We start from the raw sequence: 72,089 nt of genomic DNA, 5'->3' as shown, positions 1-72,089 counted from the left end.
AATAAATAAATATTAAAATTTAAAAAAAGAAAACTATGTAGGCTATGGCGTTCTACTATAGTAACACAACAGAACTAAGGCAGGACGTAAATGGAGTTTTACACTGTTTCTGTGTGATAAACTACCCAAAAATGTTGATCACAAGTTAATGCTGATAAGTTTGGATAGCTGAGCGGTTCTGCTGAGCTGGGCCACAGGCAGAACACCCTCATTCAACTGTGATCATCCAGTGCTCAGTGGACTGCCTTAGTTTAAATTAATTTCTTGTGTCCAAAGACTACTGGTTGGCTATTATTTGGAGCAACAAGATTAACAGAGCCATAATGTTAGAAGACTAGCTCGATCTCATAAAGTCACAAGAGATTGATTTTGAAGGAATCCAGAAGCAGAATGGAAGGCCAACTGAGGCATAGTTAAAACTGATGACACAAGGCTCCTTCTGCTTTGTTTTCCTAGCTAAAGCAAGCTAAAGGCCATGCCAGGTTAGAGGAGTAAATAACTGGCTTGAAGAAAGGGATCTGAGGCTGGGCGTCTTTAAGAGCACAGTGCTTACTGTTCTTATAGAGGACCCAAGGTTAGTAACCAGCGCTCCTGTAGGGTGGCTCACCACCACCTGTAACTCCAGCTCCAGGATCTGATATCCTCTTCTGACTCTGTGAACATCTGTACTCATTGCACATACCCACATAAAGAAAAGGTAAGATAAACCTAAAGGACAAAGAGAAGGAACTCGGGGGTCCAAGGCAGAAACAAGTGTAGGGCAGACCAAAAGTTGGTATTTTCATGACCATTCTCCTTTTATTCTTTAGTATAGTTTTTAAAGTTAAACATATGCTTCTATCGTATTGTTATGTAAGTTTCTCAAGAGTTGGTTTTCCCTGAAAAATCACTTGAGTCCTAACAGTCTCTAAGTATACCACAATCTCTAAGGCAACATTGTAGATGAGCAGGTTTCCTGTATTCAAAAATGATGGGCATTCTGCTGAAGACCTATCAAATCCTTTAATATGTGACTGTGCCTATCAGTGGCTTTTTCATTGCTCACACATAACTGAACACTTCTTTTCTTTTTTCCCAGTTTTTTATTTTTATTGAAAATAAATTTTTCTCTCATATAATACATCCCAACCACAGCTTCCTTATCCTCCCTCTGATGGAGGGTTCCCATTGGCTAATAAAGAAACTGCCTGGCCCATTTGATTGGCCAGCTCTTAGGTGGGCAGAGTAGACAGAACAGGAAGAAGGAAGTGAGGTAGATGGCTCAGTCAGATGCTACGCCTCTCTTAAATTAGTCAGACCGCCGTGCCTCTCCTCAGAGAGATGCCAGATGCGATGAAGCTCCAGCCCAAGATGGACATATGCTAGAAACTAAATGGTAAGGCACCACTTTGTGGTGTTACACAGATTATTAGATATGGGTTAGTCAAGACGTGAGTAAGAGGCTGGAATTAATGGGCCAGGCAGTATTTAAAAGAATACAATTTGTGTGTTGTTATTTCGGGGCATAAGCTAGCTGGTGGCCGGGAGCCGGGCAGGATGAAAAGCAGGCTGGCCCGCAGCTCCTCACAACAGAATGGCGCCCAGTGGATAACTGAATCCACAGAAAGCTTGAGAAAGCTTGGGAAAGAATAGAGTAAAGCATGTTTTCTCCGTAGCAGCACTTTCTCGGGTTTGGCTTTGCTTGCTAGAGGCTTCCTGACTCAGCTTTAGCTACAAAACCCTCCATCTCTTAAGAGGTCCTGCTACAAAACACTTAAATGGCGTTGATAAAAGCTGACTGCATGCTTGTTTGTTTTCAGTGGTAGCAGGAAAAAAGCTGTGCTGTTTTAAAATGCTGGCGTTCTGGTCCGTCTTGCTATGGCAAACTCTGACTCTTTCAAGCAGGCGGTCCTAACTATGGAGCTTTTGATTGTTGTTTAACACTGTTGCAGCTTGCTTGCTGGCAGGGACCTTGAACCGCCACAGAGCTGTGGTGATAAACATGGCTACAACCAGTGCCTCTGCCATGAGGCTGGAAAGCTAAGGAATGGGCTGGATCCAGCTGCCAAAGTCACGGCTTTATTCCTACCGATATTGTTTGGTAAATTAAAGACTCATGTCGTCAGAAAAAGAGAGATATACAGTAAAAGAAAGATTCAAAGTCGAAGAAAATGTCTAAATGATTTATGATGTGTTAAAAATATATGCAGGCTAAAGGTTAAAGTTCTTAAAAAAAAGGAAGCAGTTTGTTGTGGTGGTACACACCTTTAATCCCAACACTTGGGAGGCAGAGGTAGATTGACCTCTGTGACTTCAAGGTGTGGCAGCACACACCTTTAATCCCAAGGCCTGGGAGGCAGAGACAGACAGATCTCTATGAGTTCAAGGTGTGGTAGCATATGCCTTTAATCCCAGCACTTGGGAAGCAAAGACAGTGGATCTCTGTGAGTTCAAGGACAGCCCGGTCTAAAGAGTTATTCCAGGACAAAGATATAAAGAGAACCTGTCTCAAAAAATACAAGTAAAAATAAACGAAATAGAGGTTAAAATAAAGCTGCACAAAGATGGAAAATAAACAGAGAATCTTGATACTATATGCTATTGTGCTCTCTTTGAATTGTTTGAATGCTGAGGAAGGAGCAACAGCTGCTAAAAGATATTTGTTTATAAATGCTGCTGAACTAATCCAAGATAGATATTTTGAAAATACTTTGACTTCAGAATTTGGATCTAAGGATATGATACTTTGGAAAAGAGATTCTTCTTTTATTTTTACAGAAAATGAGACCCTATGGATTGCATCTATCCCAATATGGTATGATAGACCACGGCCTCCTGAAAGGTTGCTGTGAACAACTTCAGAAAATTACTTCACTCAACTGATGACTGAGATGAACCTGGCACACAGGTTATACCATGAAAGATTTGATTAACAGCATCCCCATTCAGCAGGAAGCAGTTTGGAGAGAAATAACTGCGCCCATATTCCCAAATATTGTTTATAAGTGTTCTTTTGCATTTAAAGGGGGATATGATATAGATATGAATAATTTACATTGATATGGATTTTGCTTTAGTGATTTAAATTTAAGGTCAATTTTGTTTTATGTATATGTATTTCTGATACTGATTAAGGTATTGTGATTGTGTAGTTCATTTTAAAAATGTAATGTATATAGGTTGTTAATGGATAGTCAATAATAGTAAAGCTTATAGTCATGTTAGTTAGATTTTCTAGATATATAGAGATATATTTAAGTTACATAGGCATTCTTCATATCTTCCAAAGACTACAGAATATAGCATTTAAATGTTTTAATAACTTAGGGCTTTTCATGACAATGAAACTTGTCTGCTCCTGGCAGCACCATTTATTTCAAGAAGATGATGGGCATCAAAGAGGCTACTTATGGAGTTTGATAGCCATTTGGGCAAGAAATTGCTCTTGCCTGGACTATTGCATAAACTGGACACAGAGAACCCTCAGAGAGAGGACTGCTGAACTTGCCTATAGGTGAGATGATCTCTCTGGGTTCCTGATTCATGAAAGAGTCTGCGAGACATTCTGCAGGACACAGCAGAAAGTGACTGAACTGTCTTTGGAATTTCCTGCTTCATAAAAAAGTCTGCTGGACACTATGGGCCTGAAGGCTGAAGATGGAAGCCCCAACGGTACAGAGGAACTTTGGGTGACTGTCCAGGCAGCAAGATGTCTCTATCATTTCTAGAGTTTGGAAATTGCATATTTCTTTTTTACTTAGGTAATATTATATCCTTCTGGAGTCTTTGATGGAGTTGAAGAATAGATAGTTATAGTTTTCCTTAGTTATGATAAAAGATAAAGTAGATGTAAATATTATAACTAATTCTTACTTGATAACTGTTTTGTTATATGTAATTTTACTATGTTAAAGTTAAAGCCTTTCTTTTTTTTTTAAACAGAAAAAGGGGAAATGATGGAGGGTTCCCATTGGCTAATAAAGAAACTGCCTGGCCCATTTGATTGGCCAGCTCTTAGGTGGGCAGAGTAGACAGAACAGGAAGAAGGAAGTGAGGTAGATGGCTCAGTCAGATGCTACGCCTCTCTTAAATTAGTCAGACCGCCGTGCCTCTCCTCAGAGAGATGCCAGATGCGATGAAGCTCCAGCCCAAGATGGACATATGCTAGAAACTAAATGGTAAGGCACCACTTTGTGGTGTTACACAGATTATTAGATATGGGTTAGTCAAGACGTGAGTAAGAGGCTGGAATTAATGGGCCAGGCAGTATTTAAAAGAATACAATTTGTGTGTTGTTATTTCGGGGCATAAGCTAGCTGGTGGCCGGGAGCCGGGCAGGATGAAAAGCAGGCTGGCCCGCAGCTCCTCACAACACTCCCTCCACTCCTTCTAGCTCCCTACCACTTCCCCTGTCTCCCCTACCCTCTCCCCCTCCATTGTCTCTTCTTTTCTTAAAGGATCACATGTGTTCCAAGACATGGTTTGTGTGAAATGCTGTTTTAAGACGTGTTAACAGCCTTCCATGTTCACCTGTGCAGGCTGTGACAATGACCAACCTTCTAGAACAAACGGATAGGAAGAAAAAAGGATGAAGTACGGCGGGGCCATTTTCACTCTTCAAAGCTTCTCAAGTTTTCCTTGTGAGGAGGGGTCCCAGAATCTAGTGTCTCTGTATATATGACATCTTTATAGTTATCAAGATCTTCAGGGATCCCCTAATAAGAAGTCTCAGACCATGCAGTCTCACATGGCTTGCCCAATACTACACTGCCAGCAAATGTCACCACTAGGTATTATGACTTAAACTAATTTACAGAGTGGGCACTAAATAGGTTAAGGAATTTCTTCTCTTTCATAGGACCAAAGTGCTTCTATCTTCATTTTAGTAATTAGAGTAACTCAGTGATGGTGATGTTTGTGACACTGGCAAAGTATTTTCCCATTCTGCCTTTGGTTCCCTTATTAGCAGGACACTTACACTGATGAAATCATCATTATAACAGAAACATATTCATCACTTACTGCAGGTTGAGTAGGTTACCAACCCCTTTCAGTCATGAGATCATTCAGCAAATATTGCTTCCCTGAAGATGGAGCAGCAGTTTTGTTCAGGAGCTAGTTCACAGGGAAGGTCTCTATTCCTACAGAACAGCCATTTTTTTTTAAAAGCATGGGCAATGTCTAAGAATAAAGAAATAACAAAGAAAATGTGAATAGCCATGGATACAATCATGAGCTTGATAATCTTCATACAGATAGAAAGTTACCTGACACAGCCCTACATTTTATTGAATTATAGATTAGTACATTGAATCAGCAAACATGGCTGTGATCCAGAGCTACTTATAGATAAGAAGGCTGGAAAAAGCCACAAGAAAGTGATGGTTAAATGGACTTTTGAATGCAGAGAAGCCAGCAGGAGAGCATAGAGATGTCGCAGGGAAATGAGTCTGCTAAGATAATGGCCCCAAACACACATGAGAAATTGAGAGTGGGTGAACAGTGCCCAGTTAGTTAAGTGGTGTTCAGATGACGTTGGAAGGAAGGCCCAGGGACTGATCATATGGGACTTTGAAAAACAAGAAAAGTTTCTATCTTTTATTCTGACTTCCTGGAAAGCTGTCCTACAGGTTTTAGGCAGCGTGATGGTAGAATCTAATTTACATTTGAGTGTATTGATGCTTTTATGGTAGAATAAATCGATACACACAGAGGGAAATAAAGCTGAGAGATTAGGTCCTGAATGACTGCAGTAGTTTAGGTAAGAGATGCTGCTGGGGGGCAGCAGAGACGCAAAACACATGTGGTAAAAGTTGTTTGGGAAGCAGAATCGAAAGGTTCTGGTTAGGATGCCTTAGCTATGTGGAGTGAAAGCTCGAAAGAAAGCAACAATCCCAAGATATGAGACAATTAGGGAAAGGAAACAATGTATTTGTGGAAGTAGGTAGACGAGAAACTAGAGTGCCTGCTTTAGGGGTGTTAGGATTACTTAGAAGATTGTAGGTGGCACCGCAGCCACCATGCCCCTTGAAAATGGGACCTTGCTGTCATCCATGAAGATTTGCAGCCTAATTCCTTTTCAATAATATAGGGTATCTAGAGAGGCTCACTCATAATTCAAGAAGGCTGTGAAAGTGGTACTGGATGACTTCCAAGGCTGTGTTGAGGAGCCTGAAGAAGAAAGAGTATACACTGGATGAACTCTCTTGCAGCCCATTTGCTAAACTTTAAGAAGTTCAAGTCGTTTGGCCTTGTGTAAGTGTCCTGGTTAACATCTCTAGCCAAGCAGACTATATTAGACATTCAGCCCAGACACTAATCATGAGATAAAGATGTGTTCAGATACAACAAGCCCCAGGTATTCAAGACACTCTTATCAACCAAGGCTTCAGAACCTAAATACCTAATTTTTTCATGGAACATTATTATATTTTTACTCAAAATAATGAGTGGCATATACACTTATTTATATTTGTGTTATGTATGCATTTTTAAAATATATTAAATGAAACAGTCACATGAAGGTGACCTACTGAATTGTATCTGTTTCTGCTTTCATATTCAATTTTTGGAAATTTCAGATTTAGATAACTTGCAATACTTAAAAACTTTAAGGGGCTGGAGAGACAATGAAAAGGCCTTTTTGATGAGATTAGTGGTAATATATATAGTTGGGATTTGCTTTTGGCTGTAAAAAATATATTTCAACATTTGGAAGATCTGTATACTTCATTTTCCTTCTGACCAATGAGTGAAGCTATGAAATCATGCCTGGGTAATATATCTACTCAATAGATTTCAATGACACAGAATCATTTTATTTACTTGGCTTCAGATTTCCTATTGTAACTCAAAAATTTTAAACTACCTCATCATGTTTTGATGTAGTACCAAGCGGAATGTTCATAATTCTTGCACCCCCATATTAAACAGCCTCTGCTCTTTCTAGCTCTATTTGTGTGAGTTTGAATACTTTTTAAAAAGATTTATTTATTTATTATGTATACAATGTTCTGCCTGCATGTATGTCCGCAGGCCAGAAGAGGACACCAGATCTCATTACAGATGGTTGTGAGCCACCATGTGGTTGCTGGGAATTGAACTCAGGACCTTTAGGAAGAGCAGGCAATGCTCTTAACCTCTGAGCCATCTCTCCAGCCCCGCCTACATAGTTTTCAATGGCAGAAAGGTACTGCTGACAGTTCTGAAAGCTGAGATGTCAAAGACACCAGCAAGTTTTGCAACTCTGATTTCAAGATGGTAAATTGGATGTTGGGCCCATTGGAGATGGGTGTGGTCTATGTTCAATGACAGAAGATGGGGGTTGGGGGGCAAGGAGGTAGAAGGGGGATGAGCTCCTACTTTTTTAAGTGAATAAATCAGGACCTCTGGAAGAACAGCCAGTGCTGTTAGCCTCTAAGCCACATCTCTAGCCCCCAAGTTTGATTTTTTTATATGCTTCAATCAAACAAGCAATCAATAAAAGGTCAAATGCAGAAACAAACATAGAAACCCAGTTTTATTTCATTAGGCCCAATATAAAAGAAAGTTATAAAAGTGCAAACACTTGGGCCACTCCTTCAGTAATAGTTAAAAGTTTTAAAATGTGCTGAGGCAGAATGTTGAAGAATCCTTAAGGGTTAACACCAAGTTAGACTCAGGAGGCTTATGCCTTATTTGATTCTCAAGAATGTTAAGAGTTAGAACACTCAGTAGATTAAGGTAAGAGTTGTAAGGACATCATAATATATCCATAATGTTTGTGATTTGAAGTTTCTCATAGCAACATCCCTCCCTCCCAGAGTGTATGTTAAAGCCCAGTAGATGTCATCAGGGATAGTGACAACAGAAAAGCACAATTTCTGTGTCACTTTGGTTATGTGTCACTTTGGCTTTTCTGCTGTCTTATTTATGACTCTAAGAAATGTACTGAACAAAAGTTAAGTAACCTATTAGACAAAAGGCCCAACCTTTCTGGCTCTTAGGAATCTGAAATTGGCTGAGGAACAGCTCATCTTTTCCTGCTTGTTGCAGTCAGGAGCTCAGAGCAGTGTCCCACCAAAGGAGTTGGAGGGCTAATTTGGTCCGTAGGCCTCCTCTTTCCTCAACCCTAGCTCCATCTTTCTCCGCTCAGAGGCTTCATCTTATGACTAAGCTATTGCCCTCCCCATCCTTGGCAGCACATCTATGACTCTCAGATCAACTTTATCTTTGGGGGATCTCTCTCCCAGTTTCTACTTTATCCATGTCTTCCCCAACTTCTGGGAAAATTCACTTAATATTACTTTATGTTAACATTAAATTTGGAGTACCAAATAATGCTACTGGCTGTGTGAATCCTTTATTTGAATCAGATGAAAATTGTGGATATTTGGAACAAATCCATGCCTTAAAGATGTGGTATATTTCTGGATTTTGTGACATTTCTGTGCTGCTGTTTAAGTCCCTCCCATACCAGCTCACCTGTCCTCCAAGAATGAAACCCTCATGGGTGATGATGCTCCTCAGTAGGAAATCCCTTTCTGAAATCTTTGGAATAGCCAGGGATAGAAATCTCCTCTGACTGTGATGACAACTCACAGATTTGGCTGGGTCGGGTAAAGTATGTTTTTCCCTTCGGAGGAGAGTGTTCTCAGGTAGACTTCTGGCTTAGTTAGGGTTTCTGCTGCTGTGAAAAGTCACTGTGACAACAGCAACTCTTAAAAATGAAAACATTTAATTGGAGGGGGGCTGGTTTGCAGTCTCAGAGGTTCAGTCCATTATCATCATGGCATGGAGCATAGTGATACACAGGCAGTGTGCAGGCTACACTTTGATCAGAAGGCAGCAGGAAGTTGAGACACTGGGTGGCATCCTGAGCATAGGAAACCTCAAAGCCTGCCCCCATAGTGACATACTCCCTCCAACAAGGTCATACCCACTCCAACAAAGCCACACCTCCTAATAGTACCCATGAGATTATGGGGTTCAAACTATCACAGCTACCCACGAAGGAAGAAGACCAGAGACCTGATGTGGGTGTGCTTAGCTGCCTGACACAGTTCTTAGTGGAAGCTCTTTCACATGGCTGTCTTCATTTTCCTAAGGGTCAGAGCTGGGCCTTCACTAAGAACCTGGCCAACCCTAAGACATAAGATCAGCATGACAAAATCACTTGGTATGATTCCATGTTTATATGTATTGACATGTGTTTCTGTGTGTTAACTATGAGTGCTCAGCATCACTGCCAGAGCATCAGGCAAAACACAAACAAAATTATCTCATCTTTGAAGTTTTCTCCATTATTCACAAACTTATGTGCATATCCGCTAATTCTTCACATCTGAAACCTGGGCAATAATCCTAGGGTCTTCCACAGTGGAAATATCATTATTAACTCGAGACAGATTATGCTTCCAAAATACCATCATTTGTCTCTCATTTAGCCTCTTCTCTTTGCATTATGATTAGAATAGATAACCTGTCCTGGGAGCTGCCGCAGAGCACCAGGCTTCGCTCCTTCCATTCAGAGGGGGTAGTGTGCGCCTTCAGAGCAAAGTCTGAAATGAATGACAGGCAGTTTTCAACAGGAGTAAAAATCACCAGCTAAATCACAAAGCTCCAGCCAAGGGCCTTGATGACAAGTGAACTTAAATAAAACACGAACAGTGTGTAACACTATAATATGTTTACAGCGAGCTAGCCCAGACGGCTGACAATTAGCTGTTGTTCAAAGCTATAACCAAGAGAGAATAGTCCAAGTTAAAAGTACTAGTCCACCCTTGGATCTTTTGGAGAAGCTTTCCAGTAGAGAGGGAAAGATAAAGGAAGACCCTGGGCCTTGGCGTCTTTGGGCTGCCTGTAGGCCTGGATTTTGACCCCTTGTTGATTTTTGCTTTCACATTCTTCCTTGCCATGGTAATCTTGTTTACACTGTACAGTCCCAAAACAAATGTCTGTGTGCTTCTTCCCGGCCTACCACCCACGGAACCTACAAAAGCTGAAAACAAATAAATGCAGATGTGCACTACTCGGGTAAGTTAAAAAATATGTTTTTATTATCTGCCTAGATTCTTACACTTAAAATAGCTTTGGTTTGAGTCCTCTTCAGGCCTCTGCTTTTCCCTGAATTGGAAAGCAATCTTGCAGAGAAGAAAGACAAGGATTATATAAGAAAACAAATTCTTCAAATGAACTTAAATAAAATTCCCATATTAAAAAAAATAAGAAACTGAGAAGAGAGAGCTTGAAGATGCCTTGACTTGCTGGTGTCTGTTTCTTTACCTGGAAAACAAGATTGAACCAGATACTGTAAAGATAGCAAAATATAGTCAAATTGCTTCTGGCCTCTATCTATACAATAGTTGTGTGTGCATGTGTGTGTGCGCACGCGCATGTGTGCATGCACACATGTATGTGTACATGTGTGTGATGGATTCTGATCACTGCAGAGTATTATTTTTAATTTATTTTTATTTTTATTAATTCTTCTCTCATACAATACATCCTGACTTGCAGCCCTCTTCTCTCCCCTCCTCCCAGCTCCCTCTCATCTCCCCTCTTCCCCAGATCCACTTCTCTTATATTTCCCTTGAGAAAAGATCAGTCCTCCCAGTGATATCAAAAGAACATGGCATAAAAATGCAATAAAATTAGGGAGAAACCCTCATATCAAGGCTGGACAAGGCAACACAATATGAAGAAAAAGTTCTCACAAACAAGCAAAAAAAGAGTCTGAGACATCCCCACTCCCATTATTAGGAGTCTAACAAAACCTCCAAGCTAAAGAATCAAAGCACATATGCAGAGGGCCTGTCGCAGACCCATGCAGGCTATGAGGCTGCCCTCTAGTCTCCGTGAACCCCTGTGATTCCTGCTCCGTTGATTCTGTGGGCCGAGTTCCCCTGGTGTTCTCAATCCCCCTGGTTCCTGCAATCCTTCCTTTCCCTCTTCTGCAGCACCCCCACCCCCAAGCTCCACCTAATGTTTGTCTGTGGATCTCTGTATCTGCCCCTATCAACTGCAGGAGGAAGCCTCTGCAGTGATGAATGGGCTAGGCTCTGATCTGTGGTAATAGCAGAATACCATTACGAATCATTTCATTGACTTTTTTTCTTGGTTAATTTTACTTCTCTGAGCCAATCAGCTCTGGACCCTGGCCATCCAGGCACTGTCAGGCAAGGACTCCCTCTTAAAATGTGGGTCTCAGGTTAGATCAGTCATTGGTTGGCTGCTGCCACAAGCTCTGAGCCACCATTGCCCCAGCACATCCTGGAGGCGGGATGGGTTGGGGTTGTAGCTGGGTTGGTGTTCCAGTCTCACCTAGCCTGATTACAGAGAATGACTGGTTGGGGATCCATATCTTCCATTACTAGGAGTCCTCACTAGGGTCACCCTCATGGTTTCCAGGAAGTATCCACTGCACTAGGTTTTTGCATCACCCCTTAAATGCACATCTATTTCAGTCATGGTGCCCCAAACTCCATCTGTGCCTCTCTCCCTCTCTCCCTCACCTGATCCTTCTGTTCCCAACCTCATCCACCCCAGTCCACCCACGGAATCTCTTCTATTTCCCCTTCCCAGGGAGATCCATGCATCCCCCAGATCTCTCCTCTTTATCTAACTTCTTTGGGTCTACAGATTGTAGTGTGATTATCCTTTACTTAGCAGCTAATATCTGTTTATAAGTGATACATATCATGTTTGTCTCTCTGGGTCTGGGTTACCTCTCCCAGGATGAATTTTTCTGTTTCCATCCATTTGCCTGCAAATTTCCTGATGTCTTTTTTCCCCCCTAACAGCTAAGTAATACTCTATTGTACAAATAAAACACATTTTCTTTATCCGTTTTTTGGCTGAGGAACATTTAAGTTGCTTTCTGTTTCTATTATGAATGAAGTCACAATGATTATAGTTGAGCATGTGTTCTTGTTTATAAGATGGAGCATTCTTTGGTTATGTGCCCAAGAGTGGTATAGATGGATCTTGAGGTAGATTGAGTCACAATTTTCTGACAAACCACCATATTGATTTCCATAGTGTCTGTACAAGTTTGCACTCCCACTAGCATTGGAGGAGTGTCTCACTTGCTCCACATCCTTGCTAGTATGAACTGTCATTTGTGTTGCTTATCTAAGCCATTCTGACAGATGTAAGATGGAATCTCAAAGTAATTTTAATTTACTAAGAATCTTGAACATTTCTATAACTGTTCTCAGCCATTTGAGATTCCTCTACTGAGAATTCTCTGTTTAGGTCTGTACCCCATTTTTAAATTGGATTATTTGGTTTATTGATGTCTAGTTTCTTGAGTTCTTTGTATATTTTGAATATTAGCCACCTACCAGATGTGGAGTTGGTGAAAATCTTTTCACATTTTGTCGGCTGCTATTTTGTAATATTAACAGTGTCCTTTGCCTTATAAAAGCTTTCCAGTTTCATGAGGTCTCATTTATTAATTGTTGATCTTATTGTCTATGCTGTTAGTGTTCCATTTAGGAAATTGTCTTCTGTGCCAATGCATTCAAGACTATTTTCCACTTTCTATTCTATCAGGTTCAGCATGTCTGGTTTTACATTGAGGATTTTCAAACAGTTAAAGGGAAATAATAAAAGTGTTCAAGGCTTTCAAGTGTTCAAGTATTTCAAATGGGAATAGTAGCAATAAAGAAAATGCAAAGTATTCTTTTGGTTGCACATGAGATTCATTTTGCTTATTCATATTCTTAGTCATTGACAACTTGGTTTTCTTTCATTAATCTAGAAAACATCCTCAGAAATGTCTCCTTGAATGTCTTCATGAGAGTTACCATAGAGCATGGGTTCAGGAGCAGAATTAATGAATCTTTTGAGGGCATGAGTGTTCACATGCACCTCCTGCTATGTGATTGCTCACCAACATGTGTTCAGACATCCACTCTTAACCTGTGATGGTTCTTATTTCTATGCACATTGATATTATTTGCTTTCCTCTTTATTGACATTTTGATGGCAAAATAGTATTGACTGTTTTAATTTGCATTATTCTGACCTCCCTTTGGGCTGATTATCTTGTGAACAGTTCACAGAGACTATACACACGAGAAGACTGTAGACTTCATACCATGTCTTGCTGTTTGGATGAAGTCATGCAAGTGAATGGAATGTGTGTGGGAGTATAATCCCATGTGAACATTTGTAATATCTAGGAAATCTTGAAACTGATTGTTGCAGTTATTTTCATTTGCTCACTTCCCTTTGCCTCCTACACAGTGAGGTGAGCTATGCTTTGGGGCAGCGGAAATTTATTTTTTATCCTGACTTAAGTGTGTTATTAGTAAACATCACACTCACTGAAGCTGAAGGACCCTTGTGTTCTTTGTTGGGGTTTCCATTGCTGTCAGAAACACCAGGACCATAAGCAACTTGGGGAGGAGGAAGTTTATTTCATCTTACAGTTTATAATTCATCACCCAAGTAAGTCAGGACAGGAACCTGGAAGCAGGAACTGATACAGAGGCCCTGGAGGAGTGCTGCTTGCTTGTTGTCTTGTTCCATCATGGCTTCGTTATCTCATTTTCTCAAACTATCCAGTACCAGGATCCCAGGGTAGCACCACCTAGCGGGATCTGGACCCTTCCACATCAGCCACCAATCAAGAAAATGTTCCCAAAGACTTGTGTGCAGGTCAGTCTGGTGGGAGCATTTTTTCTCAACTGAGGTTACTTTGTCTTTTCAAATGTCTAACTTGTGTCAAGTTGACACAAAACTACCCAGCACAACCCCAAACTCTAACAACATGGTATTCTTGCCTTTTGAAACCTTAGCCAAAAAAGTTGACCTTTTAAGTTTATGTGAAAATGTCTTTCTTGTGAAAAATTTTTATAGCACGGGGGTCTTATCAAACTGTTTCTAGATTCAGAAAGGAACAGAAGTGAACTCCTGCTCTCAGGGCAGATTTTCTGAAATTGTTATTGTTGTGTAAACAGACTTATAGTTTTCAGACTTCAGTAGAAGTTAGCAAACAGAATCTTTTGGTCCTAACACAAATATCCTATTTATAGTAACCCTACACAGCTATGAACTGTTTCAAGAAGGTGTCTTTATTCTGCCAATCACAAAAATATTAGTGTATTTGATACTGTGCAAGCAATTGTTCCACTTACTATGATGTTGTTTATATAACCTGAAAAAAAATGTCTAAATAGAATTAGCTACATTATAAAATATATTATATCTGCCTATATTCTGCAAGGAGGCTATCTATAGCAGACATTCCCATAACCATGATCCAACATCAGGTACTGGCCCTTGTTCTCCTGGTTTATGCCGCAGCACACAGCCTTCAACTGCCAAGTTTGCATATATGTCAGCCATTTTTCTGTAGTCCTCAGTCTAACGCTAGGTATGCGCAATATTAGTGGAATGAATATGGTATTTATTAGTGATTTAAAAATAAAACGATGGCACAATTTTAGTGCTTTACAAAAGGTCTTTCTTACTCCACCTTGCTTTGTCCCCATTTCACATGAAAAACAAAAAAAGTCTCTTGCATTCTTGAAGCTGAGTTTTTGTCAATTCCTAAAATGGTCACACTGTTAGATTAATTTTGTCTCAGATGGAATCTCCACAACCTAATGTAATTTGCTGGCAGGTTTTAAAACATTCATGGAGAGTAGAAAATGTTAGAGTTCCTATTCATCTGTCTTTAATATTTTGCATATCCATTTTAAATCCTGTCTATATATATATCTGTAAGAGTGTGGGTTTGTCCACAGAGGCCACATGAGGTCTTTGGATCTCTGTGAAATTGGAGTTACCTGGTGGGTATGAATTATTGAACCTGTATCCTCTTCAAAAGCAGTATGTACTCTTAACCACATTGCTCCAGCCCCATTATTTATCTGTTCTTTTAATTTAAACATTTAGAAAGAAATGGAGTATTTCCAGTATTGAATGTGTTCATTGGCATTGGTCTTTGCTCACACTGCTGTGCTGTCATAAGAAGAATTAACTATCTCATTTATTATAAAGTTTGAACCAAACCTTACCACTAAGTGAGCAAGGTACCTTAAAATTTTTCCAAAGTATTGATGAAGATAATATTAGTAGTGCAAACAGACTCAGACTGCAGGAAGACAATGGGGTTGCCCATAAAAACATGCCCAGTGCCTGACACCCGTCACAAAGAGCTCTTAGTTAACCAAACATGAAAATGTCTATTAAAATCTAAAATTAATTTAAAAAGACTATTTTAAAAGACATTTGAATTCCTGATGATCCTTCCTATGACCAAATATTTTGCCCTGAGATATCGGCACAGGATGGCACAAAGCCATAATTCAAAAGGTATGTTGATTGATTTTGGTTTTTCACAGTATATAAGACCTTATATACCTTGTTGAGGGCTAGACCTCACTAAGGCCCTGATGTGTGAAGAATGAAATAACTTCTCTTCTTCAGGAACGTGCACGGAAAAGCTAGTAATAGCCTAGGGCTGAGTCTTGGGAGCTTTCCCTAGGAATATGCTTGGCAAGCCCAATAATGGTCTTCAGATGAATAGTTGGAGAACAATAGAAGACACCTAGTACCCTCATAGGCTCACTCACCCCCATGGTGAGTGTACACACCTATACACACACACACATACACACACACACACACACACACACACACACACACAGAGAGAGAGAGAGAGAGAGAGAGAGAGAGAGAGAGAGAGAGAGAGAGACAGAAAAACAGATACACACAAACAAGTACACATAGACACACAAATAAAATTATAAACCTTTGAATACACATGCAGAATAATTTTCTCCCTTGGAGCCTCTCTTATTCCCAGGAGTTCTTTTCTACTTTTTCCTTATTGAACTTATACTTGCTTTGCTCAAAATACAAAATAAAACAACTTTTCAGGAATATCCAAATTGTAACCATACAGAAAGACCATGCCTGTGTCACTGAAGAGGCTTTCATCCTCAGAAGAACATAAAATGACAGAAAATCTTAAAATAAGCAACCCTCCTACATCATGTTTTCAGTCACCTTCAGGAGGAAGAAGCAGAAACAAAAGCCTTAAAAGTTGCACCACTTTCTTGCAGAAGTTGCCTTGAAGTCTCTTGGGAACTTCAGTGCCAAAGGCATCCTTAGCACTCAGTTATTGTTTCTCAGATTGAAGTACTAGATTCTTTTTTCTATTATATAGTAGCATTCTCTTCATAGTTCTTTGACTCTCATTCTCTTCCTCAACACCCATCATGGTGGGTAAAACTGCACTGTGAATATCAGCACTATAATAAGAAAACTATGCATAACACTTGTCTCATTGAGAAATCAGAGTGGACAACTGACATACCACCCATGCCCCACTAAATAAGAGTGGCTGTTTGCCAAAGCCCTAGGGTTGAAGTCCCTAGGATAACCTTGTATATCAGCTTTTAAAAAATATGGCATACAAATAAGAAACAGATATGTATCAAATTATCACAATTCTCTTAAGAGTTAACAAACATTGATGCCTCCAACGTTCAAGGTCATCAAAAAGGCAAGGCAAGGCTCAAAACAGCATGCCTTCCATCACACCTCTGCTTCTACTACCTGTCTTCACCTTCATTCTTCAGTGGGTGAGCGTAAGTATGAACTCTGGCTTTTGTAAAATGATTACTGATGTAAAGCAAAGTTAGGTGTGAGTCAGGCTGAGGTTTCAATCCTGTGGCTGCCTTCACCATGCCCCGAGTAAGACCTTCCAGGTAGAAAGAAGCTGGGGCTATATAGCTTCATGGTTCTTGTCTAGAAGAAGCTCCCATCCTGACTATATACAACAAAGCAACATGGCAGATACACAGAATCACACATGACACTCCAGGACTACAGCCACATATTTCCATTTTTCTTTCTTTAATATGGTTTTATTTTCTATCCACAGGGGAAGAAGGACACCAATTCGGATACTACATGACTTTTCACACCCTTCATTGCTATGGTCCTCTTCTTCCACAGTCTTTTAGGAAATGGCAGAGCACATTTATGGGCTTTGTTTGAACTTTCTCTCCCACATGCTTTTATCCACTCCCCAAACCCCTGCCTCTCTCCATCCATTTCTTTCTTTTCCTGAACAGCTTTTGCCATAAACCTGTATTTCTTTTTAGCTATCCCTGGAAAGTTAAACACATGGGGCAAGCCCTGTCCTCTGAATTTCTAAAGCTTTTGTTGTTACTCATGTGGTCAGGTCATGTGACAAACAGCCCTTCTCACGTTGGCTAAAACTGGGTACTAGCTGAAAACGATAACCCTGCCACCTAATCTCTTAAATGGCTTCTTCTCTCTGTACGTCGTTCCTGTTTCTAAAAACCAGTTCATTTATTTCTTTTCTTGGGATGTTTTGACACTGAGAATAAACATGTTTATGATTTGTGGCCATTGGCCTTTGGTGAACTAAGCTTAAAGAAAGAACTAGGCTGAATGTTCCTAGAAGCGAAGAGAATGCCCCAGGCTAGGAAGAGAGGCAAGAGGAAGATTTCCCTTGCTTATGAAAGGTCCTTACTTAGGCACTCAGTTCCTTAGTTGGGAGTTCCATAATTCCCTGATGAACCAGAAGAACCTCAGAGAGTGTCTTATCTAGCATTCCTGTGCCCTCCGCATGGCTTGCCAGTAAATTACCCCTGGGATTTAGACAGACTTGGATAGTGAGGATGTCCATGAAGACCACATTGGATTGAAGAAGACATACCCTCCCCTACCTTTGAGTTTTTTTGAGGCCCCTGGATTCTCATGGGTCCACAAAGGAAGGAGAAGAAGAACCAACAATGACTGACACCCTAATCCCCATGTACTTGGCCAAATGGAGACTTTATATTGCTAGGGTAAAAGCAAAGAAACACAACATTTCTTGGCACATTTTTGAATCAGGATAAAATACTACCTGTTTTAAATATATTCGTGTAATCATATAAATTCTTAGTATGAGGCTTTGAATCACAGAAACTATGATCTATGTAGTATGCCTATTAAGAACATTATTTTTTCTGTTTGGGATTAATTGTTCTAATCTACCCAACTCTCATGACCTGAATGACACACATCCAACAGCTAACATGACAAATATTCCTCAAGGAAAGATTTCTGTTGTTTACTTGGATAGTGAAATTGAGGCACATTGTTAAATTTGCAATGATGTAATTTTGGAAGGTAACATCTGCCAAAAGATATAAATCCAAATTTTATTATCACCATGATAAACTGGGGAAGGGTGCTAAATCCTTGAAAGCAACTTTATGTAGAAGTTAATATGCCTAGAAAAGATGGGGAAAAGAGAGAGAGAAACAAATTGATTTTTTTTGGTTTTTTGAGACAGGGTTTCCCTGTAGTTTCTAGAGCCTGTCCTGGATCTAGCTCTTGTAGACCAGGCTGGCCTCGAACTCACAAATTGATTTTTGAAGAAAGCACAGACTTGTCAAAGAAAATGGGTGATTCATCCTGGTGTTCAAAGCAGTATTCCATAGCAAGTTCACCATGAAAATCTGCTGTTTAAAAAGTGGTTGTAGTACATGCGTCTGAACACCATTTAGTGATGCCTTCACAAATGTACCCAGGATACCCTATAGAGAGTAGCCAGAAGCTAAAGTAACCAGAGTCTTACACACTGCCAGGTTTGGATCCTGTACTTAGGTTATCTTTGGCTGGTTGCTTAACCTTTTTGTAACTTGATTTCCCCATTCATGAAATGAGCCTGAAAATGATATGTAGGCTACTGAAATGTTATAAGATTTAATGGGAGCCGACAGTGATGGAAGCACATTCACAGTCCCAGCTCCTCAGAAACCAAGGTGGGAGAACTGCCTTAGCCTATAAGCTGGAGAACAGTCTGGGTAGTATAGAGGGTCCCTAGACCAAAACAAATAAAGTTAGTGTTTGTAAAACGTACAGAGTTATTACCACTAGACTGCAATCTATGGAAGAACGTGTTAAATACATTTATTTAATATGACCTTGTTAATATAGAGTTCAAACAATTCTTAGGATACATATAAAGATTTCAAAATGTATATGACATCGTTTTTGCCCTAAAAACGTTTGACTTTATAGAAGAAAACCTGAAGTATTTACACAAATATAGGATCACTTCTGATTTATATTATAATATTTTTGTTAGTTCTTTGAAATTTTCTTATATTGTATTTTTATCATATTAACCCCTACTTGACTGCAACCAAGCTACTTACCATTTTAAAAGCTCTCCAGGACAGAAAAGGATTACAGATACACAATAGGACATATTTAGACATAAAAGAACTCTAAATGAGTCACAGTGTGTTTAAAAATATACATAGTCATAGATTAAAGGAGTAAACATAATAAAATAAATATTAAACTTCTAGAAAAAGTAAAAGAGTAAGAAAAATAAGCCACGTAAAGATGGATTATACATAGAGTCTGGATTATGTATACTATTGTGTTTTCTTTGAAATTATTATTGACTGCAGAGAGACATTTGATTCTGGGGATTGCTAAGCTAAATCAACATATATGTTTTAAAGGTTGCTTGACTTTAAGATTTGAGTCTAAGGAAAAGAGGTTCTTCTTTTGTTTACACAAAGGATGAGAACCTGTGGAATTCTTCCAGACTAATGTGGTTTGATGGGCCAAGACCCTATGAAATGATCACACACCCACCCAATATGTCACCCAACAAAAAGCAGGAGGCAATTTGGGTAGAACTATGCCAGAGTTCCCAAATATTGTTTATAAATGCTTGTTTACATTTAAAGACAGATACGATATAGATAGGAATACTTTGCATTGGTATGGATCTTGGTTTATTGATGCAAATTTAAGGTCTATTTTGTTCTATGTATATTTCTGCTCTTGATCAAGGTATTGTGTTTGTGTAGCTCATTTAAAAATGTAATGTATAATTAAGAAATACAAGTTAATAGTCATAATAGTCAAGCTTATAGTCGTGTTAGGTTTTCTAGATATGTAGAGATATATTTCAGTTAGATAGGTATTCTTCAAATTTTTGAGAGACCTTCAGAATAGGGCATTTAAAATGTTTTAAGAGCTTAAGACTTTTTATGACAATGAGACACATCTGCTTTTGGCAGCACCGATAACTTCAAGAGGATGATGGGCACTGAAGAGGCTCCTTATGGAGTTTGTTAGCCACGTGGGCAAGAAACTACTCTCGCCTAGATTACTTGATGTTATGTTGTATGAACTGGACATTCAGGACCCACAGATAAATGACTGCTGAACTTGTCTAAAGGTGAGACAGTCCTTCGGGGTTCATACTTCATCAAAGAGCCTGCCAGACATTTTGCAGGACACAGAAGAAAGTGACTGACAAACTGCCAATATAGGCAGACTGTCTTTGAAATTTCCTGCTTCATGGAAAAGTCTGCCAGATCCTATGGGCCTGTAGGCTGAAGATGGATGCCCCAACATTATAGAAGAACTTTGGGTGACTGTCTAAGCAGTGAAAGGTCTCTGTCAATTCTAGAGTTTTGGAAGTTGCTTACAATGTACTTCCTGTTTGCTTAAATATTATATTCTTCTGGAGTCTTTGATGGAGTTGAAGAATTGATAGTTATAGTTTTCCTTAGTTATGATTAAAGATAAAATATATATAAATATTGTAACTGTAATTCTGTTTTGTTATATGTAATTTTTCTGTGTTAAAGTTAAAACCTTCCTTTTTATTTAAACAGAAAAGGGGAGATGATGTAGAAAGTCCTTCTGTATATGTGTTGCCTTTATTGGTTAATGAATAAGGAATCTACATTGGCCTGTGATAGGACAAAGTAGAGCTAGGCAGGGAAAACTAAACTGAATGCTGGGAGAAAGAAGGTGGAGTCGAAGAGATGCCATATAGCCCTGCCAGAGACAGACACTCGGAATGAAACTTTGCCCTGTAAGCCACAGCCACATGGCAATACAGAGATTAATCAAGATGGGCTAGTTTAGGATATAAGAGTTAGCCAGAAATACGCTTAAGCTATTGGCCAAACAGTATTGCAAATAATATGTTTTCTGTGTGATTATTTTGGGGCTGAGAAGCCAAGAACTAACTAGCAACTCCCTACAACACCTACTCCTCTTTGTAATATCTCCTAGATCCACACCTCCACCTTCCCATCCCCTTCCACTTTATGTATTCTTTTCATTGTTAATAACCCACCAAGTCTAATTTCTATTGCCCACAAGTTCTTGAATGTGGCCTGTCACTGCAATGTAATCTTCTTACTAGGGCCATGCCCTTAAAGAAAACTAACTTTCCCTCCTATAAAAGCTATCAACTGTCAATTGCTTCTCAGTTAGGGATAGGAACCCTGGATCCCCTTCCCTCATGCTACAAGTCCATAGGTGTCTGTCCAATGTACAGTACTCTGTCTACCAGCTGACCTATGTAGGGTACACTAGACTTACTTTTCTAAAAGAGCTGGGAAAGGAACTCAGCAGAGATACACGAACATTAAGGGATAAGGGTTGGACCATGGGCCCTTTAGCTTAGCAGTGGGAAAGGAGTTCTGATAAAGGCTGCATTTTAAGAAAAACAAGTTTTCCTTACTATTTGGGTCACACCCATTTCCATAGAAGGTGGAAGTGTAACAAAACGGACCAACATTGTATCATGATTTGTGAATTTCTTTTCAGAAGCTATTGTTAAAGATGAGAATGGACCACTATTTATAGGCTCCCTAAAGGAGAAGAGGTTGCCTCTGCCATGACTACTGCTTGCTGCCATGTTTCCCCATTATAGCAGAGTCTTACCCTTTTGACCTGTAAATACAAATGCAATCTTCTTTCTATAAATTGTCTCATTATGATGCTTTATCACAGCAACAAAAAGTAACTAACACAAAGTACTTCTCCTCTGGCTGTGGGTACATGCATAAAATGAGATTAATATCCAATGGCATAAGGAAGTCTTTCTCAATCACTGACCACTTTAATTTTTGACATAGAGTATATCAGTGAACCCAGAGCTCACCATTTTAATTGAATTGATTATCTATGACACCCTGGGAATCCTGTCTGTACTCTCCAGCATGAGGGTTATGGGTGCTCTGGGGATTCAAACTAAGTCCTCATGCTTTAGCAACAAGTACTTTGCCCACTGAGCATCTCCCTAGGCCACAAAACATATTTTCAGTGAAATATACATATTTTTCACTTGTGAGAGGTTTTGCATAAGACTTAAATTGACAAACTCAGGTCAGTGAATGCCATGTAATGAGTGACTGATCATCCATTTTTATTATTGTTATTATTTATCTGAGAGTTCATAAATACCCTCTTATCCTCTAAATATCCTGAAACAGTAAATTAGCCTATGTCCTTATTAAATAAAGTTCTATTTTAGCAAAGCCCGCCAAATCCTTTTGTGTTTAGGTAATTATATTTCTTCACTTCTTGACATAGTCACTCATTAAGTCTGGCTAGATGCAATAGAAGAAGGAAAAGAAGCATAATGACCAATGGACTCTAAATGGTACCCATGAATTCTCTGAAGACACACATCCATGGAGAACAGAGAGAAGGCAGCACATATAAGGCTGGAGTTTGGGCAAATGACTCACAACAGTAGCAATCCAGAAGCTGGGGGTCTTGTAGAGGGCCGGAGGAGCACTAAGGGGACAGAAAGAGGCCTGGCCAGGGAAGCAGCCTGAGGAGGGGCAGCTAGTGTAGGATGTTTAGTTAGAACATGGTACAGTTAGTTAAGTGTCATATGAAGAAAGCACTTCTGGTGTTTGGTTCAGATAAAGAAAAGATGGGGCAAAGGCTGCCTTATTTACCTGTAACTACCTTAGGTGTGTCCCCCCTTCAACAGGGAAGAAAGTGTGTACTCAATGTCCTTGGAGAAAAGTGAAGCAGGATTTCCAGCTGCAACGCCATTCCTGGAGTCAGAGAAGGCTGGAAGGAGGTGTTAGGGACATCTGTGGGTAGAATGTACAGGGCACGACTAGATAGTAGAAAAAAGGGTGCTCGGGGGCCAAAGATGATGTGACCATGTTCAGTGTGGCTACTGGGGAAGGTGCTACTATTCAAACAGAATAGAAGATTAGAAAGGAATGTTGGCTGGAGAGGAGAGTGAATGCCCTAAATTTGGTCTAGTAGGATTTATACTGTTGGAGAAAGCCAGGACAAGCATTGAGATAGTAAATTCTTGATCTATTAATTTTAGAAGGTAATTCTTTGTATTTTCTTTGGATCCTTGTTTTGTCTCTCAGCTTTTCCTCTCTCAATTTGCCTTAATTTTTATGACCTTGATTTTATGGTTTATAAAAGTATAAAACCCAGCAGACTTACTTCCTACTCTTTCTTAACACACACACCCTTCTCTGCATCTTTAAATTGTTAGCAGTAGAAGCCATTGTGGTTTTCTAGGACACAAAACCATTCTGCAGAAAAAATTTCAAAACCTTGTTCTTAAATAAATATGGATAATTTTCACTCCAGTTAATATTTCTAAGTCATCCTTAGTATAAATAGACAGTTGCTTTCTTAACCATGTAAATATGTTTGTCAAGAATGTCATTCTCCAATCAAGTTTTTCGGTAACAACATCATGTCTGATATTGCGTGTATTGTTGTCTCTTGTGCTAAAAAATCATTGTTGATCTGTCCGTGACACTGAATTAGTTCTGTGCTCTTGACATTGGTGGACACTGAGAAGAACTGACTCATTTTAAACATTCCATACGATTAACCGCACATGGATGAGGGGCAAAGGCAGGGAAGCAATGAAGTACATAAAGTTCCAACTTGGCATTAGAAAAAGTGGAAAACAGTGATGGATTGGATGTGGCACAGCCTCCTTGGGTTTATTCTGCCAAGAAAAGGGGAATCGCCTCAAATTTTCCAACTTCAACCAAAAAACTACTGGCCACAGGTCCATCAAAATAGGGAAGAAATCGTTTTCTCTATGTGGAAAGTTTCTTTTTGCATTTTAGGTCACCAGTGTCCTCTTGTCCTCTGTATGCGTCGTCCTATCTTCTTTCTCTTTGTTTCTGCAGCTTTTTACCCAATCATTCCCTGCTATTCATATGCTTTATTTCTGTTCCCAGGTGCACGCCATCTGATCCCACAGCTCTTTGCCCCAGCTCAATACACTCCCGAGTGTCCCCTCTTTCTCACAGTGAGTCAGCCTCTCTAACTCTGGATTACTGTCCAATTTGATCTGGTCAGTTCTGAAGATATTAGGTAATTTTAGACCCATCTCTGGCCCCATGGAATTGCATTTAATATCTCTCCTCTGTTTTCCACCATGCCAAAAATCAATGTATAATAAAGATGAATAAATCATTTTCCAACTGTAATAAGATCATTGTATTTTAATTACTGAGCTAGGGAAAAAAAGAACTATCCTCAGAGCAGATGTTGAACCAAGGCCATTTGGGAGAACACCAGGCAAGCTCCCTAATATGAGATGGCCAGGAAATAGTCTGTAAGAGGAGACTCATCCATGTATTTAAAGCAGAAATCTTTTAATTAAAAGACTACTTGATTTTGTTTGTGCGTTTATTTACTCATCAATATTTATGATGATTTAGTATATTTAAGACTACATCAGGAGTTGGAATGATTTAAAAGATTGCTGATCTTAGTTCTATCCTTGTGCCACCCTCATCCTCAGTAATGTTTAGGCTTTGGTTCTATGTATGCAATTATGGACGGGCTGATTTCCAACTCTGAATTATCCATTAGCTGATTACAGCATAAAGGAAAATTTTCCCTAATGTCAAGGATTGGATAAACCTTTATAAATATTAAGCCTATGCATACCCCAAACCATTTTACTGCTACAGAGCTAATATTTATTACCATTCTATTTATTATCCAGTTTTTATTCAGATATTAACTCAGTTCATTCAAAGTCTATAACTCAGAAAAACTTTTTAAAGTATATTCCACTTAAATATCTAGGTGCTCACTATACTTAATTCAGCAGACAGTTTTGTTCTGATGTCATCAAGGTGACTTTAGAGATATTTCATATGTGACATTATTAAACACTGTAATGTCCTATGGTGGTTTGAATAAGAATGTGTAGAAGGAGACTGCTCTTTTATTCCCGGCTGCCCAGACCCAAATAATCACACAGAAACTATATTAATTACAGCACTGCTTGATCAGTAGTTTAGGCATATAGCAAGGTCTTACATCTTAAATTAGCCCATTTCTATTATTACTTTATATTTTACCATGAGGCTCATGGTTTGTTACCTCTTGCTTCTTGGGGAGCTACATGGCATCTGCCTTCTTTGCAGCTACATGGCCTCTTCTTGACTCAGTCTACTCTCTTTCTTTCTCTGTTCTGATTTCCCACCTGGCTTTACTCTGCAAAGTCATTGGCCGAAACAACTTTATTTCTTATCCAATAAAAGCAACACATATACAGAAGGACATTCCACATCATCTCCCTTTTCTATCTAAATAAAAAGGAGAGTTTTAACTTCAACACAATAAAATTACATATAACAAAACAGTTAACAAGAAAGAATTATAGATACAATATTTAGTCCATTTATATTTAGTAATTAAGGAAAATAATATCCTATCTTTGTGAGTCTAAAGTTTTCTATCTAATTTATCTTTTTTCATAACTAAAGAAAACTATAATTAACTGCCTTCAACTCTTCAAAGACCCCAGATGGATATAATATTACCTAAGCAAACAAGAAGTGCATTGCAAGCAATTTACAAAACTCTAGAATTGACAGAGACATTTTGCTGCCTGGACAGCCACTCAAAGTTCTTCTGTAATGTTGGGGCATCCATCTTCAACCTACAGGCCCATAATATCTGGCAGGTTTTTTTAGTGAAGCAGGAAATTTGAAGATCTGTTCTGCCTTGTACTGACAAAGTTTGTCAGTTGCTTAATTCTGTATCTTGCAAAATGTCTGGCAGATTATTTCATGAAGCAGGAACCCTGAAGGACTGTTTCACCTTCTTTTGTCAAGTTCAGCAGTTATTTTTCTGTGGGTCCTGAATGTCCAGTTTATACAGCATACCATTGAGCAGTCCAGGCAAGAACAGTTTCTTACCCAAATGACTAGCCTTGTCACATTGAAGGCAAATTCCATAATGAGTTTCTTCAATGCCTATCAACCTCTCTGAAGTAATTGGTGCTGTCAGAAACAGACATATCTCACTGTGGAGAAAAGTCTAAGTTTTTAAAACATTTTAAATGCCGCCATATTTTGTAGGGTTTTGAAAGGTTTGAAGAATATCTAACTGAAATATATCTCTGTATATCTAGAAAACCCAATTAACATGACTACAGTTTGACTATTATAGATGACTATCTATTAATCCATGATTTTTCATTATACATTACATTTTTAAATGAACTGCACAAACACATAATCCCTTAAGCAAGAGAAGAAATATACATATAACAAAATTGACCTTGGTTGGTGAGACTACAGAATTGGAGAAAGAAAGCCACAGGGACAAGATGGCAAGGCGCATTAGGAAAGATGGGGTAATGGAGAAAAGGTTGTAAAGAACAGAGAAGAGATGGGAACAAGCCATGAAAATGTGAAAGGGGGGGGGAGAGGGAGGGACATAGAGAGGGGAAGAGAGAGAGTATAAAAATAACAAGTTGGAAGCTGAAAAATAACAAGCACACAAGGACATAGAGCAGAAAAATTATTGAATAAAATGATATCTGGCAAAAATGCTGGTGAGAAATTAAAAAACCCTCAGAACCATAGGTTTATTTTTTTTTGGCTGCATTAATATTTTAATTATGATCTCTATTTGACCCTCAAGTAAATAGCTATAAAGATACTTGTTTTCACTTTAATTTCTCACTCATTAAAACATATTTCTTTATAGGAGACTTGCTGATTATTTATCATCTATTAACTTTACACTCTCCACATTATACCTCCCATTTTGTTGCTATAAATATTCTTTTTTTTTCTTTTTTTTTTCTTTTTTTATTTTAAAAGCTAAAGATTAGCCGGGCAGTGGTGGCGCACGCCTTTAATCCCAGCACTCGGGAGGCAGAGGCAGGCGGATCTCTGAGTTTGAGGCCAGCCTGGTCTAAAAGAGCTAGATCCAGGACAGGCTCTAGAAACTACAGGGAAACCCTGTCTCGAAAAACCAAAAAAAAAAAAAAAAAAAAAAAAAAAAAAAAAAAAAAAAAAAAAAGCTAAAGATTGTGTGTCGGTGAGAGGAATGGGTAAACTATGGCACCTTTGGAAGAAAGTGAAGATGTGCAGAGCACCAGGCTGGAGGTTGAAGGTCTGATGTGAATAAGACCAACAATGACAGCTGTACTTTACTTGGCAGTTGGTTTTCTCATTCATAAAACTAAAGAAGTATTATACTTTTAATGTTATTTTAACAGAAAAGTCTAAGTAAAACAGAATGCAGGAATGATGTAGAAAATTTAAAAACGGAAAATGTATAGTTGGATCTCTTTGAATTTGTCTTTTTTTTAATTGAAAATAGATTTTTTTTTCATACAATGTATTTTTACCATGGTTTCCTTTCCCTCATTTCCTCTCAGGTCCTTCCCACCTCCCCACCAGCTAACTCCATGTCTTCTTTCTCTTTCTCTCTCTTAAGAAAACAAACAGGAAAAAATGAATAAAACAAGACAAAGAAACAACAACAAAACAAAGAAAAAGCACAAGAAGCACATATATACTCAGAGATACAACACACACACACACACACACACACATACACACACACACACACCATAAAAATAAAACATCAGAAACCGTGATCTGTTAGCAGACGACCAGTACAGTAAAAATGCCTAAACAACACATTATGAGACAAAAGCTACATCTTTAAAAATATCATGGGGTTTATTTTGTGCTGGTCAACTACTACTCGGCATGGGGCATGCCCTTAAGTGTGTTTTATATGTCTAGTGATACTCCTTTGGAAAAAACTAGTTTTTTTTCTGTGAGTGGTTATTAATTGGAGCTAGCTGAAGGGCTAGTGATGGAGTTTGTGTCCACTCAGCGCTGGAGTCCTCTCTGGCCAGGACCTGCGCAGACTCTATGCATGCTCCTGCAGTCTCGTTGAGTTCATATGTGCACCAGTCTTGCTGTCTGGAACACATTGCTTTCTCGGTGTCATCCATCCCTTCTAGCTCTGACAATCTTTCTGCTTCCTCCTCGGTATAGCTCTCTGAACCTTGAGGGGGGCAGTGGTTGAAAACATCCCATTTAGGTCTTTGTATTTGTTCCCATCTCCTGCAGAAGGAAGCTTCTTTGATGGTGGCTGAATGAAACACTGATCTATGGATATAGCAGACTGCTGTTATGAGTCATTTTATTGCTATAATGCTTTAAGAGAAAAATAGTATTTGATTTTTCCCTAGGTCCACAGCTTACCTAGTCTCGGGTTCTTGGTCACCTGAGCAGTGCTAGGCATTGATTCCATCTCTTGGAGTGGGTCTTAAATCAAATAAGATAGTGTTTGGCTTTTCCACTATTGATTATGCAAGCAGATCACCATTGTAGGTTGAAGGATTTGTAGCTAGATAGTGTTTATCTTTCCCCTCCAGTAGCATGCAAAGTACCTTCCAGTTCCATGATCACTAGTCAGTAGAGAGGCTCTAGTTAGACATCAGCATGACTTCTCATGTTCGGTGAGCAATAGGGCCTTATCATCAGTTTGTAGAGCGCAAACAATAGCCTTGGGAATCACCTGAATTGTTGGAGGGTTTCCGTGGTGCCCCTTTGGCTATTGACTCAATTAGACATAACACATTTTACTTACGGGCGGTCTCACCTAGTGGCGAGAGATGTTTTGATGGGTCTTGTCTCCCCTGTCATTTGATAATCTCATTAAACTTCTTTTATATATGTATGCGTTTTAAGAAGCTTCAACTGTAGCAGGTTTCTGTATGACCCCTCAAATGGTCCTTTGTTGTTGTGGCCCCTCCATGGACTCCCTTCCTTACCCCTTTCTTGTACCCCCTCTTTGTTTTATCTTCCTATTCCTGTCCTCCCCTTTCCTCATTCATCAGTTACTATATATTCTATTTCTCCTTCTTCAGGAGATGCTTCCCTCTCCAAGCCCCTTACTCTATACCTAACCTCTGTGATAATACAGATTGCAGCATACAATTGAAAGTTTAAAAGCAAACACTTACATATAAGAAACTACATACTACATTTGTCTTTTGGGGCCTGGGTTACCTAAGTTAGGATGATTTTTTTTTTCTAGCTCCAATCATTTACCTGCAAATTTAATGAAATTTTTTTAAAAGTTGAGTAATATTCCATTGTGTAAATGCACCACATTGTCATTATCCTTTAACCTGAAGGTGTTACACAGGAAACACAACGCATAGCTCTGCTGCACAAAATTCAGTGGGGTTAGGGAAGAATTCTCAGGTTGGGGAAGCTGGGCAGGCTTGCCAGCACCCAGCTAGATTAGAGGGAATCTCAGTATCTGGCTTACTTATTTTTATCCAGTGTGCAAGACGCTTCTGTAGGAAATAAGACTCTAAGTTCCAACACGTAATTGGAGCTGACAAAATGTGTGTTGTGAGCACACTTCATCAGGCCTCTGGGCGCCTCTCAGACCTAAGCATGTGTGGAGTTTCGATCAGCAATGTGCCCCAGCTCATCAACACCAGAGGTGTGAATCAGGACATTCAATCTTTTTGACCTTGAGTTGACCTAGCTCAGAAACATTCAAGTTAGTGGTTTCAAATATGTACTCATTTTGATGGACTAAAAATGCTGTTTATGGATTTTGAAGAATTTGAAAATTGTCTGGAAAAAAATAAAAGCCCAAGGGCTCATGACTGAAATTAAAACTGGAGTCCAAAAGGAAAAGGAACGTTCAAGTATATTGTGGGAATGAGTTAGGTGTAGAGGGACAGGATAAAGCAGCAGAGAATTACGGTGGTTTTTTAGAGAAACTCGGAGTGTGATTTGTTAAAAAAAGAGTCTTTTTAAAGTGAGTCCCAAGCGGTCTTCCAACCATTCTCTTTCTTTTCCTCTATTTCAGCTCACAGATTGAGCATATGTTCCTGACTTGACTGTTTTCTGTACCATCCCCTCTGATTACATGTTGCCAACTCTGGGGTACTTGTAATTCTCTAGGAAAAACAACCTGCAGGAGACTAGGGTTCTTTCCTTCCAATACCATTGTAATGGTATATTTTTCATCTTTCAGTATCTGTTTCAACAGGTGGTGGCATGAGAAGGAATGAGATGGCATATGGAACTCGACGTGACAACAGGCACATCGTGGAGACTGAAAAATCTATAACATGCAGTATGGTTAGCATTATAATTACAGGTCTTTTCTCGACTTGATCAGTCTAAGATTATGTAATAGCCACAAGAAGGGATTTACTTCCCTAAGTTGATCTCAAGAACTTTGGCATTCCTTGAGCCCAGTAATTTCCCATCTTTCCCAATAGGCTTACTTGGCTTTCTCAGAGGCTGATTCCCTTGTGAGCCTTACAACATCTAAGGGCTGTCTCCACGTAGATTTTCAGTTTTCCTCTTCAGGGAAATGAAGGGGCACCCAGCCATTGGGTGTCCCCTACCTTGAAAAGCTTGCTTCTTCCTTCAGCAAGAGGGACCAAACATACAAGGTTAAATGTAATATTGTTTGCAGGTAGAAGAGAAAAGCAATGCTTGCTTTTAACTGTATTTCATTATTTAGTGCTAAGAATTAAACATTTTTTGGCCTTGTCTATGCATGCTTCCTAGGGAAAAGTCTCCTAAATGAGCTTTGAATGTAGCCTATTTCTGGCATAAAAGCCATCCTAAGACAGGAAGCTAAGGGATTCAGAATGAGAAAACACATGGTACTATGTGGCCCCATCCTGGAGATCCTTACTTAGGGGTGTCCCATGGGGCTCAGGGCCTTAATGTGTGTTTTTACCAAGTATCTCAGGTGGTTCTTCAAAGGGAGTCTAAGGATGTATTGGAAGAGAGCAGTCAGGACAGGGGAGGAGACAAAGAGGCCATCCAGGACTTTGAAGACAAGAGCCAGAAATTTAAATATGTTGTTGTGGGCAATGGAGGAAATCCTTAAATTATAACCAGCAGGGTCATGAATCCGCTCACTGTCAATGTGTCAGCTTACTTTGTGGGCAGAAGGAGGTCATTTAAAACGCTTCATGAAATGCAAACGCAAGCAACGAAGTACAATTATCTGCATGTTAAATTTGCAAACATTTAAAGGTTAATACTAGATGCTGGCAAAGATACATTCTTACATGTCAGGGTCCAGCCTCGATGGAGTTTGAACGTTCCAGGGTAGGGGTGTGTGGATTATAAAGATTAGGAAGGAGGAACAGAGATACTAAAGAAATGTAGAGACATAGACTAGAACCCAGAGGGCAATCAAGTGAATATGGAATACACCCATGTTTATTTTCATATGCTTAATATCCTAATCCAAAAAGGGGGGAAGAAGGCTAAAGAATGCTTTAATATGACACAACAAACAGAGCAATTACTTGCTTCAATATTTGAAACATCAAACCACTATATTCTGAGTTAAGCATACTATTTTAGGCAGAACATATGGCAACTACACCTTAGACTAAAGTATTCTGGGTCAAACCTCCTGTCATATACTTGAAGAAGCAGGTATAGGCTTGAATTCTCTGACTTGGGTCAGGGTGAAACAGATCTACCTCTGTGGGTCATCTCAACACCCCAAACACCAAGTAACCACACCCTAGGCGAAGATGTCTTGTTTGTAGCCACATCTAAAGTCAGGCCTCTTGTCAACAGCCTTGAAAGAGCAAGAGAGGCTTAAGCTTTTTGGCCTTCAGTCAAGGTGGAAGGGACCTACTTCTGTGAATTCCCACATACACAGAGCCACTGAAACTTCACACTGTTTAACCTAGCAATTTTACTTCTAGCAATTCAATCCAAAGTGTAAAACAAGTCTCAGAGTTGAATTTATCGTGATCCTTATTGCAACAGCAAAAGCTGTGCAATCGTTAATACGTTAAATATGCAGACACAGAAAAACATCTAATATATAACATTGAGTGAAATAATTAGGACCAAAACTTCATCTTACAGCAAAGAAAACTAGGAAAATATTAATATTATAAGCACTATATTTATTGGGAGAGATAAGGAGTTGATTATTTTTCTTTATTTTCTCTTTTTTTCCCTGAACTTTAGGCTATAAGGTTGCCTTGCTTTCTAGATGAAAATAAGATTATAAAATCAGTTTCTTTTATAATAAGCTTCTATGACTCATTCACTCATTCAATACAGTGTGTCTTCTAAGTCCCATATAAGTCCGTGCCCCATCATAGGGCTCAACTGAAAATGAAAATGAAATTAAAGAAACATAAAAAATTTTGGTGATTCAGCTATGGAGATAACTTAGTAGACAGAATTCAGCTTTACTTTCTTTCTATTCAGATCTAAGCTTTCTTATAAAGTAACTCAGCATATCCACTTGCAATGAAAATGTTGATAGGATGTTTGGGGCAGAGGATTCAGCCATATTCACAGACTTTATAACATTGGTCTGGAGCTTATTCCATTTCTGGTATTTTGTTTTACTTGCTATTCTCTCTTTGTAATTTTTATTATCATTTTATTAGGAAAAAAATGAACATGAAGAAAAAATTGCAATTAGTCCCATGCCTCTAAAATGTAGTTTCTACTTAGTTGATCATACCTCATAGTCCCTCTAACACTTCAGTTTGATAGAAAAAAATATATTTCTTATATACAGTTGTATATGCACATGCACATGCCTGCATATGTGGTATGGTGTATGTACAGCTATAGAGGTCAGAGGAGGACATCGCTGTTCTGCTCTGTCATTCTTTGCCTTTTTTGAGACAAAGTTTCCGATGAACTTGAAGCTATGCTAGTAGCCAACAAGTATCACATATTCTGTCTTTTCTCTCCACAGCACAGGGGAAGTCGCACTCACCATCTTCACAGGTGCTGTCATCTGGATTCCTGCTTGTGTAGCCAGCACTAGGGTCCCTCTCCAGCATCCTCTATGCGTAAGCTTTAAGGTCTAAAATACAGTTTGTTCTCAGCGCTATTCTGCGAGTCAAGGAGTACTAGGCACCTGCAATCCACTAGGAGGATAAACAGACCCAGAAAATACCTGTCAGGTAGAGGCAGGGGCTCAGGAGGTCTCTCCAGGCCAGCATTTTTGTACCAAGTGTTCCTTTGGAAGTGTCTTTAGAAGCTAGTTTTCTTCCTTTTCTTACCTGCGGGGACTCACTCCTATTGTGGAGTTCACCAATTCCTCCAGTCCCACAATTACATTATGGACTTCTGCGGTGAATGTTTTATTACAAAGCTATTTTGCTTTTAACATTCACCTTCTTCCCAACTAGCTATATTTAAGACGTGTTTTCCCATGTGGAGAAACCAAAGAAGAAAATACGTTTTTACAACAGAATTTGTGTGTATGGTTTCAAGAATGCATATTGCTTTTTTATGAATTTAAAAAGTGCTGTTTTGTTTGAAAAATATAAACGACTCCTGAGACAGTAGAAGGAGCACAACAGGGTGCTCATGAGACTTGAGCTCAAAACCCTCATTCACTCCTTAGGTGTGTGAGCCTGCGAAAGTTGTCAGGGTTCTCTGGGTCTCCCTTAAACCAAACGAATAAAATCTGCTTTGCAACCTTCTCATGTGAAGTGACTTCTTAAGCATAACACTTGACATGTAATTAATAGTCTCAAAATTTCCTAAAAATCTTTTAGGATCATCTTTATAATGAAATATGTACAACAGACACTTCCTCTATTTGCCTTTGGGGGTCAAAAATTCCAACTTGGGAGTTAACTTCCCTTCGTTTTCCCTATCTACAAGGCATGATCGCCTCTCCATAGTAAGACAGGAGCATGAAATGAGATGTATATAAATGTCAATTGTAAATTAATGAAATTGCATTGACTTGATGGTTGTTTTTATCATTGTAGTAGAGTAATGTCTAACTTCCATCCACACTTGATTTTGTCAAGGCCATCAATATCAGCTTTGCCACATACAAAGGTTTCTTTTGCAGGTGTCATCTTATGTGGCCCTCTGCTGTATGCCTCTCCTGGCGTCCCGAAGTCCTCTTCTCTTGCTTCTGAGGCCCTCTGGTATCTTGCCCTCTACCTTGCCTGTCCGGATGCTTCCTTTTAGTCCATCCGTGACTTTGCCTTCACCGAGGCCTTGAGGTGCCCTCCTTCATTTTCTTCTAATTCTACTCACACCACACCAAGCTTTCCTTCATTTCCTTGGTGCTAATGGGTCCTGACCTTATGTCCAGCCTAGCCTCCCTCTGAGCTTCCAGGCAAGGGCTGACTCACTCATTGGTGTGTTCCACCTAGACGTCTTACACACGCCTCAGGGCCTGTGTGTTAAAGCACACACTGCCATCTTCTTCTACATTCCCACTCCATCTGAGTTTTGAGAAAAGCGTCTCCAGTCACAAAGTTGCCAAGGCCAGAAACCTCAGATTGGTTCCAGAATTCTCCTTCCCCTTATCTTTCTAGCCAATGAGTCATTAAGACTCATCACAAAAATCTTTCAAATATTTCATCTTAAGAACAGACTAACAAAACATTCATCTCTTCTTCCTCTGAAACAGCCATGGGAGCCCACACTGCCACTCATTGAATTTAAGTCCCAGCTATATTATATGTGGTTCAAACAATCTTTAATTGTTTGCTGTCCTAAATCTTCTCAGTGATCCTTTCCTTACTTTTGGCCAGAATAATAGTATCTGAAATGAAGCCTCTGACTATATGTAATTACAAAAAAACCCTGAAGGGCTTACAAAAAACCATGAAGGGCTTTCCATTGCCTCCAAGATACAAAGTCATGCGTGGGCTGGTACTTCCTTCTCATCTCTTAGCTCTTTCTCCTTCACCATAGTAGGGTAGATGTGGCCGACAGGTCCATGTTTTACAATCGCCCTTAGGAAAATGTAATGTAGTAATATATAACTTCCTTGGGAATGTCTGTGTAGAAAGAGCCATCACAGGTTTAAGATGAAAGTGCTGGGCAATATTAAAAGTAGGGAAACAAAAGCTCATGAAGAACACTAGGTAGTCGTGGAGATGGCTTAGTGGGTAAGGACATTGGCTGCAAGCTTGAAGGCCTGCGTGAGAATCCCCAGACACACTAAAAAGAGGAGTAGCTTCACCCATGGACTTGTAACCACAGTGCTGTTGGGGGTGGGGACAGAACTGTTGGGGTTTCTGGCCAGCAGTCTAGTTTCAGGTTCAGTGAGAAACTTTGTCTCAAAGGGATAACTCTAATGTTCATTTGATAGCATAGGGTGATAGCATAGGAATCTGACATCTTCCTCTGAGCACTCAGCACACACATGCACATCCTCAAACAGATTGTGTTTCCCCACCCTGGGGCAGGGTTCTTCTGTGTAGCCCTGGCTGTCCTGAAAATTTCTCTGTAGTCCAAGCTGGCCTCAAACTCATAGAGATTGGTCTGCCTCTGCTTCCCAAGTGCTGGGATTAAAGGCATTGGCCACCACCCAGCAGATGAAGTCATTTAAAAAATACAATCATCAAGTTGCATCCCTTGTATATGTAGGCATAAGAATAGCTGAAACGGGCAGCAGGTTGTAATGTGTGAACTGCACGTGGTAGTGCCGTATAAAAAAATATGGCTGGGACCTAACCTGGAAAAAAAATAGGTGTGAATCAAAGTGGCTACAGAATCTAAATGGGAAACACAGCCAGTGCTTTCTACTGCTCCTTTAGAGCAGCAATGGATTAGCGCAGGCTTCTCCGATTCCACTTGGCTGATGCTCACACTTGCAAATGAGAATAACACACACTGCATCCCGAAGAGAATGGCCAGAATAGTGAGAAGGTCTTTTATTCCATCAACCCTAGGCTCATGGTCTCCATTATTCAGCCTTTTATTGTTCCTTGCAAAGAGATTTTATCCAGAGTACCCAGCCTATAAATACAGAGAGCAGGGGACCTTCAGTATGAAAAAAAAAAAAAAAAAAAATCACACACCAAGTGTCCTAATGCACTCGAATCCTTGAGACAGTCAGCATCAGTGTCTAATTAATGTTTTTTAAAGCAGGAAAGAAAATTATGTTTGGCTTAAAAAAATCCCCCAAAGTCTACACTTTATGTTCAGGGTAAAGTCAAGGACGTACTTTTGACCTTTCACCTCCTGACTCGGCTGTGTAAGGGCCAGGTCAGCTTCCAAGCAGGAACACTTCCAAGTGGCTGGTACTTTTTATTGGTCTTCGGTATACGAGGTTGAAGCATTTTATTGTCCAAAAGTAATTATATTTACTTAAGGCTGTTACTGGAGGAGGGAAAATAAAGATCCAGTGGGCCTTTATAAAGTTTCAATATAACTTTCCATAAAATATTAAAAAGCATGCTTATCTCTGCTTTTCATACTCTCTTTTTTGACTCCCCAGCCACATAAAATATACTTTTTCTTGCTGTTTTGTTCATAGTAAAAGTCCTTGTGTTTAAAAACGGCAACAAGCTTTAATACTTTTCCTTTAAATGGAATAATTTTAAGGACTTATAAGAATTCAATCTTCCATTAATCACTAATAACTCTACTCTTCTTTATGTATATCAGGCCTGGACTCAGCTAGGCGATACCTTTATTTTAATAAGGACAAAGCATACATGCGTGCTGTTTCAGCCTGTCTGGTCATCTCGTGCAGTGACCTCTCTGTTGTCTTGGTTTCCTAGTCTATCAGGTAAACATCACAGCGGTGCTTCCTGGGGTTGAAGGGGAAACTGAACTGAGCATGCTCAGGTATCCAGACCCCAAACCTTTCGCGCTTCAAAGTGAGCCCTCTGCATCCAGCCTGTTGCAATTATTGCAGTTTTTCCACGAGGCACTGGTTGTCTTGCGCTCTATTCTGTAGCAGTGCTGAGCTTATAGATCCCTGTAGGGGCCACACTGTTGCTTTCACCATTGCTTCTCCCTCGGCCTGGAGTGGTCTTCTTCAGTCTGTGTGTCTGTACAAATCTGACTTCTTCTGGAAAACTACCTTCAACCTGCTCTGAGAAGGCTTCTGTCATCCTCTTCTACCCACCTGGAAGCGGATTCTCTCTCTCACTGGGCTGTCTGAGCTCGCTTCCACTGTTTGTTCCCAGTCTCCCTTCCTGAAACTGGAGGCTAAGCCTTCCTCTTTCTATATCCCACTTGCCCAGGACCATGACGGCCTAAAGTGTTTTGGTCAATGCCTTTGGGACTGAAGTATTGAGTAGTTCATTGTTCCCATGAAAGAAACAGGCAAATCAGAAGCTACATCGAAGCAAGTATTGGGATTCGAATTGACTAAAATTTCTGGTCAGCATGAGGAAAGCCAGACAATATGAGAACTAGTACAGCCCCTCCTCTTTCACGCCGTCTCGCTCCATCAGCAACATTCATCAGGCCTGTTTGCTGCTAGCCCTTGCTCAAGGTCCTTGGATTCCATCGGTGGGGAAAGAAGTGAAGGAAATCGCTGGTGGTGTGGCCTCATGTTCTAGACAGCGTGAGTCACATATAATCAATGACAGCAACGAGAAAGCTAAATTACAGTGCGACATAGAAAAAGTGTTATGGAAAAAGAAAAGGTAGGTAAAAAAGTTACAACTGCAGGAAGGGCAGTTTCAAGGACTGGCAAAGTTGGTGAGTGTAGCCTGACAGGAGGTGAGACTTGAGAGATGGGAAGGGAGGAGGGCGGGAAGGCAGCTGGTGGCTGGAGAAACAGCAAGAGCAACTGCCAGGACGTGAGAATGTGCCTGGAATACTCAGAGAGGGTCCCCAAATGGAGTGGAGGAAGAACAAGGAAGAGGAGATGACATCACAGGCAACGGGGACCAGACTGTCCAGTCAACATCTTGCAACTTTAGAGAATTTCAAGTTCCTGGAGTTTCAGAGTGTTGTAGTGAACGACATTACACCATGTTAGAAAAGCTGCTCTCAGCAGTAGGGATCCCAGAGAATTCGAAGAAGAACGCAGACAATCCTGAAGGAAATAGGCTGTGAACAGAGACGTTTAATGTGCTTTGCTTCTGTTGTCTTGTAGAGCTGCAGGAAGCCTTTGTTCCCAGGGAACCCTGCGCCATTGGCCGCAGATACAGTTCTTGTGCTTGCTGGAGGTCTAAGGGCTTGAAAAACAGAGGGAGAAAGCCAAAAATAAACCGAAGGATCATACAGTTATATTTCAACTTAGCTAGGCCAAGGAAAACGTCTGCAAGCCTGGAGATATTTCTGATGTTCATCACAGGCCTGTCAGCAGTGGATAAATAATTTCTCTTTAAGTCTGGACTGTATCTACATTATGGAGACAGGCAGTTCTAATAATATCTTATGACGACTGACTGTATTTATTCTTTCTATAATGTTTGCTAGGGCCCTACTATGTGTCGTACACAAGGAGTACACATCAGTGGCAGAAATAGCCCACTGCCTCTCATTATGGAATGAACGAATATTCAGAGTAAATATCAGATAGTGGCAAAGGGAAATGGAGAGAAAGAAAGCAAATCAAGTTCCTATTACAACAGGAACGGAGGTTAGGAAGATGCCATGCTACACAGGGATGATCTAACAGAAGGAAATTTGGCAGACACTTGGAGAAAAGGAAGCGCATCTTTAGGATCTCTGTGGAGAAGAGTTATAGGCAGAGGCTAGTGCCAAGAGTCTGGAGGCAGGAGAGTGGGTGAGCAATGCCCCATGGTCTTTGCCCACTTTCCTAGTCTTTCTCTTACTCCTTCTTCCTCAGACCGCTGGGAAACAGCAGAACAAGTACTGCTTTCTTCCTTCTAACAGTGAATAGGGAGAAGAGTTCATTTTGGTCAAGGGATGCTAATAAGTAGTGTCAAGTCATTCTTTGGTTAATGGTCTGCCAATCATTGTCCTCACAGTGCCCCAAGGAGGCCACACATCCTGCAAGGTTTCTCAGGATCCCATAGGAACACAGAGTTACAAGTAAAATGTGTACATGGCGAAGTGTGCACTATAGGAACCCTGCAAGGGCAGGTCCGCCAGATTCACAGAACATTCATGGTGCTTCTGACAGAGTATAACAATGCTAACAGGCCAGGGCTCATCTCTGATTTCAAGAGATACCTTATTTAAGGCTCAATTTTTTTGTTCTGGGATACAACTCTCACAATGGAGTAAAACTCTCAACTTGAGAGTAAAACTCTCAACTTGGAGAAAAAAAAATGCTCCTCCTTCTAGAGAAGTAAAGGAGTCTGACATCCCCACCTCCTCTCCCATGAGTGTGGTCTCCAGCACTGACCCCAGAAGGGCAGGCTGGGCAGGTCACAGTCTTCAGTAGTTGTGCTGTTCCCAGGCCCAGGGGGACTCAGCCTTAAGCAGCACCACATGTTGGATATTACCGGTCAGTCCTCTTTCAGCTTCGCCTAGCTCAGCCCAATTCCCTTTTTATGGTGGCTTTTCCTGCATGGAGAAAAGGTTATGCCTGCATAGGCCTCCTGCAGCTTTATCAGTCTCAGTCCCTTGGCCCCTGTCAGCAACTGCTCAAACAAGAACACATGCACACACACGCACACTGCACAGAGTAGGTACTAGCACACAAGCACCCTCACAGCATTTCCCTGAGGCTAAGTGACTAACATATGAATAGTTAGAAAAGTTCTTCCCTCATAATATATATATATATATACATATATATGCACAATATACACTTATGCTATATACACATCCACTCTTATGAATACACACACGTGCATGTGAATATATACACATTTGCACATGTCCTCACATGTGCAAAGCTAAGCAAGTTTTAGTTAACACTTGATTGATTTTAATTACCATTTTCATCATCATTTTCTCATGACTGACATGGCAAGAACCTGATTTGTGTAAAAGACTGTTTTAGGTTCCAAAAGGAATCATTAAAAAAAAAGAATTCTTAAATGACTTGTATTTAACAAGGGAATAGTGTTATCAGAAATAGCAGAAACTCCCTGGACTGACATTGGCTGCCTGACTTTCCACCCTCCTCTTGCCTTGGGGTTGTGTGACTCCCTAGATAGATTTATAAGTCAGTTTTGAAACAGAGATTCCTAGAGTCCCCCACCATGAGAGTTTTTGTTTGCTTCTTTGTGTCTTTAGAATTTGAGGGTTTGTGGGGAGCAGGGCTGGGGAAAAGTTCTACAACACCCTGATCAAAGGATCAGATTTCTGCTCTTGGGCCTCTGTGTCCTACAGAGGCCAGAGAATTTTACTCAGTTTCTTCTTGTCTTATTCTGTTTTATGATGCACTGTGAACATGACCCAAGTTAGAATATCAAGCACGAGGAATGAACAAAATTATCGAAAGTTTAGTTGGATGCATGTAGCCGGTCAAGGTGATGCCAGAGTGGACCAAGTTTTCAGGGGACATACTCTCACCTACTCTATCTCCCACTGTCCACCTCAGATTATCTGTCTGGGCTCTTATCTGGAGGTATCCAGTCTAGACTGTCAACACCGCCACACAACTGAATGATAGAAACTGAGATCCACCTTCAAAGAACCTGTTGTTTTGGCAACAGATAATGTGACACTGAAGAGGGTCCCATTTCCCCAGGTTCCTTACCTGCCTGTTACTAATGTAAGACATTATTCCTAAATTGGGGTTTCTGTGCTTCTTTGGTAAGCATTTAAGAAGGGGTTTTGTTTTCAGATGAATCCAGAGCACTGTGATGATTCTGAATTTTCTCCCTAGCCCATTGTGCTGTCTGCTGAAAATTTAGAATTCTTTGGCCGATGTGCTGTGCAGGGGACTGTCCGTACCTGACTAGGTTGTCATGGGATGTTCTGGTGGAGACGCTTATTACCAGGCTTTACCAAATCAATTTCTTTGTTTTGCCACCAAATCCTTGGCCATAGGTATTGAATAAAGACAGTTCGACTGCTCACAACTGATGGGCTAGGTCAAAGGGGTAAAAGAGTGCAAGGGGAATTCTGGACTCTACTTCTCACAAGGGCAGTGCTTGTGGGGAAAATCTATCAGCTTGCAAGGGAGGCACTTGCTCAATTCTTAGCTTTATTCCAGCCAAGAGGAAAGGAAGGACTGAAAGATCAAGGGTACAAATGAAAAACAAACATAGAAAGCTGCAAAGTTAAGAACACCAAGGGGAGGAAGCCACGAGGGAACAGGATTAAATTTCAGTTTCTTTAAAAAAAAAATACACCAAAAACCTTACAATCTGTCTTGTAAATTAATTCCACACTTAATTTTTGAAATTCTTTCTTCCTTTTGCAGAGTCGGGCCAATACCAGGGAAGTGAAATGCTGCAGGGGAGTGGCGGGGACTTCCAGGGTGAGTTTACTTTCACCGTTTCCTTTCATATGCAGATTCTGCCTGGCCTTGTCCTTTGTCACTGCTCTCCAAGATCTAAGCTTCCTTCCTAAGGCATCATCTTTTATTAATCAGCTATCCACACAGTCCAAGAGAATGGAACTGGCTTCAGACAGATGTTGATAAATGACTTCAGTTTCTTATAAACTAAATCAAGGCCATGTTTTATTAATCAGTTAACCTTCATACACACCCGGTCCTCTGCATATTGTCTCACACTTTATATGCCGTCCTGTTTACACTGCTTATCCGGAGTCAATGCAAGACAGTCAGCCTTTATTTGGAAAGACAGGCAGCCATGTACATGTTTTTTATGGATACTTAATGGCTAGCATAAACAGTCACTTACACATGCATATTTTAGCAAATCGTTAGGTGTTCAACAGTAGAGAGAAACATCATGAATTTATGAACTGTGTTTATTTTAGCTAAGAACCAAGATAAGAATATAAAAATGATCAAAAGCCTGCTGGTGGAAATACTTATGAATTCAGCCTTCAGGATCCTTGTGCCTCGGCCTAAGGAACCAAGAACATAGTAAGCAGACATTGATAACTAAAGAGCCTGCCTCCACCTTGCATTTCTCTGAAGGAATTATTACCTGGTGCTTCAAAATGGTACATGTAAGTCTTTACCAAAGTCGGGAAGCAGACTGAAGAGATGGCTCCATGGGTAAAGTGTTTGCTTTACCTGAGAGATGGAGAACCTGAGTTCTATGCCCCAAACCCATGTGAAGCTGGGCAGGAAAGCATGTGTAGAAATCTCATTTATAAGCAGATACCTGGAGCTCATTGGCCAGCCAGTTTAGCCAAGTGGATGAGCTCCAGGCTTAGTGAGAAATCCTGTCTCAAAAAGTATAGTGTGAGCTGGGCGGTGGTGGCGCACGCCTTTAATCCCAGCACTCGGGAGGCAGAGGCAGGCGGATCTCTGAGTTCGAGGCCAGCCTGGTCTACAAGAGCTAGTTCCAGGACAGGCTCTAGAAACTATAGGGAAACCCTGTCTCGAAAAACCAAAAAAAAAAAAGTACAGCGTGTGGAGAATTGACCAATACACCTGACAACAACCTCCAGCCTCCAAATGAGTGCACACTCACATACACACATCACACACACACACACCTTTCTGTAATGACCGTATTAGTTCAAGACATATTGTAGAGATAAGGAAAACAATTAGACAAAAAAAAAAAAGCCCTGAAATTCATGCAATACAAGAAGCTATGTAAGTAACAAGTATTCTTTAGGCATAAGCCATGTTATTAGACCAATTTCTTTTTCCCAGCAAAACCTAGTATTAAGTTCTTAGAAGCAAATGACCTGTCTGAGCCCACCTGCATCTACGTTCTTAGACTGTCCTACTTTGGCTCCCATGGACACATGTGAAACCCACCGTGGTCTTGTCTGTGTCCTGCCTGAAAGTAGAACTGTCTTGTACGAGTGTCTCCACTGTACCTACTCTGTTCATGATTTTCCCTCTTCCTAACACACAGGGCTCTGGTCTGTAGAGTTGTTTTTTATGTTGAAGCCCATTTTCTGTCACTGACTGCAGATGATGGAGGAAGAGCAGGCACGGTCTGAGCCAGGAGCCCCGCCACTCTCTCCTCTGGATTCTGTGAATGTTTCATCAACACAACACTGGGAGGAATTTTCTGTACAACTTTGAGTTTAGGTAGATTAGGAACAAGGGCTGAATATAACTAGTTCTGCTTAATTCAGCAGAACCTGGAGATGCTCTGTCCCATTATTTCAATATCTGTTTGTCTGTGGCTAATTCTCTCCCTCTTTTGCTACAAAAACACCCATCATAGAGAAATTCGTTGCCTAAAGTCAGTGCTAGTCATATTTGTCTTCTCCTCCAGACTTACCAGGTATATAACCTTAGCTAAAACGGTAAAGAAATTCGAGCATCATAAAAGTATTTCCTAACTAAATAAGCTGAAATAGACTGCACATTTAAAAAATCTAAATTTTCTCATTTTCTTCATGTACAACATTCCAATGTTAGTAACATTTATAGAATGCTGCAGACATTCTACTTGTTAGTATTACACACACATACACACACACACAAACACTTATAAACTCTAAGGGGTGAGAAAATTTTAGGAGGTGAGTTTATATATGATAACTTTAAATTTCTTAGCATGCTCTGACCCAATACATTCTAAACATTATCAAGGGATAAAATATTGTTTGAATTTTATTAAGACTTTTCATGAGAATTAATTTGCTTAAATCAAGCACAGTCTGCACATGATAAAACACAGAGAATTTATTTCTAATTTGAATACATCTAAACAATCTTATTCACTACTCCCAGGAAGACACAGATAATTCTCATCATCACATCAAATTTTCCTGTTGCCCTTCCTCTCAATATTCACCTTGCTGCAAGAAACCCTTTTGTAATTACAGTCCACATAGATAAGCTTTACTTGGACTTGGAGCTCATATATGGTGAACTATAGAGCACATATTATATCTGGCTTTTTTCACAAACACGATGTCTGCTGTATCCATCCACATTTCAGTAGGCAAGTCTGGCCCCTTTTTGTTTACAGTAATGTTTATTGTGAGGCATGTGCTGGATCACAGAAACTGAGGAATCAACACATTTAGAGTAGCATGTTTTTAAAGGCAACAATTGACTCGAAGAACCTTCTGCCGTAACCTCCAGCTTCACTCAAGAGTCTCCTGAGTGACGTGTTATGCTATCTGCTCCTCTGGCCTCAGCAGAAGAAATGCCCCATAAATCTCATTTCATGAGATAGTCTGTATTCATACTTTAAGACAAAGGTCTAGGAATGGTGTTTAGATTTCCCTGGGAGGAGAAATGACCCTTCATAGTTTCAGTGTGTGTGAGGGGGTACAGCGTAGGAAGGAATTACTTCACACAGATATTTTACCCAAGTTTAATTTCATTTCTAAGTCAGAACATCTGCAAGCCTGAAAAAGAACCTCCTTTCAAATTGCTTTCTCCAGTGAGTTATTTGCAAATCTTAATCATATTTCTTCAGAGAGATACTTCTATATGTGGTATAAGGAAGACTATAGAAAAACCCATCAACCATTTGTCGTAGAAACTGTCATCAAGCCTGACCTGTGTTGGAGTCACTACCATACTGGGCTTATCAGTCTGGGTGATCAATATGGTCCATCCTGCTTGGCGTTCTGTTAGAGGGCAGGACCTGCATTCTGCTGTCATTTAATAAGACAAGTTTTTAAAAGGAGCCGTGTAAACCTTCTGTTCTGATCCCCCTATTGTTCATACTTCCATGTGACTATTTTTTACAAGAAACCACAGTCACACAAGTCACAATAGCAGTGATAAATTAGCAATTGATATTTGTTGATCAAAGGATGTGTTATTTGATATAGACAAGAAATTTGGAAAATACATGAAAAATGAAATCTTTTAAGGTTATTATATACCACTCTCTATATTATACATGTGTGTATTTATTTGTTGGATCTAGGGCATCAAATTAAAATTATTACATCGTGTGATTCTCAAGAATAAACGTACCCCTTTCCTCCTTTCTTTTCTCTCCTGTTGTGCCTTGTCTATAGCTTCCTCCTTGACAATCCTACTAGGCTTTAGTTTGTCTTCAGATTCAAAATCCCAAGTCTCTAGGCCAGAATCTGTCCTAGCTGCCTACTGGGTAGTCTAAGGCCTCTTCTTCAGCACCTCTGCTCTTCTGCCTCAGAGCTTCACCCGGCTTTATGTAATTTATTTCCAGAACTGGTCTCTGTCACTTGGTTTCTCACAATATATCCTGCACAAGCTTCCTGGGAGATTTCTAAAACTCAGACCTTACAATTTGCCAAACTGCAATCTTCCTATACTACTTGGTTGCTCTATTTGTAGCAAAATGCCCAGATTATGGGTGCTCTTGTATCTTTCCCCTAACTACTGATGTTACCTGCATCTCTTTGAACTACTTCCTCCTTGAGCAGCCGGCTTTCAATCTTCCCCTTGCTCCTAAATTTTCCTTTGACCAGAAGGACTCTGTGTGTAGCAAATGTCCTAGCTTCAGCGTTCACAGACTCTTTCTGTGTCAGCAGCTCATTGTCAGGATGCCTTCTTGAACCTCGTCATTGCTCGAACCTCATTCCACTCTGAAATCTTAAAGCTCCCTACGCTGAGCTCCAGTCTAAACCTCATGTATGGAACTTGTCTGCATGAAACCTTGGACTTGTCTGTTGCTAACGCTCTTTGCTCATGGTGTCTGTTATGTGTTACATTTTGTCTCCAATAGTCATATACTGAAGACTTAAACCTCATTACCTCAGAATAGGATATTTGGAGATAGACTCTATAAAGGGATAATTGATGCAAAATTAAAGCCATAAGGGTAGACACTAATGAAATATGAGTTTTATCCTTACAAAGAGGGGAAATTAGGACACAGGTGTAAGCATGTGCAGAAGAAAACACACACAGGGAACACAGTGAGAAGGAGCCATCTGTAAGCCAAGGAGAAGGGTCTCCAGAGGAACAAAAGCTGCCAACACCTGGGCCTTGGACTTACACCTCCTGAACTGTGAGGAAATAGACTTCTGTAGGTCACCAAATCTGTAGAACATTGTCACAGCAGCCTCGCCAGACTACTATATCCGCTTCTGTGGAATCAGTTTGGTCCCCTTGCTCTCAGGCTCTGGGTAACACTCTATATTCCAGCAAGGGTACATGTTGAAGGAAGTCTATTCACCTAAAGCATACTCAAGGAGGAGTCCCATGATTTCAATCCCTGCCCACACTGTATACCAAATACTAATAGACTCGAGCATAATACCTAAAACTCTAGAGCTGTAGGGAAAGCAGGAGAAAAATACTTGTGAACTTGGGTTAACACAACACAACTCTAGCAGCATAATCTAAAGAAGATAAGAAAATGATAAACTGTAGTTTTATCAAAATTATAAAGTTCTATTTTCCAAAGACATTATTGAGAGAGTACAGATAAACCACAGACTGGAGGAGAATATTTCCAATTATAATCTGAAAGTAGAGCCATGTCTAGAATATGCTGGGCATTCTCAAAGCTCAGTCATAAAATATCAACCTATCTTTTTTAAAAAACCTGTGAAACATACTTACACCATCAAAGACAAATTGATTAAAGAATTGAAAGTGGAAGGAAAAAATGGTCCAGTCGTAAGTCAGTAGGGAAATGCAAACTAAAATCACAGCGAAATACCAATGCATGCCCAGCGACAATGGCTAAATTAGAAAGACTGGCCATGCTAGGTGCTAGTGAGGACACAGAATTGTTTTAATCTGCACCCACTGATGTGGGACCTGTAAAATTGTACAATAACCTGGGAAACAATTTTGCAGATTCCTAAATGCAAAAATATAAAAATGTCCTGTCACGGGACTTCTGTTCTGCTCTAAGAATCTCCTCAAGAAACACAAGAGCAGTAACTCTTCCACTTCACAGTTCTGTGCGCACATGATCATAATAGCCTTATTTGGAATAGCCCCAAAGTAGTGTAAACCTGAAGTCCATCAATAGATTAGTGAGTCTACGCAATAAAATGCTATCTAAAAGAGATAAACCTGGTATAGGTACATGGCAGAAGAATTATCATGAAGGAAAGAATTCATATCAAAATTTTATACAATTTTATTCTATCTATTTAGAATTCTGGAAAGTAAGCCAATTTAAGTGCTGGAGATCTAGCCATGGCTGCCTTGAAAGAACAGGGAAGTAGCAGAAGGGATGGAGCACGGTGACAGCTTTTATAGGTACATGCAACTGTCAAAACTTGTTAACTTACACAGTTTCTTGTCTATTAATGATGTTGTAATAAGCCTCATAGGAACTGCTCTTGTGTTTCTATAATGAAACACAAATTCCTAATGAACAAATGAATGGCTAGATTCTAGTTCTCATGGACATGATATCATAAAGCCCAAACTCGCCCTGTCCATGGTCTGACTTTTCTCAGAGAAACTCTTATTCAAGTAAATGAGGAGGCATATACAATAATATTAATTTGCACTAATAAAGATGTGAAAATATGTTAAATGGGCCCCACAATCTGACTGCCAGAGGCTAGATTCCTAGTGCTATGGCCTGTGTTCTATCCGATCTTTATGAACTCCAGTTTCCTTATCTCTAAAATGGAACTATATGCAGTGAATACTGTAAAGCATGAATAAGATACAGCCTTATGGACAGAGAGAGCTTACTAGTTGTTTATCATTGTCTCTTACTTGACCTTCTCCCAAAGAGATGCTTAGTCTCTTCCCATTTACCTAGTAAACCAACGTTCAGTAACCTCTATCTTAGATATCTGCCCTGAATCCAAAAGATTTTAAAGTATTTTGGATTTATTTATTTATTCATTTATTCATTTATTTATTTGTTATTTGTATGTGTATGGTGTTTTGCCTCCATGTATGCTAGAAGGGACCAGAAGATGACATCAAATCCCCTCGTACTGAAGTTACAAATGGCTTGCAGCCTGATCACATGAGTGCTGGATGTCGAACTCTGGTCCTTTGGAAGAGGAGCCAAAGTTCTTAGCCACTGAGGATTCTTACCAGCCCCCAGAGAGTTCTTTTCATGGTGAGGGGGCTCTGGAATCTGAAGCAGGGGCATTACTACCATGGAAGTGTAGCAGCATCCATGGAGCCTTAGCCCAAGATATATCGACTAGATAAGATTTAATGCAGAAACAAAAATGTTGCAGAGAAATACGGTACCAAATATTCAAAACCAGAACAATTACATGAAGAAGCTTATACACTATTTTCTCCTGAACCTTTATTAATAACTATTTTAAAGTACATAGATTCTGGGATAGAAGGACAAATGACCTTCTAGGTTGCACCCACTTTCCTCCTGAAGAAGATCTGGATCTCTGAGAGGCCTTGGAACACAGCTCTGCTATCTCAGAATTATGTCTTGGAATCTTTGCTAAGCTGAAGATGTAAGTCATTCAACTTAAACAATACTCTACTAAAGAGGCTGAAATGTAAAAGTCTTTGTCTACTGCAAGGCTTGCACACTACTATAGTGTGGTTTGTTCCCTGGCTATATGAGGATACATGGTTCCATAGCTTATCTGCAGATAAATTCAGGAACGCATTAGATTAAGACGTGCTCTTGAGTGATTCTCATTTTCGGTTTACTCACCCAAGGTTTAAATATGGATTTCCTTTAGGCAGTTTTCTAGTTTGCCTCTTTGCTGTGGCAAAACACTGACCAAAAGCAACTCTGGGGAGAAAAGAGTTTATTTGGCGTATGAGGTTAGAGGCTTTTGAGGAGGGAAGCCAAAGCAGGAGGCTAGAGGCAGAAACTGGCCATGGAGGTCAAGGCTTACTGGCTTGCTTTTCATTGCTTGTTCAGTCTGCTTTCTTATGTAACCCAGAGCTGACTTCCCAGGGATGACACCGCCTATAGTAAACGGACCCTCCCACATCAATCATTAATCAATAAAATGCTTCACATATGTGCCCACAAGCCAATCTGATGGAGGCGATGTCTCAGAAAGCTTCTCGCATCCCAGCCACTCTAGTGTGTATGGACTTGAAAAAAACAAGCAGTACAGACATGACTCTGGCTTGCATAGGTAGTACTCTCTATTGGAAGATGTGATCTCTGTGTGACCTTTGTTCTCCTCCCTTGCCATTACCCTACCCCTCGTCCTCCTGTTCTGATCAGGCCCATCATCTGCCCCCAAGTACTTTGCTTCTCACATATGTGATTACATGTGTCAGGCCGTTGGTCTCCTCACCCGTGCTGCTTCAGTACCTTTTTGGTCTTATTCTCTGGAGTAAGTATTCTCAGTATTTCCTATTTGTTATGGTTAATATTTCCTTAAATTCTTAATTCAAATTGGAAAGAATTCCTACCTTACAGGGCTATTGTGCTTGTGATGAAAGAGATAAATCCTTCAAAATGCTAACACAATTCTGCACCCACAGTAGATACTTAATCAATGACTAAACTTCTTCCCCCGCTTTCCCATTTTCCTGTATTAAGCATTCTCTGTGTTCTTTAGGCTGGTCATTACTCCCTATGGTTTACTGTTGATTGGTGCTGAGGCTTTCCAATTACTGTCTTCCCCATCAGGCTATTATTTTCTTTTGTTTACAGGCATTTAGTTTTGCTTTCCAATGAAGTGAGGCTCTTTGGATCTGCAAAGATTTAAATTCATTTTGTCAGCAAACCTCAGGAGACCATATCATGTCCTTTACTAAAACTCCAATAAAACATCTGTTGAATCTTCCAGTTCAAGCCAGAACGAAGCTATTTGGTTTTAGTGGTTTTTAAAAAACAAACCCTGCTACATATATCGCCAATAATCTAGGTATTTGATTATTTGTTTACCAGCATATATTTCTGAGTTTTTTCCTTAGAACTCCATAGAAAAAAGTTCATTTAAAATTATCATGCCAGGGCTGGAGAGATGGCTCAGAGGTTAAGAGCACTAGCTGCTCTTCCAGAGGTCCTGAGTTCAATTCCCAGCAAACACATGGTGGCTCACAACCATCTGTACTGAGATCTGGTGCCCTCCTCTGGCGTGCGGGCATACATCGAGGCATAATGTTGCATACATAATAAATAAATAAATCTAAAAAAATTATCATGCCAATTGGGCTGGAGAGAAGACTCAGGTAAGAGCGCTCACTACCCTTGCAGAGGACCTGGGTTCACTTCCTAGCACAAGCATAGCAGCTCACGACTGTCTGGAACTCCAGTTCCAGGGATCCAATACCCTCTTCTGACTTTCTTGGGCTCCTGTGTGCATGTGATAGACTCAGGCACACACACACAGAAACACACACACATATAAACAGATGAGTAAATAAATATTTTAAAAATAATATGACAATTTTTATAGTTTTGATAAAGTACTATCAATTCATTGCAATAACTTTGAAAAATCAAGAGAGGTAATAAAGAAAAACAATGCTCCCAATCGCATGGAAGCTCAGGAAGATTTTGCTTGTATTTTACTCATAAATATCTCATCCAAAACTTTGCAGACATTTAGCTGTATGTATATTCCACAGTCATAAAATAATAAATGCGTAGTACATTTTAGTGATTACTGTTTTTGTACATTTTAGAATTTATTTTCCCCAATTAAAAAATTCTACATAAGGCCGCAAACATTTTACCTCCTACATATAGCATAGCATAAATTTAGCTTTTAATGCAACAGCCAGCATAAGGACATGTTATAGGCTGGACAACTTCAAAAGACTCGGAACATCATTATATATTTTAAACTGAAATACAATTGGGAGAATTGTTTTTGTAATTTTTGAAAAATTCTGCTTTTCATTAGGAACTGTCTTTGAAGGTCTTCATTATGTCTTAATGATTCTCAACCTCTATTGGCTTTCTCTTGCTCTGCATCCCTAGATGGAAATAAATAATAGAAGATTTAGAATGGGATGACACAAGAGGCAATTCTGTTTTCACTATCTTTCCATGAGCTAAGTCACACTAATTTTCTTCCCTTACAATACCAAAGAACCTCTTAATCTTTAACAACAGCTCATCCATATTTGATTTGGCTTTAATCTTCAAATGACCCCCCCCCCCCCACTCTCATCCCCCAAAGCTTTTGTTAATGAGTCTTTATTATGCTGAGTGTGATTATTCTTCCTTGATAGAGGTTTCCCTCCTATTTTCGGTGAATTCCACCGAGGTTGACTGAATGCAGATGCTGCTCACTAAGTTAAGAGTGAGATGACAAATGTATGCATCTGAAGCATTCTTAGGGTTATAGTTTAGCTTCGGGGGCGTTTAGGAAGCTCACGCAAAAATGGGTGGTTCAAATCATCTAGGCGTTCCTGCCATATTGCAAGATTCAGCGTGTCTACTTTGAAAGAGGGAGTTCACTCTCTCAGTCAGGGTGTCTGAGGGGCATATGCCATTACTATATCTGTACCAGTCACTGCACCCACGCTTCCCACCAGAGGTCATGTCTGCACTCCCTTCAGCTGTGAGGCTCTTCCTGGGCTTTAAAATTCATAAGTTTGGAGAGTAACTTTTGTTCTTTTCTATGTATCCCTGGGTCGAACCCAATGCTCATTTTCCAATGCTTGGACCAAAATGAATAATCACACAGAGTAACACTCACCTCCTTTTCCTCCATTTCCAAGAAAGCATTTCAAATAACACTTTGTCAAGTCCAAATGATCAGCAATCCAGTGTTGCGATCAAGGTTCTGGATTTGAGAGTTGGTTTGGTCTAGAGGAAGTGTCCTCTTTCACCACCTACCTGCTTTATGAAATTGACCCACATGAATAAATATTGTCTTTAGATTTCTTATCTACAAAATGGAGGTGATCCTGGTTCCTACACCACAAGATTAGAATTGTGCATTTTCAATACAGTGTAGTGCATGTCCAGTGAACATTAATAGCAATTGCTCGTACAGGCAATCTATAGTGCAGCATGTGGAACACTCTTCTGTCTTGGACTACATCCAACATAAATTTACATAGCTGCAACATGGTGGAAAGAAGAACATGGATTCTCAAGAGTATTTCTAGGCATATAAATTTTAATCTAAAAGAATGTTAAAGGAGGTTTTTTCTTCTGAATAAGAAAACTAAGAGGAATCACACACGATAAAACTTAACACCATTAGTTCTCATTGGATTCAATTCTGCCTGGCTTTTGATGTTTCTTTCATTGTATCTCAAGCTTAATTTCCACTTCCACAATCTAGTGGAGACTCCCTGATGACAAGTCTGAGCCATAGAGTTCTTCGTTAATACATTTAAAGTTGAACAGCTTGTAGGTCCTCTCATAACTACAGTATATTGTCACATTGGTCCTATTTAATTTGAAAAGAAAACCTGCTTAATGGTAGACTATAATATCATAATAACCTTACTATTATTTTCAACTTTTAATGAGTCTGATGGACACAGGGTTTCATCAGAAGAGCCCAGGATCCTCACATCAAAAACAAAGTGTTTCTGTCTTTCTGCTTGCACTTTTTTTTTTTTTTTTAAAAAAAAATCTGGAACCACCACTCCACTCAGCTTTTACAATCATCACAGTTTGGGTAAGGTGGTACATTCATGTAATCCCAGCACTGGGAGGAGAGAGAAGAAGGCTCGGGTATTCAAAGTTATCCTTAGCTATATAGCAAGTCTGTGGTCAGCGTATGCTACATGAGTCCCCATTAAAAGTAAACAAATAAATAAAAGTAGCCATTGAACATTCCATTGCTTGTTAAATATTGGAGCAGCTGCCAGTGAATCCTGTGTCCATTGCTCCAGAGTAAGCTCAGAAGTCCCAGAGCCATGTTCAGGTAATTTTCATAGAGTTCTATTACAAGGCAGGGGCTAGGGCAGAGGTTTCTAGAGCCTTCTCCAATCTTCCATAGGGCATCCTTTAGAGATAAGGAGTCCCAGAGCCCTGTCCCCCCCCCCAAAAAAGGCCCTCAAATATCAAAGTAGATCTTTATTTATAACTTTAGCAAAAAAAAATTTTTTTTACTGATCTTTGATGGTTTGAATGAGAATTGTCCCCATGGCTTATATGTTTGAATACTTGGCTCCAGTTGGTGGAACTGTTTGGTGTGGTCTTGTTGGAAGGGGAGTGTCATTGCGAGTAGGCTTTCATGTCAAAACAACTTCTGCCAATCCCAGTGTGCTCTCTACCTCCTGTTTGTGGATCAAGATGTGAGTTTTCAGTTGTTCCTGCTGCTCTCTGCCCTTTGCTCTGCCATGGTGGGCTCTAGTCTGTAGTGTGAAGCGGCAGGGCTGCGTCCCACCACCCGGCCACCGGCTAGCTTTACACCCAAAATAATTACACGGAAACTGTATTCATTTAAACACTGCCTGGCCCATAGTTTCAGCCTCTTATTGGTTAATTCTCACATCTTCCTTTAACCCATATTTAGTAATCTGGGTAGCACCACGAGGTGTGGCTTACCAGGAGAGATCTTAACCTGCGTCCATCTCGGAGAGGAGCAGCATGGAGACTGCATATGGCAACTGCCTGAAGCGTCTCCCCAACTCTACTTCCTTGTTCCCACAATTCTGTTCTGTCTACTCCACCTACCTAATTTTCTGTCTCTTAAAGGGCCAAGGCAGTTTTCTTTATTAATTAACCAATGAAAGAAACATAGACAGATAACTCTCCTCCATCATTTCCCCTTTTTCTGTTTAAACAAAAAAAAAAGGCTTCAACTTTAACATAGCAAAATTACATATAACAAAACAGTTATCAAGCAAGTATTACAGTTACAATATTTAAATCTATTTTATCTTTTATCATAACTAAGGAAAGCTATAACTATCTATTTATTCTTCAACTCCATCAAAGACTCCAGAAGGATATAATGCTACCTAAGTAAACAAGAAATAAGTAACTTATAAAACTCTAGAAATGACAGAGACAACTCGCTGCCTGGACAGTCACCCAAAGTTCCTCTGTACCGTTGGGGCATCCATCTTCAGCCTACAGGCCCATAATGTCCAGCAGACTTTTTTATGAAGCAGAAAATTCCAAAGACAGTTCAGTCACTTTCTGCTGTGTCCTGCAGAATGTCTTGCAGACTCTTTCATGAATCAGGAACCCTGAGAGACCATCTCACCTTTAGGCAAGTTCAGCAGTCCTCTCTCTGCGGGTTCTTTGTGTCCAGTTTATGCAACAGTCCAGCCAAGAGCAGTTTCTTGCCCAAATGGCTAGCAAACTCCATAAGTAGCCTCTTCGATGCCCATCTTCCTCTCGAAGTAGATTGGTGCTGCCAGGAGCAGACGTGTCTCATTGTCATGAAAAACCCTAAGTTATTAAAACATTAAATGCCATATTCTGTAGTCTTTGAAACATATGAAGAATGTCTATCTAACTGAAATATATCTCTACATATCTAGAAAATCTAATAACATGACTACAAGCTTAACTATTATCAATGATTATCCATTAACAACCTATATTTCTTAATTATACATTACAGTTTTTAAAATGAACTACAATCACAATAGCTTAATCAAGATCAGAAATACATATACATATAACAAAATTGACCTTAAAATCTATACCAATGCAAATTATTCATATCTATATCATCTCCCCCTTTAAATGTAAAAGAACATTTATAAACAATATTTGGGAAAATGGGCGCAGTTTTTTCTCTCTAAACTGCTTCCTGCTGAATGGGGGCGCTGTTATTTAGGTCTTTCATGGTGTAACCTGTGTGCTAGGTTCCTCTCAGTTGGCAGTTGAGTGAAGTAATTTTTTGAAGATGTTCATAGCAACCTTTCAGGAGGGCGTGGTCTATCATACCATATTGGAATAGAAACAATCCACAGAGTCTCGTCCTCTGTGAAAACAAAAGAAGAAACTCTTTTCCAAAGCATCATGTTCTTAGATCCAAATCCTGAAGTCATACCATTAAAATGTCCATTCTGGTCTAGACTGGCAGCCCATATAATGAAATGTCTCTCTGTATTTAGCTCCTTTACAGTCAAAAATTTCAAAGAAAACACAATAAAATACATAATCCAGACTCTCTGTGAATTTTCCATTTTTACGTGGCTTATTTTTACTCTATCACTTTACTTCTTTTAATCTATAACTATCTGTACTCTGTCTCTTTAAAGACTTTAACCTTTTTTTTTTTAAGGCATTAACTTTATTCTCTATATTTTCTTTTTCTCTCTTTTAAGCCTACGTGAGCCATTTAAAGGCCTTCTATGTCTGAATCTTTTCTATTGTGAATCTGTAATTTTTTACTATCCAGGAGCATTTCTTAAAAGGTTAACCACTTCTTAAAATCTTAAGTTGTGCCAGGTAGAGGTAATACGGTACCGCCTGTTTACAGCCAAGTCTAAACCTTAACTGCGCTGTTATTATGGTAATTGCGATAGACCTGTCTGAGCTCAGCACAATTCAGCATGGCGGAGCAGAGCCAGAGCTGCTACTGCCTCAGTCATTTGGTGTCCCTGAGCTGCACACAGTTACAGGTACACAGCAGTCCACATTGGAGCTGCACTCAGCAGTTTAATTTTGATACTGAGCGTGCAGCACAGAAACTCTTTTAATCCAAGTCACAGCCGAATCTGACGCGCAGAGCACTGCGCAGTCTGAAAACACCTCTCTCTCTAGGGTGGCAGGAATCCGCAAATGCTGTCCTGCCTAAGCCTGATTCCGCCATCTGCCCAGGTGCAGGAAGGGAGCAGTGAGTCATTGGAATGGTCTCAGAGTACTTTCTTTCCGATCCCAAGCGGGCAAGGTTTTTAAGTGGATTTAGTGACCACGTTGGAGCGCCAATCTGTAGTGTGAAGCGGTGGGCTGTTCCCGCCACCCGCCACCCGGCCGCCGGCTAGCTTTACACCCAAAATAATTACACGGAAACTGTATTCATTTAAACACTGCCTGGCCCATAGTTTCAGCCTCTTATTGGTTAATTCTCACATCTTCCTTTAACCCATATTTAGTAATCTGGGTAGCACCACGAGGTGTGGCTTACCAGGAGAGATCTTAACCTGCGTCCATCTTGGAGAGGAGCAGCATGGAGACTGCATATGGCGACTGCCTGAAGCGTCTCCCCAACTCTACTTCCTTGTTCCCACAATTCTGTTCTGTCTACTCCACCTACCTAATTTTCTGTCTCTTAAAGGGCCAAGGCAGTTTTCTTTATTAATTAACCAATGAAAGAAACATAGACAGATAACTCTCCTCCATCACTAGTCCTCTGAAATTGTAATTCCAATCAAGTATTTTATTTTATGAGTTGCCTTGGTCATGGCCACATTGTTTTGTCATAGTCATAGAAACACTAACCAAGACAGAAGCTGGTACCAGGGATTGAGCTATGGACATGACAAGTGCCACCATACTACTTGGGGAGGAATATAGAAGATTTGGGTTCTTTCGACTAGGAAAGTAGTTTAACTCTGTAAACAGATTTTAATAGGTCATTCTAATAAGAGCTTGGAAGGCAGTGTTTCTAAGAGCAATGGGGACTATGGAGGCCCAGTGCAAGAAATTTTAAAGGGAAATAATTATTAGCAACTGGGCTAGAGGACAGTTTTGTGATATTTTGGTAAAGATATGACTGCCTTCCATTCTTGTCCTAATAATTCACCTGAAGCCAAAATAAAAAAGTAATAGATTAATTTCTTTGGTGCAGGAGATTTTAAGACAACCTCATATTGATTATATCATGTGGTTCTTATAATCACTCTTATGCAGGACTAGATTGATGTAAGTGGGGTAAAAAAAAAAGTGTCCAGTTTGAATTGAAAAAGTGCGCCGAAAAATTTAATATTGGCACCAAGACTTGTGTTGAGAGAGTTAGGAGATCCAGGCAAGCTCTGATCTGCATTGGGATAAAAGGAGAGGTGCCTGCAGAGCAAGACCTCACCTCACCCTGCTAATCTTGGAACTTGTGAAAGGAAAAGGCCTAAGGAATTGTCCACTTCTATGAAACAACAAACCAGAGCTGTTGTACTGTTGTAAATGTATAGAAATAGGGAAGGGTTCACCTCAAGTTGGCCACCAAACTTGGCAGTGTTATGCATGTAGGTGGCTCTAGAGTCAGGAAGGAGACACAGGTAAAGGGGGTGTGGAATTTTCCTCCATGGTTAAGCAGAACTGCTGAGGTCAAGTATGAGGCAGGGGAGTGAAGGTCTTGAGAGGTCATTACGTGAAGTTGTGAAAGCGAAGCCTGGATTTCATTGGAGACCCCAAGATGTCAGAGATACCAGAGCCATGAATATCCACCAAGGATCTCAGCAGATAGAAAGTGGAACAAGTCCAAGAGAGAGAAGGTAGCAAAGTTGGAAGGGTGGAGCCATTGACACAAACATGGGACATAGAAGTACAAGATTTGAGTTTGCTGTTCAGGGTTTAGAGCTTGCTTCCATCCAGTATTTCTTCACTATGCCCTCCTCTTTTCTACCACTTGAAATAGTCATATATATTTTGTGTCATGTTATGTTGGAAGCATGTAATTCACTTTTAGATTTTACAGGGAGTGCAATTAAGAGATTGCCTTGAGTCTTGGAAGAGACTTTGAACTTTGGATTTTTAAACCACGTGTGTGAAAGACTATGTGGACTTTTGAAGTTGGCCTAAATGCATTTTGTGTTACCATATGACACCAGTCTATGAGAGCCAGGGAGAAGAACATGGATGTTTGACTGAGAATGACCTCCCTCTGCTCATGGGTTTGAATAGCTGGTTTCTAGTTGGCAGAACTGTTCAGGAAGGATTAGGAAGTGTGGCCTTACTGGAGGAGGTGTGTCACAGGGGGTAGGCTTTGAGGTTTCAAATGTCCCTGCCATTTCTATTTAGCGCTGTCTGTCTCTGCTTGTGGATCTAAATGTTAGCTCTCAGCTGTTCCCGATACCATGGTTTGCTCCATCATCATATAGCTTCGTCCTCTGAAACCATACACCCAACTAAACATTCATTTGTAAGTTGCCTTGGTCAAGATGTTTTCCCACCACAATAGGAGAGTAACTAGGACAGAGTTGGCTTCCTGTGACATACCTCCTCCAATAAGGCCATACCTCCATTGCTTCTCAAAGAATCCCACCAACTGGAAGCTATGCAGGATAGGGGACATAACAGGGGAGGGGAGTCTAATTCAAACTACTACAAACTTAAAGAAAGTTGGAGAAGATAATTTGCAACACTGTTAAATAAATGTGCTCCCTCCCTTGCATGGAAATACATGAAGAGCTGGTTGCTCTGTCATTTTGAATGTACCCCTCTTCTTCAGCTTTCTCACGCTGTAGTTTCATGTTGGTGGCTTTCAGTCAGTACAAATTACTCTCAATCTGAACTCAGTTTGATACTTTATGTGTGAGTATATGCACTTTTTTATTTTGCTTTTTCTAGAAAAAAAACATTTATAACACAATTTCTTCCTATATCTATTTTAAAACATTTATATATTATGCTTTTTGAAGAAATACAATTTCTTTTATCTACTCATTTTGTTTCTGGGTTTTAATAAAGTTCCAGACAGCTTCCCTTCCTACTCCCTCTAATTTTGGCTCCTGTTAACAGATCATTTTCAGCAGAAAACATTCAGGCAGATGTTTTCCTAAGGGGCAGACTCTGTAGGTAAGACTATATTTGATCTCTCTCTCTCTCTCCTCTCTCTCTCTCTCTCTCTCTCTCTCTCTCTCTCTCTCTCTCTCTCTCTCCCTCTTCTACTTCATGCTCTTCATTTTCTCTATACCATGTGGCAAATGGTGATTCTGCAATCAAAACATTAGCTATGTTTAATACAGCTAATATAAAAATCTAAACAAGATGACACAGCCCTACAGAGGAAATGAGCATAAACCAGATAAAACATTGCAAACCGAATAAACGGCAGGCATGCTAGATGAACTCGGGCTCTCCAGAGGCTTAACTGCAGGTGGTAAGTCATACTTCCAGCAGGATGATTTCTGTAAAATAGGAATAAAAAAAGAAAAGAAAAAAAAAGAAAAAAATCACTCTGGTGGGACAGACAGAATCAAAGTGTCTTCCAACCCCACTCCTTTCATTTTAATTTTTGAAAACCCCACTCACTGTTAAATCAAAGCATCACTCCTGTTCCATTTTCTTCTCTCTTGCTGAGAAGGTGACCCACAGTCATTAGAAACATGCAAACTCTAGAGCAGGGGGAAAGACAAGAATTTATTCTCAGATCTGGCAGAAGTTGCTTCTGGTTTACATACGGACTCTTCTTCACTTTGATTAAATGTATCAACTTCCAAAATCATTCCCAAAGATACCATTTTTAACAGATTTTTATTATTTAAATTATTTCCTATCTAAAAGAATAGACAAAGAATTACATGTTCTCTGTGGGGTGCCCTTCGTCATTGCTACTGCCGTGTAAAGTGCTGGTTCTTCGCGATCTGATTTTGATTATCAAACCACTCTTTGAAAGATTTTGACGGCCAATGATGACCCCTAAACGTCTTACCTCCCTGCCTGCCTTTATGGGCTGCTCCATAGCAGCCATTCTTTAGGACTGTACAGATATGACAGACCCTGAAATATTTTGTGTTCCGTTAAAAATACTTCAGTTGTACTCAAAGGCTTTAAAAATAACAGTGCAAATAGTGTATATTTTTCTATATTTGTTTACATGTGCATATGTCTCTAAACGTCTAAGAGACCAATACTGAACCTGTCCCTGCCCCATTTGGGTTTAAGTGCCTAGAAACTTTAAAAGAGCTGTATTCTAGTCTGTGAGACTTTCCCTTTTATCACTCATGACTGTCTCCCCAGTCAGTCCCCTGAAATTTATGAAGCCTGCATAGCCACTCTGTGTGGCTTTTTACTTTGGTTTTTTTCTCCCGCAGTTCCTCTCCCAAAGTTGTTTGATTTTTACCACTACCTGAAGAAATTCGGTTCTCGTTATTTAACATGTGAACAATAACAACATTTTACAAAATGCTCCACCATGGTGTTTTACAAGTTATTCTCGTGCCTTCGATAACTTGGTTTATTATTCACAGCCCAGCATAAAACTTTGCTCTTGTTTGTGGTCATCTCGTGGACATAGTCCCCTTGCCTCAGCCTTTTCCAGGGGCTCAGAAAAGCTTCCCCAGGAAGTCCCATTCAGTTTTAGGCCTCACAAAGTTCTTCAGAAATGTACTGCTAGAGAGCTTTTTGTTTCTACATAGGAAATGCCATTTTAGATCAAAAAAGAAGTATTTTATTTTGTCTCTTCAGACACTCACATATACAGGAACATGGAGTAACTTGATGCCTACTATTGAACCTGGAAAACCTTCAAACAGACGATGAGAGCTGGTTTTTATATTTTAAGTCCTAAGAAATAGGAGTGGTTCAAAACTTCAGATGCACTTCGATATGGGGTTTTAAAATAACATAGCTTTGAAAAAGAGTCTTTATGTGTCTATAAAATGCTGATATGTATCACTTTGCGGTTGAGGAAGTTAACATGGATGCTGATTTATTGAAGAATGCTGTTGCAAGAGCATACACACTTCTTTCCTTCCTGTTCCCAGGCAGTCCCCAGAAGTGGAACACTTTCAAACTATTCCTCCCAATACACAAACTCTCTCAAGTTGTGGAACGTTTAGCCACTAACCACAACTTCAGAAGATCTATAAAATGGCCCATAGGAGAAACCACAACAAATGCCCAGTGCACACTTCTACACTAACACACTGGAGTTCCTTCAGAGAAACTTGGAGACAGATTTGAGGAATGTTGGAATGTTTGCTTTGGGATATCTTTATGTTTTAACATCCAGGGAGTCCACATGCTTCCTCTCATAGTTTCTTTGACTCTCATAAGCCCAGAAATGAAGCGAGCTATAACAGATTACTCTCCTTGGCTTTTATTCTTGACTTTGGGGTCATCCTGGATGTGTTTCTTATTTGCTTTACAGTACATCACCATATAATCCAGCCAGATTCTCTGCATAGTGCTTCACAATCTCATAGTGCATGGCCACAGATTAAATGCTTGGTTTTGTGATAAATGGGAGGAAATTTTGTGGATTCACATACAGAGATTTTGGGAAATACTCACTAAAAGTGTGTGTATGTGTGTGTGCATGCCTGTGCATATGGATATATATTTACCTTTCAGATGTATATTAAGAAAAGCCACAGCAAATATTAGGATGTATTATACATAAAATTTGTATACAACTTCCAAAAATTGTTTTTGATTTTTAAGTGAAAACTGAAGCTTTCATTCATGTATATTACTATATAATTTTATGATTTCTTGGCTATGTGTGTTCCAATGAAGATATTTTGAAATGATGATTATCTTGACAGTCTTGATAAAAGTTCTCTGTAAGATACTGTGTTCAGATGGATAGGTAATCACAAATATAAGTTGTATTCATTACTATGACTGTCTATGTGACAGACCACTTCATATTCATTGATCAGAATTTAAATACTAAATTAAAAATGAAAGACAAATTCATGGTTTCAAATTTAACACTTCTTTTTCATCATCAGTAAGTATAATATTTGAATGTATTACATTAATGAAAAATTTGACACCCTTTGGATTTTTTCCCAAATCAAGTATTTGAAAATATCAATGGATGTTCCTCTATAATACACAGATGTTTATTTGGTCTTGAAAAGATTTTTGTAAAGATCTGAATTATTATGTCAATCAAGTTTGTTCTAACATTACTATAGCCACTGCTTTTTTTAAGGCTATTTGCCTTAAAAACCTTTTACTTTGTCAAAACTTTGATGTAGGACTGAGGAGATCTTAACCACACAAATGTGAGACCTGAATGTTATCCCGAGAACTCATTTTAAAAACCCAAGGGTGGTGGTGTGTGCTTGGAATACTATTGCTGAGGAGGGTAGGACAGGAGGATCCCTGGGTCTAGCCAGTCAACTCACCAGTTCAGGAAGCCAGGTCTAAGTGAGAGACTTTGCCTCAAACACAAAGATTAACGATGCCTAAAGAACAATTCCAGAGGTCGCCTCTAGAGCATCCTCACCCTTACCACACATACATGAACATACGCATACAAAACATATGCAAAATTTAATATATTCTTCTTAGTGTGCTTAACATACCAAATAGTTCCATAATCTGAAATTTTTAGTAAATTAATCATTTTGAAGCCCAAAAAATATACTGTGGTGAATCTACAAAGTGGAAAAAATCAGCCAGTTATTTTTTCTATTTTTCTTTAGTTTACAAACCATTGGCAAAAGTCTTCGTTGGACAGACAATACAGTTAAACTACAGCAATAGAAGAAGTATTGTTTTCATTCTCGAACCTTAGGGAAATAGATGAGCTCTGGGGAAGCTTCGAGACTGTAGATGACGCTCTGATAATGCAGTACGCGTGGTTCAGATAAGTCTTGTTTGTAATCGAGGGCATCTTGTGAATGAGGAAGTGTGTTAGCAAATCTCAGACTCTTCAGGAGCAATTGTTGGCTACCCTGCTACACGGTCACACTGTTGATTTCAAAATGACTGCTTTAATCCGGTACTTTGTTGGTTATTCTGCAGAGCCAACAGAACTCTCTCAACTAGTTTCTTCCTCAGAGCCAAATGAGCATTTTCACTCTTAGTTATCCAGTAGTGAGGATTTTCGTTGATTTATTATCTAGATAAAAATAGTTCTTGGTCACTTGACATGTTATCAATGAATGAGTATCTGTATTTGGTCTGAAAATTAGTAATTGGTAGACTAAGCCTTCAGAGTTGTCCTATAATTCATTTATTTTTTTTCAAACTGTAGGATAGGGTCTACAGTTTAGGGAATGTTTAAAAATATCAAATGAAAATTAAGTGAATTCCAAGCATTGGACATTAATTTCTATCTAATCCAACAACGTTCTTTAACTTAAGACACAAATATCATTTACTATCAAATATGACAAAACTTGTGAACATTTGATTTTCTGAAGCTACATCAAACAGCTCTTAAAAACTTTGTTTTGTTAGGTTATTTTGGATAGGGAATTATTGTTTAGGTTTGGTTGGGTTTCTTTCTTTCTTCTTTCTTTCCTTCCTTCCTTCCTTCCTTCCTTCCTTCCTTCCTTCCTTCCTTCCTTCCTAATTCTCTCTTCCTTTCCCTTCTCTTCCCTTCCCTTCTGTTAACCATTCCTTTAAATTTCTGAAAACCAAAATAAGCCACTACAAATATCAACTGATGCATGTGCTGGCACAACTTGGTCTCTAGCTACTTGGTAATGTGAGGCAGGAAGATTGCTTGAGCCAGATTTGAAGCTAACCTGGGCAATATAAGGAGACTCTGGTTCAAAACAAAACATAACAAAACTGAAATTTAAAGAAAATTGTTCACATATCAAAACTATTGACAAATTTGGGTGAGTGTGTGTGTGTGTGAGTGTGTGTGGTGTGTGTGGTGTGTGTGGTGTGCTGTTTTGAGTGTTGTGGCAGGTTAGCTGGGGGCAGGTTAACAAAATTACTTTATCTCTTCATTGGCTGTCTACTCAGCTAGCTACTCTCAAGCTGTAGGGATTTGTTTTGATTATTCTTTGCAGATTTGTTAATTTTCACTTTGTCACTAACTCCAAATGCTTTTAAAAACAAAACAACAACAAACATGATAGCATTAACTAGCTTAGAAACATTTAGTACACAACTGAGACCTTGCTGCCCTCTTAAATCTGTTCTACCGGCTCTTTATGCAACCTCTACCACAGTCACCCCTAGTCCAGTTGCCCCTAGTCCGGTCGCTATCGCAGCCAGAGCTTGCAGTGTGGTGGGTCCAACTCCCCTTCTGGTTTGGATCCTGCTGTTTCTTTCCACTTCTCCCCATGACAGGCTATCTCTGCAGCTTCTGATGGAAATCTTGGAAGGAAGAACCACCGCAGGATCCAAGTGCAAGGCTTGATTGGAAGGACCTGAGCTGTTTTCTGTTCCTAGTACGTCTGTACCTAGTCAGGAACAGGTTTTCCCATGGTGGGTTCTTAAAGGGATGGTCTCCACTGAGTTTCAAAGAGCCCGGAGCCAGTAAGCCTTTTCCGATCCGGGGCATCCTGTTTCCCTTTGACTCATAGTACACTTTATCTGAGCCTGTATTAAAATTTGCCTTACTTACAGACATTTTTTGTTTTCTTAGTTTTATTTCTAATATTTTTAAACCAAAGTAAAGACCTTGTATGTGTCACTTCTTGCACACCACACAGCCATTCAAAAACGATGTCATTTTCCTAAATGGTACTTCATAGTATAGTCAACAAGTGAAATCAAATTCGTCTATAAAACCTGTTAAGGGGTTTGTATGTTTTATTAATATAACACAGGTGTCCACTAAGTTTTGGGCAGATGATCTAAAAAGAGGATGTTATTTGAAGCAACTGGGGGTTTCTGTTTGTTTTAGCAACCAATGCGGCGGGTGAATTTACCCTCTGTATTGAAGAAAGCATCCGTATCCACCAGCAGGGCAACAATGCGATAACATGAAAGAGAAGCGCAACTCCCATCCCTTACGTTCTCCCCAACAAATGCGTGAGTTTATTTCATGGCAGTTCCTCTCCTGCTCCTCCACTCAGAGGATCGATTTGGCAGGCAAATCAGCGTTTTATAGCTAAGTATCATATACAGGCGGGCATTTTGTGCATTTGTCAGCCATCAAAGGGATGTACTGAGCACAATCAAAACGCCCAACAATCTCAACAGGGAAGGAAATAAACCTGCTGGGGTTGTGTGAGGAACACTAACAGTTTCATTTTGCAGTACCCGGCACATACTTTGCATATAATATAGAAGTGATGGCTTCATAGGCAGTCGATGCTGACCATAACCAAGTGTAAGGAGCAGGGAAAGGAAGCAGGTGGAGCAAGTTGCATATTTTATTTGTAGCAGCAACAGTTTGCTTACAATTTTGGGTTCTATTTGATTATAGTTGAAGGTCTTTGAGTTGTATGAATTAATCTTTTGTTCTACAATATGGTTTATTGGGGAGAGGGGGTTAAATAACTATAGCCACAGAGAAGACATGCATCTACCTTTGCTGTGCAGGCACCAGCCAAAAATCCTAACATTTAACTTTCCCGTTGTCACCTTTGAGACTGTTGGTATAAATGGCTTTGACAGGATAAGGTGTCACAAATCCGGTTTAGTCATTTGATATCACTGTCTGGAAAGCTTCATCTTGGTGAAGACAGGAAGAAAACGGTGGTTTCAAAGGGACCCAGAGCACTGAAGCTGGGACACTCGTCGTCCATAGAGTGCCTCCATTTATCCCGGATACGGAAATAGAGGCAGAGAGGGTCTCACTAAATGCCCTATTTGTTTGGCATGTTTTTAGAAGTGACAAAGAGGCAAGGACACAGGCTCCTGACTCCTGCCACGTTGTTCTTTTCCCTCTGTTCTCCTTTAAGTTGCTGATGGCACTTTCAGTCTCGTTTGTAAGGCACGGAACACCAGCATGCCATATTACCTTTTACAAAATGAGGCCGGTTCAGCAGTGCGATTATCTCTGCACAGCCAGTGGCCCGTACATCCTTACCGAGAAGGAAGAAGCAGTTGAAGAGGAGGAGTAAAGATTGAGTTGTCTGGAAAATAGGCCATGTGAGGATTCTGTAGAAGCAGGGCCAATGAGTCAGGTGACAAAAAAATTGTTATCATGGCCAAATTTTCTGTCTGTCCACCAGCACAGTTTACTTCAAGTTGTCCCAAGAGGTGTTCTGCTTGCCTGCCTGAAGAGTAGGAAGAGGGGGCAGGTTGGTGACAAAGCTGGGATCTGGGTTTGGGCCATTTCATGTGAATCCAAGTCACAGAAGAGGACTCCCCGGGCACAGAATTGTGTTTCTGTCCCTGCTGGGTTCTGTTTACTGACTTACACAGTTTGTGCTAGTCTTTCATCATTCCTCCACCAGAAAGTTCAGGAAACTGCTCATTCTTTTTCAAAAGATGTATGTATGGGGGAAAGAATGGATGAAAAATAATAAGGCAAAATGTTACTCTGGCTTAGAAATTAAGCCAGAAGAAAAACTTTTAACAAGAATGTCTATAAAGGAAAAAAACAGTCATTTTTATGTTCAGAAAGGTTTCCCTGTTATTGGATGACAAAGGACTTTGGCCCAAAGAAAAACTGTCACAGGTAAAGGCAGGAGGATCAGGAGTTCTAGGTTACCTCTGATCACATAATGAGTTTGCTTGGATTCCATGAGCTCCTACCTCAAAAAACAAAAATGACAACAGGAGCGGGGGAAACACAAAAAAGGAAAGCTATGGCACTGAACACAGTTGTGTCCGTGTCCGAATAATCATCAGGGGAATAAAGGTTAGCTCTTTCAGGAGGAATAATGTTTCTAAGTTAGTCATGGCAATGTCCCATTTTATTTTAGAAATAGCAATTCTGGCAAAAAAAAAATATGCTACCATTAATGTTTTTCCGTAATCTAGATTGTTCCACTTCAGCATTCTTTAGAATGCAGACTGCCTTTTCTTGAGCAGTCTATTTCAGTAGCCCCTAAAGCCATTTCAACACCCAACTATATTTCCTAAAATAATATGTGTTTCAAAGATACGAGAAGCTGAAAACTTTTGATATTCAGTTGATTTTGTTACTTGAGATGGTCAAGAGTGAGTTATGTTTAAAATCATGAGGAAAAACATGACCAGGGCTTAGCTTTTGAGTGGGTTACCCTGACAACTTCAGCTGATTGTTCCTAAAGGAAGAACAGCAAGCAAGGCCTTTTCTGTTCCTTTCTCTCATCCCAAGAGCATTTTAGTGAAGAAATCCCTTAAACATTGTCATATCATTAAGTGATGCATAGTGTAAATACTGTTCCTTTATTCAGCTCATTGTGGTTTCAAAATTAAGCAACTTTCATTTTGACAAGGTAATTACAAACATAACATTTCCAAAAGAAACTTTAAAATATGGCTTTAAAAGACCAATGTTATTAGGTATTCCCTCTAGCTGGAGCTACAATGAAAACAACATCATCACGAACCATGTTTTAAGTATGAATGAAAGTCAGTAGTTTCTTGGCCTGATAAAAGTTTTGAACATGTACAAAAAAACTTTCTCTCAAAACATTCTTCGCACCACAGTTCAAATAAATTTCTTTAAGAAACATGGATATGTTTATTTTGGGTGATTATAAATAAGATTAAACACCCAGATAGTTACTGTTGATTTCATGTTGACACGCCCATTTTTAGTTTCCTCTTTCACACTTCTTCCAAAACTTGAAATGCATTTCACACACTATTTTATAATCTCTACTGATACTGATGTACAGGAGATTTTTTTTTTTTTGTTGCTCAATGTAATTTTAACGATTATTCTTAAGTTTGAACTTATGACGATCAATCCTGTTATTGGATCTTTATGCTGTTTCCAAGTCTTTAAATCTTCAACAATTCCATTAACGTCTTCATCTGTTAAGCCTTTGCGTCTAACTCTTTCCTTACAAAATGTCCTAACAATTGGGTTTCTGGGTCGAAGATTCTTATATATGTTAAGGCTCTTAATGTGTATTGCCTTGTCCTTATCGTAGTTCCTGCACAGCTCCATCCCCCCATTATTTGGCAGCCCTGGGTGTTAACACTCTTTCCATGGGGAGACCTTTCATTTCCTCAAGGTTTCGGTTACAGTGCTTTGATTATCAGAGAAGTTAAAGATTTGGCAATGAGCGGGTCGCTGAGCTCATTTGTCACTTGTCTACTTGTGTCCCTTTGCTCACTTAGCTAGTTTTAGTATATCCGAGTCTATCTGAATGCACTGCCAGTTTTTTCTGTCCTTGAGGCTTTTGTCAAAGATGGGGAACATATTTTCTCATCTTTGCAATTTGTCTCTGATTTTATCTATTGCTTTTTATTCTAATGAGAACTTTAAACTCTGGGCTTAAGGGCAGTTATACCTTTAGAGGGGAACGACTATTCGTTGTAGAGGAGAAGGGCACTACGAACACATTCTGATACAGTGAGACCAATTTTTACATATCGATCTGGGTCACTTCTGTCCCATGGCATCGTTGCCCTTTAGAATTTCACATAGAACCACTTCCACGAGCGTCAGTGGTGTTCTGCACTTTGTGGCATGGATGTCTTGCTCCCATTGCTGGGATAGTCTAGTGTCGTTCTTCCATTCTCAACCAAATTGAAGCAGTTTAAGGACAGGAAAACATTTTTTTATGCATCTCCCCTTTTCTTCGTAGCTGTAGTACTACGCACAGCAGGTAATAAGCCTTGAATAATTCCCTGTTCATTGATTGCAGATGTGTCTCTTCCCTTACGTTTCAGGGCCAAAACACTCTGCTTTTCCTTTCTCACAGATTTTTATTGAGGCTCCTTCTATGTGTGAAAATCACGGAGCCATTTCAAATGAAGTGCTCTCTGCTCTGACCAGTGGCGAGTCAATTGTGCAGTTGAAGTGAGCGATTTCCGCCAGTCACAGATAAATTCCATCAAAATGACTGACTTAACCCTTTACTTTGAGATAGCTTGAGTCCAGCCAGAAAAATCAGAGTAGTGTATCTGGGAAGGCATTTTCATGTGATGTCAACCACTGGTACCCTCTCTGAACTATGGAGAAAGGGGGCTGCTGACTTTTCATAGGATAATATTAAAATAAAGAATCTGTGCAAGAATAGATCTAAAATATGGGAAATGGGAATAAAACTTTCTCTGAGAATTTTATACATTTTTTCATATTTTGTACAAAATTCTCAACAAAACTTTTTATGAGACTAAAAGAACATTTAAAAAAATCTTTAAAACTACATGGGACAATTTTAAGAGTTTGTATATCATAATTTCTTTATAATTACACATGACAGTTTTAGAATTTGAAAATAATAGTCTTTAATCAGCACTGTAAAAATTCAGTATTTTAGAAGATTCTGGATGCATGTAACGTCTTTGAAGAGACTGTGTTCTAAGCTTGTCAGTTGAATTTTGTATAATAGATGATCAAATGTGTGTGTGCATGTGTCTTAGTGTGTGTTAGTGTGTGTGTGTGTGTGTGTGTGTGATAGTTCACACTTTCCACATAATACTCTCAAAGCAGTTGATGCTGAAGGAAGATCGCAGCCACAGCTTTCACAATGCGATAGCTAAGACCCCAACAGTGAAGGTTATTTACATGATGTGCCCACGTATCAAAACATAACATGCTTCCTGTAAATGTGTACAATTTTTATATATTGAAAACTAATAGAAAAATGAATGGATGTAAAGGGAATATTAATTTGTTCAAAATACAATCTGTTGAGGAAAGGTCTCTTCTTTCCTCTGCTTTTGGTCTGCAACTAACACAGTTTAGAAGCAAACATATAAGAGACATCAAACATTTTCAGGAAGTTAGTGGAAGCAGGGGAGGGGATATTCCTAGAACATGGACAACTGGAATTTGAAAATAGCAATACACCACTGAAGTCTAAACATTAACCCTGTGTGGACCATCAAGAACTTGAGTATGTTCATATCTGCTTCTCATAACTGCATATTACAAACACTGTCTGTCATCATCTCGCCAAGTGTGGTATGGTTGATAGTCTTAGTGAGCAGTCACCATGAGGTAAAAAGTCACTCTTCTAAGTAATGGGAAACGCTGAATGGGAGGGCACTGGAGCTGTTTGCACCATCAGGAGCCTGAAGGACATGAACAAAGGGCTGAACTTCATGATGTCACTTTTTGCTAATTACTTGGAGACGTTCCTTTTAAGGTGGTTTCTACAACTGCCCAGTTTTTTTAAGGCATTCTATAATTTTTCTTGTTTAGCATATGATTGGTAGCATACCTTTTAACTGCTGTAAGTAATAAAAATATATATGTGCAAGTTGGCTATGAGAAATGCTAAAGTTTCACCTAATAAAATTTTGGTATGCCTCAGTTTTCAAAGTAAATTTGATTTATTTGAGCCACCAGCCATCCGATGACAGCCCTGTGTTTTTTATATGAGTCACGTCCCAGGGGGTCTGGAATATGCCAATGGTGTACCTTGGACTGGATCCAGTGTCCGCAAACAGGTTTTCATTAGACTTTGATGCCAGTTGCGTTTGGGAGCAGAGAGGCTGCTGAAAACCGGCCTTACTTTGGGATCACTTCTTTCTTTCAGAAAAAGCAACAAAGATCTTTTTTAGCAAAGCTTTGCGCCTCCGCATTGTAGGTGTATGGCAATGTTTTAGGGAGCAGTAATCTGTTATTGCAGGTGGTCGGACCTCAAGCACTTCCGTATTTTGAGAATAGATCAGACGGAGTGCAACAGCTTTATTGAAGAATTGCCGAATTTGAAAATCAGAAACACATTTTCTGTGGCTAAGATTAAGTTAGCATGTATTACAGTCACCTGGGCTTTTCTGTAATGCTAAAGGGAGTATAATTACACAGATTACTTCACATGTCAAAGATCAGAACCTTACCACACTTGGGGGCCTTCATCATCCTCACATAGACCCTTAAGCTGTAATCTTATTAAAAGTAGAGGTCATTTTCTGTTTTTTAGAAGATTGTAGAGTAACCAAGTCAATGAGAAACATTACAGACCCATCTTTTATTCTTATGTAGTAAAGTGAATTTTCTTTCTGAGGAATTTTTTCATTCTTTTAGGCTCTGATAAGGTAAAATATGAGGATATGACCCAAAATTATCCTTTAAAGGCTGTCTTTAAGAAGACCTGTATATTCCAAGTAAGGTGTGTGTTTTATAGTTCACCTGTTATTTAAAAGTGAACATTATCAACTTAAAAAAAAATAAACCATGAGAAGAAAAAAAAAAAAAGAAACAAGATAGCGAACCGGAAAAAAAAAATAAAATAAATAAATAAATAAATTCAGAACAAGTTGATGCACATTGTTTGTCTGGTAACAATGACATCTCAGCATTCTGCCCACTGAAAGTGAAGAAATAAAAATGATGGTCCAGCCACCAAGTCCACTTGGAATGGGACTGATGGAACATGCGACCAAATCAGACTCTCTGAGGGTGGCTGATGGTGGAGGCTGACCGAGGAGCCAAGGACAATGGCGATGGGCTTGGTCTCTACGACATGGACGGGCTCTGTGTGAGCCTTGTCAGTTTGGTGCTCACCTTCCTGGACCTGGGGGGAGTTGGGAGGACCTTGGATCAACATAGTGTAGAGAACCCTGATGGCTGTTTGGCCTCAAGAGGGAGGGAGTGGGGGTGTGGGTGGAGGGGAGGGGAGGGAAGGGGGAGGAGGAGGGGAGGAGATGGCAATTTTTAATAAAAAATAAATAAACTGGAAAAAAAACAATTAAAAAAAAAGAATAAAAATGATGGTCCAGTTTTCATCTAAGGCCAAGGGAATTCCAGGGGAAGTAAGACAGCTGACACATAACTAAACAGCAGAACATAGACAAGGTGGGAGCTGTCGTTGGAGAACTTAGTGACAGTTATCTGAGCTGGAAAAATTCATCTTGCCCTTTAAAAGGAAAAAAAATACTTTCTTGTTCTTCCTCTATGTGATCCTGACCTGGTTGGTGCATGGGATGATGATGATTATTATTATTATTATTTCTTTTATTTTTGTCATTATAATATAATTGCATCATTCCTTTTCCATTTCCTCCCTCCAAACCCTTCATATAAGAGATAACCCCTCCTTAATCTCTTTCAAATTCATGGTCTCTTTTTTAGTATTTGTTGCATGCATATATGTATATATACACACACACATATATATTCCTAAATATAACCTGCTCAGTCTGTATAGTGTTGTTTCTATGTATCTTTTCAGGGTTGACCATTTGGTATTAAATAACAAACTGGAGTGCTCTTCCCAGGGGAAGACCATTTCTCACACTCTCAGCATTCCTTAGTTGCCTGTAGTTTTTGGTGTAGGATTGAAGCCTCATGGTCTTTCCTCCATTCGCTTTAGCATGTCTATTGTCCTTGTTCAGCTCCTATTTAGTCATTCATGCTGATGAGACATTGTGGGTGTAGCCTCTGGCATTACTAGGAGACACAAGCTCACAGAAAGCTCCCTGGTCCTCTGGACCTTACATTATTTCCAAATCCTCTTCTTCCCTGAGTTGTAGGTGAAGGAGTGTTTTGTAGATATATCCACTGGGACTGGGCATCACGAATTTGCATTTTGATTGGTTGTGCTTTTCTCTAATGGTTTCCATCTGTTGTAAAAAGAAGTTTCCTTGATGAGGGGTGAGAACTGCACTTCTCTGAGGGTATGAGAACAAATATTTAGAGTGTAGTTAGGGATTATGATGCCTTAATAAAGTGATGGTTGTAGATTCTTCTCCAAGCTTCATGACTTCATTAGCTCTGTAGAGTAGGCTAGGTTTCCAGTACCAGGAATGATTTCTTCAGCTGGTCTTAGGGCCAATTAGAGAGCTATTGGTTACTGCCAAGATATGTGTGCCATTATTGCACCCTTAGGGTTACTGTGTAATGTTGGTAATTGTTGTGCTTTAGAGGCAATTG

The sequence above is a fragment of the Arvicola amphibius genome, chromosome 3 (genome assembly GCF_903992535.2).
Source record: "Arvicola amphibius chromosome 3, mArvAmp1.2, whole genome shotgun sequence".
Classification (NCBI taxonomy): Eukaryota; Metazoa; Chordata; class Mammalia; order Rodentia; family Cricetidae; genus Arvicola; species Arvicola amphibius.
Note: the sequence above shows the minus strand (reverse complement) of the source record.